Source organism: Spermophilus citellus (genome assembly GCF_964194105.1).
Source record: "Spermophilus citellus genome assembly, chromosome: 1".
In the NCBI taxonomy this organism is placed as follows: domain Eukaryota; kingdom Metazoa; phylum Chordata; class Mammalia; order Rodentia; family Sciuridae; genus Spermophilus; species Spermophilus citellus.
The window spans coordinates 216,782,265-216,854,353 of record NC_138182.1 but is presented as its reverse complement, the minus strand read 5'-3'; positions in this window follow the sequence as shown (position 1 = coordinate 216,854,353).

Below are 72,089 nucleotides of genomic sequence, written 5' to 3'. Positions count from 1 at the left end.
TTTCCCTTGTATGCTTAAGAAAGAAATTTTGTCCTTGAGTTCTAGCAAGGTTCTTTTTTTATGGGACCTGAATGAAGAGTGAGAATTTTGACTTTCCTCTAAATATGAGAACATGTTCCCACTTATTTGCATGGTTAATAATAAAAACAATAACTGCTATTCATCTAGGGGTTCAACTGTTTATCATGCACTGTTCAAAAGATGTTGCATGTGTTATCTCATTTATTCAACATAAAAATGAGTGAGTTTGATTATTTTATTATAGAAAATGATACTTGTAGACCATGCCCAAGGCACATAGTGCTGCAGTACTAGTCAGGACCCACACTTGAGCAGTCCGATTCCAGAGCCTACCCAGAGTTCCTCCTCCCTTCATCGTTTGAAAGCACTTTTGTGAGAAAGTCATGGGTATTTTCATTTTACAAATGTTAAAACTGAAACTCAGATATATTGTTACTTATCAAATTCTAGAAATGATTTTTCAAGGTAGCACTCACTATATAGCTATATCACTGAATTAAATCAAATTAAAATTAATTCCTCTGCTTCATTAGCCAAATTTCACCTAGTGGCCACTGTACTGGAGAATATAGATACAGAACATGTCCATCCCTGCAGACAGTTCTATTGGATATCAGGCTTCCAAAATATGTCTTTGCCTATGTGGACAGAAGTAAGCAGAACTTATTCTTAAGATCTGGCAGATACCTTGCAACAAGCCAAAATATTGCTTATGTAGGGGAGTTATTTATACAATTAATTTAATTTATGCATATTAATATGATAATTGCTAGCCTAATCTTTAAGCTTAGATTACACAAAAAGACCAATAGATAAGGGATCAGAATGCAAAGGAAAAATAATCAAAATTTTAAAAATAAAAATGATGCCAAGTTAAGTTTTGAATGTACCTTGAATCATACTTCATTCACTAGTAAAATATCAAGATTAACTACTCTGCAGAAAAAAACTAAACATTGATAATCACATAAAGTTTACAATGCAAAATTTTGAGTTATAAAATACTGAATACTTTGTATTGTCACTGGTATATGTGCAGATCACAGTAATTTTTTTATCTGAACATAGTATACCTCCAATGAAATTTCTAATGAAATTTATGGCTTCAAATAAATTCCCTTACATAGATATTTTGTGGCCTCTGTTCAGTACTCATCACTCTTAGAAACAAAACCTCTTTACTGAAAATAAGGTGTTATATACACTAATGACCTTGTCTCTAAGACCATATTTCCTTAAATAGCTTAATCCTACACAAAGTACCTTGCCATTAATTTACTGAGGTGAACTGAAATTACTAAATGTTCTGTTCCATATTTTAATAATGACATATTGCTCCTTCAAAAAATGCAAATATGTTTTGTTATATGGTGAAGAGTCCACAGACATGAGTAAGAGTAAAACTAAGGATAAGAAAATGATTCTGCAACTGAGACTGGCAAAGCTAATAGAAGACACAGAGTATCAAATCTAAATCTTAGCAGTATGAAGGGAGATAACCCAGTGGGATAAATAGAGAATGCAGACACTCAGGAAAGTAGAAATAAGTGGATTCCCTGGAACTAAAACAAATAGTGCTATAGAAAAGCATTCTGTATCAAACCATCAAGCCCCAGTCCTCCTGAAGTTATTCAAATCTAATGTAAAGCATAGTAGCTATAGTCAATAATAATGTTATATACTTAATTTTCCAATAGTAGATTTGAAAAATTCTTACCTATAAAGAAACAAAATCAGAGCATTTCTATGTATGTATCAAATTTCTACTTTGTTAACTTTAAATATACATCCTTTTGTGAATTATGCCAAAATAATTCTGGAGGGGGAAGAAAGGGAGAGAATGAGAAATATGGAGTCAGAAGAGAGAAGGAAAACGTGTGAGAAAAAGATCACTTCCTGTTGGAAAGAATAGTGATGCCATATTACCGAGGCAAAGCCAGGCCAGTTCTACACAGTTGGTATTAGCAGGAGTGTGATGTGAGCTTCAAGATATGCCACCATATGGATGAATGTGGAGGAGGGAGCAACATACGGTGCTTCCTTCCCCATCTCATGGATTGATTTTCCCTCTATAAGCAGAAATGGGCTCATGTGTAAGATTTAATTCCTGAATATTAGCAATGAGGACAGGTAAAATAGTTAATTTACTGTCAGGGAACCACTGGGCTGTACATGCAGATTAGTGTTTCCTAGAAAAAGAAACGTTGATTAAAGAAATGAAAAAGTACTACATGTGTCACTTAAAATAGGAATCATAGGCTTAAATCTTATCTGTAAGAGGAAACTTGAAATCTTGCGTAACTCTTCTCAAATTCTAAGACGCTGTTGTGACCTTTGAGAAAAGGAATAGTTTTTCTACTTTTAAGTTGCCCCAAAGAAAGATGCTTCCAGAACTACAGCAGAATAGTTCTTCTAAATATTTCAGAATTCATACCATGTACGTATATATCAAAGAAAATCTTTCCTCTCTGTAAACATGTCTCTCAAGTAGCTCACTCCGTTTGCTTTTTTCTTCTGTGGAGATAAGCTTTTCCTAGAACACTATCAAATCACCCCTGAGCTTTCAATACTGCATACTGAGACTTTTCTGTATATATTAACATTTGGATTAAATGCCTAAGTATTTTCCAGTCACTTTAATGATTAAAAAGAAACTCTGTAGGAAAAAATTGTAATCATAATTTATTAGTTATCTATATTAAACTGACTCAAATTTGATTTCTTTATTTTAAATATAACTAGGCAATTTGTTTCCATAATTACTAGATAAAAGCAAGTAAACATTTCCATATTGGAAAGTCAATAAATATATTTTCCTCGATTATGATTTAAAAATGCATCCAAGGATTCAATTGCAAACAAGATGCTTAGCTACTCATTTTATTAATTTTGCCAGTTTTGAGTTTGGCAAGCCAGTTTTTCAAAGCACTGATCTGTGTAAAAAAGGGGCTTACTTTTATTTTTTAATATAATAAATTGCAACTGAAGATTTATTTCATGCAAATAATTAAATACCAAATTACAATATGTGGTGAGTAGAAAACCGATAATAGAATGTGCCTATCAAACCTGGGGCAGTTGGAGTGTGCATATGGGTTCAGTTCAGTTAACAGAAAAATTGGATTCTAATCATTTACTCTTGATAGCAATTTTGCCCTCTGTTCTTAGGTTCACCTGACATAACAGTATACGACAAGTTATATTTGCAAACTACCACCTGGGAACATACTCACACAAAATCCGTTATTTGCTTAACAGTTTTATGCATGTTCTGTACATTATTTGAAAAGTCTTCAGGTGCACAGCTGACATGTTACCAAGGGATCCCTCTTCTGTAACCTTTCAATAAAAAATGGCACGATAAAAATCAGAATTTAAGAAAGCTTCTGTGAAGTAGTAGATCAAAGTGGCTGGATTAAAAATGGATTGACTTTTCCCCTTTCACAAATTCCTGCCTAATATCTACAAGAGTTACAATATTAAATAGCAGCATAATTGTTTAAAGATAGTTTAAATTTTTTTCTCATTAATTCTTCTATTAAAAATAGAATCTGGGCTGAGGTTAAACCCAGTGATAGAACCCTGGACAAATATATATACGCCTTTGGGCTCAATCCCAGCCCCCCAAAAATGATAGAAAAGTTTTTCATATTTTTTCAGACTATTACTTTAAGTTCCTTGTAATCAGAAAGAGAGTTGGTAACATTGTAACTGAAGATATCACAATGCTACACAAATTTTGAGAAGTGATTTTAAGTGCTGTATTGTACTTCTTAATAATGATGCTACATATCATTCATATTTTGAGGCCAGTTCCATTTTTTCTATGCTTACTTTGTTTTTATCCTAAATTATAGAAACAAACTATACAATTATTTTATTCTAAAGATGCATATTATTTGCTCGAAAAGGAAAATAGAAATGAAAGAAGAGAGTAACTCAATCACAATTACCATAGAAGAAAGCAGCAATGTCTGTCACATTTGTAGACATAAAAATTAAGTGACATAATTATATAGGTTAGTGCTCATGTAGGAACTGTTCCCATGTTATTTCTGTTACTATCAACAAGAACCTTATGATGTGAGCATTTACTTCTAATTCACAGATAAAGAAACTGAAGCTCAGGGCTACTGAATGAGAAAGCCTGCATTTGATTACATACAGGCTGGCTTCAGAGTGTGTGTTTTCTGCCACTTTCATTGAATACTCGAGGCTGAGTAGTTTGTGAAAGAAATGTCCTTAGTACATAGTTTGCAAGGTTGGAAGGGGAAGATCTGGCTGCTTTGGCAACACTATAATGCTGCAGCATTATGTGGAGGGTGGGGGGAGCAGAAGCCAAAACATGCAGTAGACATTTGTATCTTGCCTTGGCATGAGGATGACCTTGCATTACAACAATTCACACAGTAACCAGTCTAGTCCCATGAGGGTGAAAACTTACTCCTGAGAGAGTGAAGGCCATCCCACAAAGCATGAATCCCTGCATGGACTCCAATGACTCAAATTCCTTTCCAAGGTGTCACCCCCTATTAACATGGTTATATTAGAATTTAAATATCAACTTGAGGTTTTGGGGGGGTAGGGGGACAAAATTTAGCCATAGTTATAAAGTTCAAAGTTAAGGATCTTGCCAAATAGCAAATGAGAGTATAAAATGTCAAAAGTCTAAACAGGACCATGTGCATATTTTCTTCCCTAAACTCTCATTGCTTCTTCCCCTAGAGTTTATAAATGCCCCAGCTTTGGCTGTGAACCACCTCTAAAACAAATGAAGAATTCCTATGCTTCTTATTAAGAATTGTCATGGGAAGTCAAATTTTGTAGACTAACATTAGGTCATGGCACCATTATTATTCATAAAAATTTCTCCAGTTAGAAGTCATGGTGCTATTCAGTCAAACAATGCTTTCATATTTTTTGTTTAGATTCACCAAGTATTATAACCACACTTCCCAAAAACTGGCAAGAGACCAAAGCAAACAGTGTTTAATATTGCTGCTCAAAAAATAAAGAAAGAAAAAGAAAATTTACCATAATTTAGAGCCTTAAAACAATACTCCTTAATCATCTCAGGTTCACAGATATGAGATGAGGTAGTGAGGTATCCAATCAGGGTCATACTGGAATGAGTCAAGGTGTGACCGAAATGCTTGTATAGTTTTCAGTTCAGGTTTTCATCCAAATATATCTAGGTTCTTGGTGGAATTCAGGACCTTGTATTTATACAAATGAAGTCCATGACTTCATTCTGGCTATAACCTGGAAGCTACTCTGGACTCCAAACAGGCTGACCTCAGGTCCTAGCCACAGCACCATCTCAAAACATGGAAATTTGGGGCTGGGTTTGTGGCTCAGTGGTACAGCACTCAACTGGCATGTGTGAGACACTGGGTTTAACTCTCAGCACCACATAAATTTAACTAAATGAAATAAAGGTATTGTGTCCATATACAATCTTTAAAAAGAAATAAAACATGGCAATTAAATTCTTCAAACACAAGACGAGCGTTCCTCTTCAGGAAGGCCCTAGTTCCTCTTTGAAGGACCTACCTCTATAGGTTAGATTCATGAAGAAAAATAACCAATTTGATTTACTTGAGTTCAATTGATTAAGAAACTTAATTACACCTCTAAAATAATTTCAATTTACCATATTTCACCAGTAAATACACTCAATAGGAGGGGAGTATAAATGAGTTGTTGACAAAACACAAAAGCTGTTACTACTAGGCATGATGGAAATGATTTCAAATTACATAAACTACTTAATTTGACATAATACTGAATGATTGTTTTGACCCTTTATATATGAATTCTTCAACTCTCAAGAATCTTTCTCTTCTTCCTTAAGACATCACCTCCAGAGAATACCAAATTTCACTTTATTTAAATTTACGGTCACAAGTTTGTATCTACCCAAATACTCAAGTAAAAAAATCACTTGTAGATGCTTAGTGAATGAATTTTATCTGTGTGTGTGTGTGTGTGTGTGTGTGTGTGTGTAAGAGAAAAAGAGACCTTATCATTTTATAATTTTCTTTTCTTCCAAACTTTTTAAATTAATTTATTTTCTAATGTATTTCAATGTGGATTTTGGAATGCAGGAGCAAGTAAAAATCATGATTTGAAAATTTATCAAATATATGATACAGAAACAATTATTAAATAAATTTGCAGGACAGTATACCTTTATAACTACCATCAAGATGTAAAGCAGTATAAGAGTAAAGACAGGATTATATCTAATTTTTTATTCATTTATTTTTGAAATTTTATAATTATACATAATAGTAGGGTTCATCGGCTAGTTTGTACATTCACATAACATAATTTTATCAGTTTTATTCCTCACTATGTCTCCTTTTCCTCGTTTCATTCTTCTACTGATCCTTTTGCTCTAAATTTACTGTCCTCCTTTCCATTTCATGGGATTATTTTCCTTTTTTCTTCTTCAGCTTACACATGCAACACTTAACTATCTGAGTCTGGTTTACTTCACCTGGCATGATGTCCTTCAGTTCCATTCATTTTCCAGCAGATGTTATAATTTCACTCTTCTTTATGGCTCAGTAAAACTCCATTGTGTGTGTGTGTGTGTGTGTGTGTGTGTGTGTGTTACATTTCTCTATCTATACATCTGATAATAGAGACCTAGACTGATTCAATAACTTGTCTTTTGTGAATCATGTTACTATAAACATGGGTACTCATGTATCACTCTAATAAGCTCACTTATTTTTCTTAATAAATTTTGAGAATGTAGTTGGAACATAGTGTGATTCCATTCCTAGTATTTTAAGGAATCTCCATAATGATTTCCATAGTGGTTGTACTAATTTACAATCCTACCAACAGTGTACAAGTATTCTTTTCCACATAATTGTTCCTCATCAACAATTTTTATTATCTGTATTTTTATGATTGCCATTCTAACTGGAATGAAATAAAATACCAGTGTAATTTTGATTTGTCCTTTCCTGATATTTAAAGATATTAAACATTTTTTTCTTATATTTGTTAGCCTTTTGTATTTTTTCTTGTGAGATGTCTGTTTAATTTATTCACCCATTTATTTAATGGGTTGGTCTTTTAATGGTAAGTCTTCTTTAGGTATTGTGAACAATAATTCTTTGTCAGAAGAGTAGCTGCCAAAAATTCTCTCCAAGTCTATACGTTTTTTTTTTCTTTATGCTCTTGTTTCCTTTGTTGTGCAGAAGTTCTATAATTCCATGCCATTCCAATTATTAATTCTTGGTTTTATTTTCTGAAGTTTTTCAGTCCTACTGAGGAAGATATATTCTGCACCTATGTGTTGGAATGTTGACCCTATGTTTCTAGAAGCCATTGCAAATTTTCTGCTTCAATTCCTAGGTCTTTGTTCTACTTTGTCTTGGCTTTTGTGCATGGTGAGAGAGAAGAATATAGTTTCATTCCATATATATGGATAACCAGTTTCCCTAGCATCATTTGATAAAAGGCTATCATTTCTTCAAAGTATATTTTGGTACTTTTTTCAAAGATCAGATGACTGATGTATCAGATATATCTGGGTAAATTTTTTCTGCATCTTCTACTCTATTCATTAGTCAACATCTTTTTTTTTTATGCCAGTACCATGCAGTTTTTGTTACTACACTTCTGTAGTACAATTTGAAATCAAATTATAGATATTGCAATTCCTCCAGCATTGCTCTTTTATTCACAATTTCTTTGGCTCTTCTGGGTCTATCATCCCTCCAAATTAATTTACGTAGTATTTGTTTTACTTCTGTGAGAATATCATTGGTGTTTTGATAGGGTCATATTGAATCTGTATATAACTTTTGATAATATGGCCATTTTAACAAGTTCTTCAGATTCAAGAATATACGCAGTCTTTCCATCTTCTGTGTCTTCTCAATTTCTTTCTTCAATTTTCTAAAATTTTCATTGTAGTGATCTTTTACTTCCTTGCTTTGATTTAGTCCCCAGTATATACAAGCATTTTTTTGAGACTATTGTGAATAGAATTGTTTTCCTGTTTGTTTTTCAGATTTATTATTGATGTATAAAAAAGCTATTGATTTATGTTGTTGATTTTGTATACTGCTACTTTGCTGAATTTGTTTATCAGCTCTAGAAGTCTTCTGGTGGGTTGTTTTGTTTTGTTTTGTTGCGGGGGGGGGAGGGGGGTCTTCTAAATATATAATCATATCATCTACTAGTAGTGATAATTTGACTTCTTCCTTTCCTATTCATAATCCTTTTATTTCCTTCCCTTTTCTAATTGATGTAGTTAAAATTCCAAGTACTATATTGAATAGGAATGTTGAGAATGGACATCCTTGTCTTATTTCTGATTTAAAAAGGAATACTTTCATGTTTTCTCCATTTGGCTTTAGTTTTCTCATATATCCTTTATGATGCATAAGAACATTCTTTCTAGCCCCCATTTTATCAACACTTTTCTAATAAATAAATACTAAATTTTATTGAAGGCTTTTTCTGCATCTTTTGAGACAATCATGTGATTTTTGTCTTTATTCTGTTTGTATGATGAATCATATATATATATATATATGATATATATATATATATATATATATATATATATATATATATATATATATATATATATATACATCGTTGCATTCATCCTGGAATGAAGCCAAATTTATCATAATGCTCAATCTTCTTAATGTGTTTTTTGAAAACAATTTGCTAATATTTTATTTTACTTTTGGTACTGGGGATTTAACCCAGGGGTGTTCTGACTCTGAGCTACATCCCAAAACCTTTTCATTTTTTTTATTTTGATACAGTTGCCCATGCTGCTCTCAAGCTTGCAATCTTCCTGCCTTGGCCACCCAAGTATTAGGAATTACAGGCATGAACCACCACACCCAGCTACTAATGTTTTATTAAGAATTTTTGCACCGGGCTGGGATTGTGGCTCAGCAGTAGAGTGTTCACCTAGAACATGTGAAGGCCTGGGTTTGATCCTCAGTACCACATAAGAATAAATTAATAAAATAAAGGTATTGTGTCCAACTATAATGTACTTACCTGGTTTGGGTATTGCAATGATACTGGCTTTATAGGATGGACTTTGAAGAATTCAGTCCCTTTCTATTTTTGGAATAATTTGAGGAGCATTGGGATTAGTTCTGATTTAAAAGTCTGTTAGAATTCAGCTAGAATTCAGCCGAGAATTTACCTAGACCCAGTCTTCTTATTGCTATTCTAATAAAAATGACCACTGGTTGTAATTGGTCTATTTAGGTTTTCTTTATCCTCTTGGTTCAATATTCATAGTTTGTATGTGTATAGAAATTTGTTCATTTTTTTCTTGATTTTCAAATCAATTCATAGGTAAGTTTTTTTAAGTAGCCCCTAGTGATCTTATGTATTTCAAAGTTATCTGTAAATGTCATTTTTTGTCTCTAATTTTATTAATTCTCTCTCTCTCTCCTCTCTCTCTCTCTCTCTCTCTCTCTCTCTCTCTCTCTTCTCTCTCTCTCTCTCCTCTCTCTCTCTCTCTCTCTCTCTCTCTCTCTCTCTCTCCTTCTCTCTTTCTTTGGTTGGTTGTCTCTCTCTGGCTACGGGTCATCATTTTTATTTATGTTCTCGAAGAACCATTTCATTAATTTCACCTCTGATCTTAATTATTTCCATCCTTCTACTGGTTTTAACCATAGAGAAAAGTATATGAGAAATGATATAAGAGTAGGTTGAATAGATTAAGCATACTAAATTAACATGGGAAGGATTAAAACTAATGAAAATAGAAAAGAAAATAGAAAGAAGGGGAGGAATTCAGAAGATAAAATTATGAGAGAAAAACGAATGAGAGGGAAAGGGAACAAAGGTAAAAGAGGATCCAATTAATTCAAAAAATATGTGAAATCAGGACTCTGAAAAAACACAAAATGTAAGACAATGGGTATCAGTCTATGTCAAGCAAGTAATAAAAAAAATAGTCAAAAGAGGTTCTGTTTCCTTCCTGCTGAGGTTTTTAAATGGAGACATCTCTCTCTGCGGTTTCAATTTTAGAATCTCCCAGCTATGAGAGAATTTGTCACACAAGTATCGTGCTGCTCTGTGTTCTCAGCCCTGATCCAAACTGGCTGAACTTGTTAGTGAAGTCTGCTTGCTGAGTCTGCCCACTGCTTGCCTGGCATCCTCTGCCAGGGAACCATCAGATCAGACTTCACCCTCAAAATGGTTTTGTTTGTCGGGCAAGGTGACTCAAGCCTGTAATCCCAGCTACTTTGGAGGCTGAGACAGGATAATTCCAAGTTCAAGGCCACCCTTATATCTTAGTGAGACCCTGTATCTAAATAAATAAATAAATGTCTGGGGATGTGGTAGAGCAGTCCCACTTGGTCCAATCTCCAGTACTGCAAAAATGCAAAAAATAAATGGTTTTGTTATTTTGAAAGGGTGGGACTACAACAGGCAAGACTATTTACCAGCCCTCTCACCCACACAGTTTATAGACTGATGTGGGTTGCACTGCAAACCTCTCCAAGAGCCTCAGTTCTTGTGCTGGGAGAGATGTGTGGGATGCATTGGTCTATCCCCTAGACTTTTCTGGGCATGAGGATGATGGTGTGGGGTCTCCACATTCCACTCAATCCCAGTGCCAGCCCATTGGACACACTCCTCATTCCAGAAATCAGAAACCATCAATTTCAAATAAAAGTGCCCTTTACTTTTTCTCTGCTCTGCAGACTGATGGCAGATTGAAGCAGTGGCTTCAGGTGCCTCCGGAATCTTCTCCTAACTCTATTACTGTCTTACTCCTATGTCAACACTGACTTAAGGCCTGGGGACCCACTAATTCAGTCCAGTGAAAAGTAAAGCCCAAGTGGCTGTTTGGTCTTAGGTATTCGAAAATCAAGTAAAGCAAGAACAAGGCAGGGGGGAAAGGAAAAAAGAAAAAAGGAAAAAACCAGAGAACTAAATATGGAAAACAAAGATGAACTGCAGGGATTTCTAATCTCCCACTCAGGAAGTCTAAACAAAGAATTCTCTTAAGCTCTTGCTGCCTCTCTTCTTTCTCTTTCTCTGCTGGCCATTGTTGACACTCAGCTCTCTATAACCTAGTTTATTTTCTGCTGACTGTGATTTTGTTGACAGTGGCACTTGTTTATCTTAAAGTCAGTGGGAGAATTTCTTTCAAACTTGTCAGAGGGGAGCTTACCCTACCCTACTGAGCCACCACATGCCTAATGCTGCCACTGTCTATGCCTTTTATTAATTCCCTTTCTATTTTGAAACTGATATATATATATTTTTTTTTGGTTTTCACTCTCTGAATTGCCTACCTGTGTTTCCTAGTTTTCCTACTTCAGTGTATTGTCCCAGAACCCTTGTTTTAATTCAGTCTTGGGGAGCTGCTTGATAATGTGGGTTAATCTTATTTACCATTATTCTACCTTACTTTATTTTCATATTCATATATCTTAAAGGTTCCAAAAATTATGTCGGTGCATTTTCTGAAGAACAATTCATGATATTTTGATGAACTTATTGTAAAGCAAATGTTTTCTACAATTTGCATTTAGCATTTAGCTAACTATCTTTTAATTAGGAAAAAAAATATGTATTCATTCCTTAATTCATAAACTAGGTATATAGTTAATAAATCATTCTTTTTAGCAGCCATAATTCTATTAGCAATCACTTTCTATCTAATACAATTAACAAAAAAAAATATAAATTCAACACAAGATTATAAGTAGAAAATTGGACATTGGGAGCAATTCTTTTTTTTCAGCATCAATGACAAAGCTTAATTTAGGGAAGCAGAGACACATTTAAGGGAAAATGTGGGCTATCTCAAGAGTAAGTAAGTTTGGGGGTAAAGCAAGGAACACACCTTCAAAAGAGAATGCAGGCTATCTCCAAATAAGAGACACAAAACCCTCCATGCGGGATGTAAATTTGTATAGAGGGACAGTTGTGAGGATCTGACCTCAAGGTAGAAACAGGGCAGAGATACATATTTTGGTGCCAGTTTTTTAAGTGCTTGCAAATTTCCTTCATGCTACTTTTTGTAGACAAGAGCATTAGTCACACATGAGGTCAAGGGCCAAATGTGCAAGCTAAGGACATGGGCTGGGTGGCTCACAAATGTTTGTTTTGCATTTCAAAGATTCATGTGTGTTTTCTGCATTCAGAAGCAAATGATTTTTAATGTTAAAACTAATTACCCTGATTTGATTACTACATATTGTATACATGTTTCAAAACAACATATTGTACCTCATTCATGTATGTGCAATTATGATTGAGTAGGAAGATAAGAGTAGATAAGCTCTTGGGCTTTAATTCAAAATTTGTTACTCATTAAAACATTTCACTTTCAAGCCTACTACTATCACTACTAGACATCTTTTCCTATTCTTCCACTCACAGTGTGTAAAATGTGCCTTTTCTCACCCTCCTATTCTGAATCAAATCCACCACAGAGACCAGGTGTAGGAAGGCACCAAGATGCTTCCAAAGATCTTCTCCCATCTCAGCTGGCCTTGTTTATAGGCCAGCCTAAATTTTTCTGTCCTTCAGTTGTCCTCCCCAATCCCTTGTAGTAAACCTCTTCAATTTACACTTTGTCTGTGTGTTCATACTCTTTGGCCTGATTTCATTTCCTTTGTCTTTATGTCTAAAGTTCCCATCTCCTGTATCATTACATGACTCTTTCTTTGAAAGTTTGCTCATTTAATTTTTGTCAAACCTCATTCTCAAGATGTTGAGTTTGAAGAAAAAGAAGGCTGAATACCTTGTCTGAACCCATGTATCTAATAAGGAAGAACACCCATAAATTGAGCCCAGCTAGAGCAGCTACAAAGTTTGTTTGTATAACTGGAATTAATTGGAGGAAGTTCCAGAGAGGGGGATCTCAACTCAAGATAAAGGAGTCTTGACAAACTTAGAAAAGAGATTCAAGACGTAGCATATAAGAACACAATGAGAGATTTACTTAGGAATGCAAGGAGTTCACATTGAAGGGAGAATATGAGCTATCTCAAGAGTGAGAAGCAGCAAGCCTTGGCCTGAAATTTAAATATTTATAGAGGGAAAGCAGCTAGGGGCTGAACTAGAGCCAGAGCAGAGTCACACAATTTCATGCCGGTTTCCCTTGCACTGTACATTGTGCTTGCATCATGCTATTTTCTTCAGGTAAGGATACACAGAAAGGTCACAGGTGGAAGGAAGGATGCACACTGAGTTGCTCAGGAGCTGGCATTTTGCACTTCATGAGTTCCTGGGCATTTCCTGCACTTCTCTTTGAGATTCATTATTTCCTTTTCTCTGTATCCACAAATTCCTACCTCATAAATATTATACCATGCTGGTTTTCCAAATGTAACAGTCCATAAGTACTCTTAAATGTATCTGGAGCTTCTAATAGTGTTACATATTATCCTTAGTAGATATGATACCAGAGATGGGACCTTTTGTTTATTTATTTATTTTTACGTGGTGCTGGGTATGGAACCCAGTGCCTCCCACATGCTAGACAAGTGCTCTACCACTGAGCCACAATCCTAGCTCCCTGAAAGATGGGAATTTTTGACTTGGTGCCAGTAAAAATGGAATCTGAGTCATGTTGGCATAAATATAAAGGCAAAGCTTTATTCAGGAATTTAAGGGGCTGGGGGCTTCACCTCCAGATGAAGGGGACAGACCTGACAGATAAAGAAGTCAAAACTTCCCATGAACAAAACAAACATCCAGCCTTTTATAGAGTAGGACCAGGGCAAAAATGACATTGAATTTTTATGATACTTTCTGTAAGGAGGGCTGGGGTTATAGCTTAGTGATAGAACATTTGCCTCGCGCATGTGAGGCACTGGGTTCGATGCTCAGCATCACATAAAAATAAATAAACAAAATAAATATTAAAAATAATTTTCTATAAGGAATTTCTTTCTTGTGGAAGAGACTTTTGTAATATCTCATGGCACTAACTTATACCTAGCATTTATGATTAATTTGGTTAATAATAAGGAGATAAGAAAAGGCAAATTTCATACATTTGTAAGAGTGAGGGAGTAGGAAATGACTTTTAGTAATAGATTATGATCTAAGGCTAAAGAATAAATAATCTTAGTGGATAACAAATTATCAATTAAATCCCAAGAGCTAATGATAACACCTGGTGTCACCCTACACCTGGCATTTATGGTTAATTTGAGTAAAAGGAGGGTAGCGGGAAAACACACATTACATACATTGTGATAGTGGGATACTAGGAAAAGACTTTTAGTAACAGATTGTGAATTAAGGCCCAAGAGTTTATTTGCCATTTTGTCTCATTTTGGTCCCTGTTTGTCCCATATACTCAATAACTAACATTACTGAGCTTTTCTGTAATGTGTCACTAAACACTTTTTTAGAAGAATTCTAAGAATGTTACATAAAAATGATGGCAATGTCCAATATGTTTGAAAACCTCTTGTCAAAATTAAAAATGTTTTTTTTCTGTACAGAACTTTCTTAGAATCCAAAATTTAACAACACATTAATAAAAGCATATGATTTGCTCTATTTTTCAAAATTATTGAGTTACAGAATCTTTTTCAGGCCTTCTTTCTTGGAGAACTAGAATTTGGCAAAGCACATTTTCAAAATGTTGCTTTGAAATTTTGTACACTCTGAAATTATCACTTATATGTTCTTTGAACATATTGGACCTTGGAAAACAATATGTCATTTCAAATTGCATTTTTTGTGCCTGCTTCTTTGTCCTATGAAGGAATAAAATTTATCACAAACCTGGAGATTTACATAATACGTGGAAAATGTTCAATGTCCATGTCTAATATTTGGAGTACTTCAAGCAGGGATTTTGGTTGCAAGCCATGCAAGCAAATTCAGGTTTTCTTAAGAATAGGAAGATGAAAAAAGACACATTTCACACATTGTTAAAGCAGCATAGTAGAAAAAGACTTTTAGTTACAGATTATGAATTAAGGTTCAAGAGTGAAAGATTTTAGAGGGTAACAACCCTGAGGTAATGTCATGTTACAGAGACTGGCTTGCAGAGATGAAGTGGCTATGGGGGGTCCTATCCACAGGTTCTTGCTATCCTCCAGGAAGAATTTCAAGAGAGTCACACAGTAAAAAGCAGAAGTTTATTAGAAAAAGTGAGAAATGTGAATAATGTACAGTATTATACTGCATAGACCCCCTCCAGAGATACTGCACCTTTCTCACAGACTCTGAATTTTTGGTTACTACCCTTTGTTGTACTCTCCCACCCACTTGTTCATGACTGACAACCTAACAGTCAGTAGAAAAACAATGTACTAAAAAGATAATTGTAGTTCAACCACAGGAAGCACTGGAGAAAGAGGCTCAGAGGCAGTTAAAGTTGGTGCTTAAAACCAAGCTACAAGACAGGCATGGTGGTGCATGCCTTTAATTCCAGTGACTCAGGAACCTGAGGCAGGATGATCACAAGTTCAAGGCCAGCCCCAGCAACTTAGGCCTGTATCCATGGTGGAGTACCCCTGGTTTCAATCCCCAGTACTAGGAAAACAGACACACCACAGGAGTACTTCCCAGCCAGTTGCAACACTGGCCTTGCTACAACCAGCGTTTGCAGATGCCTGACACTAGTGCTGTTGCAACTCTTGACTCAGCACCCCACTCTTGTGTTGATTTATTCTACCATCAGTAGGAACTTTCTTGCTTCTGAACAAACTTGAGGGCAGGGGCGGGGGGAGCTTGTATAGTGAATCCAAGGACTCTGCCTATAATATAACTAAAGGAAAATAAACTTTTTTTTCCCAGAAATTTCAGATATGGGTCTCCTATCAAGACTTACACTGTGATGAACTCCTCAAACTCTAGGAAGAGATTCTTATGCTAAATAGTTAAAATGAGATAGGAAACATTCACCATACAGAACTACTAAATCTTCGCTATACATCAAGTTCTATTGCCTTTATAGCTAAAGAGGTCTTTCTTTGACAGACTAGAACCACCAGGAAGTTAATATTTGTGAAGAATTTATAATACCTGGCACATAGTCAGTGCAATAAAATGTTTTGTAAACTAAAACAGCATAAAATTTCCAACCAGTGTTAATATCCAAAGGACATAAAGAGAGCCCTGGAAAGCTGGGGAAAAAAAAAATCAACAATGGAGAATCACAAGTGTTCACAAGATGCATGTTGTAGCTATGTTTGCACAACTGGCAAAGGCATACATGGATTCATCTTGATAATCAATAGATGCAAGAACTTAGAAAATCAGGTTTCTTCTCTCTGATGGCTATGGTATATACTTATCTTCAGCCTTCTACCTTCTATTGGAAGGAATTTATAAAATTCTGTAAAGATCTCTTCTCTTTTATTCTAGAAATGTATAATATTTGTACATTTATCAAGAACGCAGTAGGCCTTTGATATGACCTTGAAGCTACTAACATCGTATTTTGAGTTAGATTAAGCTATTTTTGTCTAAACATATTATGGTAAACTATGACTTTAATCTAGTGATGATCCCCTGAAAATTTATCCTCTTGCTTATCTGCTTTAGAAAAGCATAGTCCATTTTACAGCCTTACCTCCTAACCCAAAATAGAGATCATGATTAATGGAAGCTTATTTCCAAGCTTCTAAAACTAGAGAATGAAACCAATGGAGAAATGCTTAGCCTCATGAACTAGGAATTCCACATACAGGAACAGCTCTCTCTTTACTCTGGACTCTATAATTATATCTTCATTATGCTTTAATGATACTTTCTGAGTGAGAAACCCAATTACAGGCTGAGGTTATGGCTCAATGGTAGAGAGCGTGTACCTCACACATGTGAATCAATGGGTTTGATCCGAAACACTGCATAAAAATAAATAAATGAAACAAAGGTATTGTGTCCATCTATAACTAAACACACACACACACACACACACACACACACACACACACACATATATACATACACACCAATTACAGTAGTAGTCACATAAAACAGAACATTATAATCCCCTGTCAAAACCTATTTTGTGATAACAGTAGATTTTTGACAGAAAATACAAATATTTTAAAGAGTGTTTTGCTCAAAGAATGAGTGACTATGGAGAACTAGTAGCTGGGGATCCCTGCTAAGGAGAGAAAACAAAAAAGTTAGTTAATGAAATAATGGCCAAGAGCCCAGTCAATATCATTCTGGGCATCACCTAAACAAATGGAGTCAATGCATAAATATATTGTTGCTTAATATATTTAGTACATATTGGGGCTCGGGATGTGGCTCAAGCGATAGTGCGCTTGTCTGGCGTGCGTGCGGCCGGGGTTCGATCCTCAGCACCACATACAAACAACGATGTTGTGTCCGCCAATAACTAAAAAATAAATATTAAAAAAAAAAAAATATATATATATATATATATATATATATATATATTTAGTACAACATTTGGGTTTAATATATTCCATTTTCTTCAGCAAGGAAAAAAAGTTCATGTTAATGTCATGATTTTTCTTTTTCATCAAATGTCTCAAGTACCAGGCATTGTCTTTAGGAAAATATAGTAGGACTTTTGGGGCAATTATATAATCAGTTCATGAGACATGCAAGTATCTAATACTGTATTCCATTAATCTCTACTGTTTTGTGCCATAGTTATCAACAGGAAAATTTTCTAGAAGATAGCACAGTCTAAATTCCCTATTTCTAGATCCTATGCATCCCATAAAAGAGGAGTTATATTTCAGCACCTTGCACACACACACACACACACACACACACACACACACATATTAATGCATATTTTATATATATGTACAAATATATACACATATGTGTATGTATGTGTGTGTGTGTGTGTGTGTGTGTGTGTGTGTGTATATATATATATATATATATATTCCTTTTTGTTTGTTTGGTTTTTGTACTGGGAATTGAACCCAGGGGCACTTAACCACTAACATCCCCAGCACTACGTTGCTAATGCTGGCTTTGAACTTATGATCCTCCTGCCTCAGCCTCTGGAGCCCCTGGGATTACAGTTGTACACCACCATGCCTAGCTCTCTACATGTGCACCACCATGCATAGCTCTCTACATGGATTTTATGACTACCTTCTTTGTTGATTGGGAGCTTCCTTCTTCAAGGAACTCTTCCACACTAGGAAAGTGGTTCTCAACCTCACATCTACTTCACTAAAAGTCACAGCTGTTAGAAACTACACTTCCTATAGTCTGTAAGCAGATCATTACCTCATGCCTGGAAATACAAGAAATAACCAACCTAGTTCTATGCCACCCGGATAGGAATATTAACATAGGGATAGGGTTTAAACCATATGCCTGTATTATCCATGAAAGCTGTGCCCCCAAGATGTTCAATCATGTAGCAATTACTTTACAGAAAACACACACACACACACACACACACACACACACACACCAAAAAACAAAAAAACAAAACAAACAAACAAACAAAAAAATCTCAAGGTATAATAGGGGAAAAATCAAAGCTTTTAAGAAAAAAAAAAAAAAAAACCTTTTCCTCAATCCAGACAGTCACTCACTCAGCAAATCACACCCATCACGTATTTTCCTGGTTAGACCTCCTTATTCCCACTACCACTTGGGCTTCCTCCCCAGAATCTGCAGCACTCTGAAGAGCAAGATATTTTTTAAACTCCCTCTGTAAAATTCTCCATTCTTTATTTAGAAGTAGCTGCCACAGAAAAAGATTTTTCTTTCTGCATCCTTCCCCATCCTTCCTTAGTTCATTTCTTCAACCTGAGCTACTTAAGTTCTAGTGAACCCACTCCATGCTTCAGCACAAAAGCAAGGTATCTGTTGGTAAGGGACCAGATATGGGTCCTTCACACAAAGTTTTCTGCCTCAGTCTCCTCTCCAATTTTAGTTAATACATAACTTTCTAGGGATCATTACCACTGTTGGATTCAGTATCTCCACATCTAATAAGGACAATATAAATTACTAGGATAGATCAATTAGTCCAAAACAAAAAAAAAATAGTTTTTAATACTTATCTATTCTGAAAAGTTATTTTGCTCTTCCATGATATAGTTTACAATATTGTGCAGAATCAGATTTAAATTATTTATTCTTTTCTTATAAGTTTGTAAGCCTGACAGAAAGAAGGAAATTTTATAAATCATTTATTCACTCTTAACTTTTAAATTAGTCAAAATTTGAGGTTATCCTCTCTCTGTTATGTTTCTTGAAAACATTGTCAGTTTTGTTTTTAATACAATAAGTTGAAAATTACTCTGGCTGCACTAAGACTAGTGTACAGATAATAAATGTTCAATGAATAACACACTGGTGATTTTTTTAACAATGGAGAAAAATAACTCTGTCTCTGTTTAATGATTTAATGAGTTTATCAAAATTTTCTATTAACTAGGTCTCAGGAAGAATTATTGTGCACATATTATCTCTATTTGTATTCAAAATCATTAAAACTTCTCAAAAGATTATTTTTCAAGTAGCCTTTTTGTTTGACCATAACTATTGACTAAGTAATTAGCTAAAGCACACAATTTCAAATCTACTTTCTCATGTCCCATTTAGAGAAGATTTATTATTCCATTTCTTTTCTATTGTAACTAGAGAATATGGTTAAAGCCTGGGACCAATTTTCAAGCTGTTTGCAAATTTAATAAAAGGTGAAAATAGAAAACTTTAAAACCAAATAAAAGCAAACAAATAAACACAAAATGTTGCAAATCAATAAACCAATATATATAAAATACAAAGGTGAGAAAGTACTGTGTAACCACAAGAAGAAATTTTTTTTCTTATTTTAAATCGAGAGAATTTATAATGTCATTTCAAACACATAGGACTGTATGATAAGTAAAACTGTGCTGCCAAGCCAAAGCACCTTGAAGCTTTCATGGTTAAGCACACAAGCTTTAGAGAGATTGTTTGACTTCACATCCCAGCTCTGCCATTTACTGCCTGCCTGGCCTTGGCAAGTTAGCAAGCTAACCCCTGTGGAGTTTTCTCATATGGAAAGTAAGTTGTTGAAATGATTAAAGAAGTATACACACACATACACACAGACACACACAAGCATGTGTGCATATATACATGTGTGTGTACATACACACATGCACCATAGAAAGGTAGCTGGCTAATAGGAAATATTATGAGTGTTTTGTTGTTATTGTGTGGTATTGTTGCCATTCTGTGCATCTGCAATACTGTAAAAGAATGGAACAGAGTATCAAACAAACTTTTGGAGAGGAATATTCATGGCTTATCTTTCTTTAAATTCCCAAAAATATACAACATGAAAAAAATACAGTCATAACAACAGACTTTTGGTCAAGTTGGCTCTTGAGGAAATACAAGTATTATTCATGTGCAATTACAAGAATATAATATCTCAAGCTTTAAGATTCCAAGTAATCCCAGTGACACAAGAAGATATAATATCATAAATAGCAACAGTGAAAAACATACTACGTTCCTTGGAGAACTAAGACATATCTATTTGGATACATTGGAAGAGAATTATGCCACATGTGCAATAATTTAGCATAGTAATTACCAACATAGACAAAGAGAAAACTGGAAGTTTACACTCACAGCATTGCATTATTCCTCCAAAGAAGTAAAAAGATACTCCAACATTTGGTAAAAATGCATAAATGCCCCATGAGTCTGCACCACTAATTACAAAAAGCAATTCACTTTTATAAGCAAAATGGAGAGTACTCTTGTGCTCCCCACAGAAAGATTAAGCATGGCATTTCTGTGCTCACTGACCTAAACACTTTATCTTTTTCATCTTTTCATTCCTTCTCACTTATTGAATACTATCTGCTCCTGAATGTCAGCCTCAAAGCTTATATTCTCAAAAGCCTTGAATGATTGCTACTCCTCTTGCTTCCCTTCCCAGAGGAAGTGATATTTCTCATTTGAATTCACACTATACCTATCTTCTCTACTACTCATTCATCCTTTATCCTGGGCTGCCTTTTGCTTTTAGTAATTCTTCGTATGTCTATTTACACTGTAACTAGATAAAATCTAAGTTCCTCAAAGTCAGATATAAGCGTGAACAAGTTTTATTCCTCTAATTTATCTAGCAAATCACTTGAACCTCACCAATATCTGTTAGTTAATGAAAGGAAAAAAAATACCATTGTTTTTATATTAAAAAGCCTATATTTGCTCATTTTAATGTAAATTTCCATATAATTTCCAGTATATTAATATTTTCTATCTGATCAATAACGTACTTAAGGCAAAAAAAAACAAAAGAAAACAAAACTTGCCTTTTAATTTGTAGAGAGCAAACAAAATGAGAAAAAAAGAGCAGTTGTTATTATAGTACTTATTTTTTTAAAGAAACAATGCATTTCTTTTATTTTCAAATTACTACAAAGAAATTCTATTTGGGCTTCCTTGAGATATTTCTATTGGCTTCTGCAACTGATGGATAGATGGCGGCTTACAAAATTACACCTACCTTGTAAGTAGTATTGTGCCTCTCTGTCATTCAGCCATTAAATGTCCCACAGCAGGGTGACAGCCTCAGCAAAACACATGTAGTATTATATCAAAGCCTGTCATTCTCTTTGCCAAGGGCCTGACCATAAAAGGTGTATGAATCCCTGCAAGCTACTGAAATTCAATCAAAATATAAAGTGTGTATTTGGAGACTAGGGACAGGGGGATCAGAGTGACAAAGAGGACAGAATTTTTATAACTGCTGCAAAGATTAGGAACAAGTTTCTCATAGAAGTAGAAAGATAGTTTCTTTTTTAATTATAAATAAGAAGAATAATTTTAATAGATCGATTCTACAAGATATAATATTTACGTTTAGTCATTATTCAAAAATCTTAGACTTACTTTGAGCAGTATGCAACTAATACATGAAAAGTTACACAGTCTCCTGGAACAATTTCAAAAGTCCAATTGTAGGTGCAGAGTGGAACTTCAATATGATAAAGGCAGTATTCTAATAAATACATTTCAGATAGTACTTTTCTTCCTTAAAGCAAATGTTTGAAACTGAGGAGAAATCATTTGGAGAGAAACAAACTTCCATGTATAAATTGAACAGAACCTAAAACATATGATAAAAATTAAATATTAAAAAATGAAACCAGGGGTTGGGGTTGTAGCTCAGTGACAGAGTGTTTGCCTCACATATGTGAGGCACTGTGTTTGATCCTCAGCACAACATAAAAAGTAAACAAATAAAATAAAGGCATGCTGTCCATCTACAACTACAAAAAATTTTTTTAAGTGAACCATAAAAGATTAAAGGGAATGTGATTAAATTCATTTATAAATTTAGAATGCAGACCCATTTCCAAAATCTACAAAAGAAAAAATTGATAATTTTAATTGCATTTTTTAAAACCTGCATGACAAAATAAAGAGTAAAGTTAAAAGGCAGATAACAAGGAAAAAATGTATAGTACCTGTTCTAGACAAATAGAAATACTCTTTATAATGTATAAAAATCTTAGAAATCAAGAAATAAAATACTGCAACCAGGTAAGAAAATGATCATATGTAATGAACAGAAAAATGACAGAAAATAGCTAAAGCTGGCCCTTAAATAAAAAGTTGTATTAAGGGTAATAATTATGTATGTGTACACATAAAAATATGGCAGAAAGAATATTATTATGTAGAATTATAATGCACCAATAAAAATAAATAAAAAATATAAATTTACCCAAAAAGTTGTTGAAAATATCCTCATTTAAAATATGAATAATATTGTCTTTCACAATCATTTTATTTGCTATCTTTCTCATCCCTCCATAACATAAGGTGAATGTTCATAAGATTTACAACTTCCTCATCCGTGTCCCACAGTTGTGATAAAATTTTTGTTGAAGATGAATAAATATTTAGAAGCAATAAAAAGCTAAACTAGGGTGGAAGAGAAAACAATGAGATAAAAATATTAGCAACATGAGAAAATGGATACAATTGAAGTTTATTCATTATAGAAGATAAGAGGAATTAAAAGAGGGCTGGTGAATATTTTTGTGATACTAATTGACTTATTTGAAAATAAAAGCTCGCATCAGAGGAATTCGTCAAGTTATCCAGTTTGAAATGTTTTATAAGTAGCTAGAAATACAGGTCACAATCTCAGGACATCAGTTTGTTCTAGATATAGTTAGATCCCATCTAAATAGAGATAATTGTTAAAGGAAGTGGAATGGATGAGATACAGAAGAGAATCTATAGATTTCCCAACATGGTTGGGAGGTTAAAATAGCCTATGAAAAGACAGGGAATGTCCTCAAGTAGAGAAGAAGAAAAGCAGTGTACCACAGTGCTACAAGCTCCAGAAAATGAAGGTTTCCTCGAGGAGATGGAGGAGGAAGAAAATTAGGTCAAATCCCACAGTTCAACTGTAGTTCCATCAGGGCATAAGTGTGTGTGTGTGTGTGTGTGTGTGTGTGTGTGTGTGTATGCATAGTATAATATATACAAATGCATATATTTATAACATACACACTAATTAAGGGAAACATGAATCTATCATTCTTATTATTTATTTACTCTAATAAAACATTTAGTTTTACAAGGTAAAAACATTGGAAAAATTTCTGTGTCCCTCATTTTTTTCAACCATAACTTTCACTGTGGAATGGTAAGACGCAGTTGCCATTGACTCTGGCATCACCATTTTAGGGATAATAAGACTGGATGTTCTTGAGAACACTAATAAAATACCAAGTTTTTCACTAATAGATTTCATAAGGAAACTAGCTTCCCAGATTTTTTGTATATTCACTTTCCGACCTCACAAGGCCATTATACTTTATTAGTGGTACTTTAAAGACAAAAGAGGAAACATTCTACTTGCAGAGAAAGGAGTCTGCTTATTCAGTGTATTATCATTTTTCATTGCCCCATTAGCATTTACAAATTAGTGCTCACATTCAGGATTTTTTTGTTTAAGTTTTCTGCCTCATCTGGGTTTATTTTCAAATTGTATTGTTCCTGTAAATCATATCACCCTTCTGTCTCACAAAAACAGAAACTCTGAGATTAGCAAAGACGATCCCCTACTTGGGCTCACGTTCAATTACGCATCTTGCTCCCTTGATTTATCATTTGAAATGTCCCTAGGATTGCATCCATCTTCTCTTTCTTTAGTCACCACTCGATTCACTCTGGTTACACTCCTGCTTCATTTCTTCTTGCACAGGTGCCAAATCCATCTTCTGTAAATGTAATTTTCATTATATCTTTTCCAAGTTCTGAAATTATGCTTTTCATGTGTGAAAAAAAATAATAGCTACTTCCATCCATATAATGCACCACATTTTTCAAAATATTACGAAATATATTATTCTACTTTATCTTTACTAGAGAAAGTATACATTCTTGATATTCTTTTACAAATGAAAATATACTCATATGAGTTTTAAGTCATATGAGAAAAAATATAGTCATTGTAAGTTCGAGTAATTTGAGCAAGAGTAGGAAAAACAAAAAGTGTCAATAAGTCTGTAGTATGGGTTGCTCAACTCCCCCCACTTGATTCTCTGGCATCTCACCACATGACGCTCAGCCTTGAAGCTATGCATTCATCTAGTCCCGTTTTACCTACTTAAAAGCATTTCTGATTATTCTTAAATGTCTTCTCATGAACAACTGTAGAGGCTCATGAGTAAGAGCATTAGAAGAGGGAATAGATAATAAGACCCAAGGGAATAAAGGAAGTTCCATTTGGTGTCCTCTTTATCACTGAGAATCTTACAATTCAAAACAACAATTGTAGCCAGATTTACTGACACTGTGACCTCTCTGCAATGTTGGTTCTCAGCACAGAGAGAGTCCTTCAAAAACTTGGCCTAGAAACCTTGACCCATAAGTCAGAACAAAGCACAGGAGTATATCACTAGAGATGGGTGAACTGAAGGAATAGATTTCCATTGATATGCTATGCTATTATTAATTGATGTCACAACTAGATAAAATTTGAGTTGAAGAAATACAAATATACCAACTTTTAGAAAATAGATCTTACTCAAGAAATGTCAGTAACTGATGTGGTCTCATCATATAATACATGCCCCCACACACACATGTGCCTGATGGATTGAAATAATATGTTTACAAAGTCCCTTTTTGACCTTTTCAAATGACAATTTCATTGAATTAGAGAAAAAGTGTTGATATCAATAAAAGAAAAAGAAAGCAGGTGACTTAAAGAGGATGTATTGGGTTTCTGATAGAAGATCTCAGATCTGAATTCAAACTACCTTTACCTGACAGAAAAGGAAAACATTACACCAGGGCATATGGATAGGTACTGTTTAAGCCAATTAGAAAAGTGGAGGACACAGTTCCCAAGTCTGGAAGTTTGCATGGCTCTTTGTGCCATCTGAGGCTGCAGTAATTCTCTAGAACTCACTGAAAGTTATTATCCTCAGAGCCATGGTCTATCACACAGAAAGCAAACTACTTAACATGAGCTGAGATGGAAGAGGCACATGGGATAGAGTTTGGAGAAATACCAAACACAGGGTTTCTATTGTTTTCTTTCCAAGTTAGGACACATTAGACTCCTAGAAGTGATGTGTGAAGATACTCATAGAGCATGACTTCTCAGGGAGACTCAGAGTCCAGAGTTTTTACTGGGGCTTCCTTACATAGGAATGATTGATTGCTTGGTTGCCTATGACTTTGATGTCAGTTACAAGGTCAGCTGATAACACATGAAACAAAGCTCACACACTACATCATAATGTCTTTCCAACATGATCAGCCCCTTACCTACTAATATCTCTGTGTGTGGCCAGGCTGCCTCTGCATGGTTACACTATGCAGCAAGACCCAATGTTTCAAACAAAGGAGGATACTCTTCTAAGGCATGACATTCCCAGGAACTAGAAACAAACTTCCAGAAGCTGAGGCAAAAACTAGAACTTCTTTTTTGGCAAAGCCAAATTCTTAACCACACAGATACTATAGTACAGTATTAAAAGAAAATGTGTAAAAATAAATTGTTCTTTCAAAAACAATGAAAATAAAAGTCAAATGACTTTGTTTCCATAAAATGAGATGAAATAGAACAACACTCAGAGAAAAATGAGGCAATCTGAGAGACAGCACAAAAATATAAAACTAAAATAGATTTTAAAGGATAGTTTTTAAAACAAAAAGGCTATAATAAGTATTTATATAATACAATTAACATTAAAATGGATGTTGCTAAAAATTATATAAATGAGAGATTTAGGAGAATTTCAAAATTCAGAAGAAAATAAGTAAAAATTATTAGAAAAAGACATTCTCAGGTATTGAAAATGAAAATTCAGAATACAGATAATTACTGTTTTTGAATAGATGAAAAGAGAAAGATGAAACAAACAATTTTCAAAGCAACTAAAAATAATAATAGGAAAAAATATTGGTTTATCATAAAAAGAACACATAGATAAAAAGTATTTCTGGAATTTTTTTTAGACTAAAAATAATCTATTACTTTTACAGAGTTCTAAAAAAAATCAAGCCTGGAAACATTCCTTTACAAGTTATCACCCATTAAAGAATATCAGAGGAAGCCATTCTTAATAAATGAGACCTAAAAATACCATCAATAGAGTCATTAAGAAAACTAAAATTCAAGATAACAGAAGATGTGGCATTGAGGCAGTGATCGATAAAACCAGGATTAAAATTGAATAATTTTTAAATATATGTGTCTCATACTAGACAAAGGAGCCAGAAATATATACTTAGAGAAAAGACAGCCTCTTCAATAAATGGTGCTAGGGAAATTGGAAATCTATATACAGCATAATGAAAATTAACCCCTATCTCTCACACTGCACAAAATTCAACTCAAAGTAGATCAAACACCTAAGCATTGGACTAGAGACCCTTCACCAACCAGAAGAAAGTTTAGGCCCAATTCTTCCCATGTTGACTTAGGAACCAACTTCTTCAACAAGACTCCTAAAGCATAAGAAGTAAAATAAAGAATTAATAAATGGGACGATATCAGACTAAAAAAGATTTTTCACAGCAAAGGTAACATGGAGAGAGCCTACAGAGTAGGAGAAAATCTTTGCCACCTACAATTCACAGCATTAATTGCCAAGATATATAAAGAACTCAAAAAACTTAACACCAAAAGAAAAAAATAATAACCCAATCAATAAATGGGCAAAGGAACTGAACAGGCACTTCACGGAAGAAATGCAATAGTCAATGAACATATGAAAAAATGTTCAACATTTCTAGCAGTTAGAGAAATGCAAATCAAAACTATATTGAGATTCCATCTCACTCAGTCAGAATGGCAATTATCCAAAAATATGAGTAACATTAAATTTTGGTGAAGATGTGAGGAAAAAGATACTCTCATACATTACTGGCAGGACTACAAATTGGTGCAACTACTCTGGAAAGCAGTATGGATTCCTCCGAAAACTTGAAATGGAACCAGCATTTGACCCAGTTATCTCACTCCCCCACATATACCCAAAGGATTTAAATCAGCATACTACAATAATGCAACCACATCATTGTTTATAATGGCCCAATTCACAATAGCACCAATCTAGGTGCCTTTCAACAGATGAATGGATAAAGAAAATATGGTATATATATGCAGTGGAATATTACTCGGCCATTAAAAAGGAATGGCTTTATGACTTTTGCCAGTAAGTGGATGAATCTGGAGACTATCATGCTAGATGAAATAAGCCAATTCCCCAAAACCAAAGGTCAAATGTTTTCTAGTATGCAGATGCTAAAACACAAGAAGAGACAGAAGGAAGAATAGAAATTCATTGAATCAGATAAAGGGAAAAGATGGGGTATGGAAATAGGAAAGACAGTAGAATGAATTGGACATAAATTTCCTATGTTCATATATGAATATATCACCAATGAAACTCCAGATCATGTACAACCACAAGAATGGGATCCTAATTAGAATAAGTTATACTCCATGTATGTCAAAATGCAGTTTATTGACATGTATATCTAAAAAGAACAAATTAAATTTAAAAAATAATTAGTTTTACTAAATGTAGTTGTAAATATAATCACAATTTTGTTAGTAATATTTAAAAGACAATAAAAGTTTAAGAGAATTTCCAAATTGAAAATGACCTATAATTAAACCATTTTTATTAAAGCCAGGAACAAGGGAATAAAAGAAAATATGTATTTATAATTTGGCTTTAAAAGCATTATTTTAATTATTAAAATGATGGTTCATCTTAGGCCAAGAATGCATGTATTTTCTCTTAATAGCCTTAACAAATCTTTAATAAATCATAGAATTATTATCCCCATCTGTCTTAGCTCTCTAGGGATATTGTAACAAAATTATCACAGACTGTATGGCTTAAAATAATGAAAATTAGTTTCCTCACACTTCTGGATGACATAAGTCCAAAATTGTGATGTTGGCATAGTTATATTCCCAGAAGATTCTATAGGAGGATCCAGTGCTTCTTACAGTTTGTGGTAGCTGCCAAAATCTCTGACTTCCCTGGCTTCTAGCCGCCTCACTTCAAGCTCTGCCTCTGTCTTCATACCGCCTTCTGTGTGCATCTGTGTTTTCTCATTTTCTGTCTCTGAGGACACTTCTCATTGCACTTAGGGCCTACTTGGGTACTCCAGGATGATCTCATCCAAGATCCTTAACTTAATTAAATCTGAAATGGCACTTCTTTCCAAATAATGCAATATCCACAGGTTCTAGGAATTAGGGACTTCTCTCTTGGGGTAGGGGTGGGGGGTTCAATTCAAAGCACTCCACAATTTTCCAGACAAGAAATTGCTTCATGAGTTTAAGTAACTATGCTAAAGTCAGAGCCATAAATAGCACAGAACTTGAACACACTAACATGTTATTTTCTATATCAGAATTCTAGATTTTAAGCACTTTTAAAGAAGTTGATCTTGTTACCCCCACCATATTCACACACAAAAATGTAACCAAACTAAAGTGTTTTTAGTTTTGTCTTTAGATGATTTACATTCTATAACAAATTCCATGTTTTATTACATACTAGTAAATATACTGATTTAAATTGTACCAGTTGTACTAATCCTATCTGTATAAATCGTACTCATCCAACTTGTAGCTCTCCAAGTAGCACTGTTATAGAACAATAGTAACCAAATTTTTTAAAAAATTACATAAAATTGACTCTCAAAGAATAAACTGAACCAAAAAACCTTGCAAGATATATGGAATTATTAATTCAAAAAAATCACTGAAACTTGAAAGATAAATAAATAGAGGAATAAAGCATACTCCTTAAAGGAGGACTCCTCAGAATAAATTAACTGAATTTTATTCAGTTAAATTTTCACAAGGACTTTTAATAAAATAGATAAAATAAGCTCATTGGTTAGTGTTGCAAAATATAGCCTAAACACAGTAAAAACAGAAGTAATAATTATGGAGATCATTTACTGTTCAAAAACAAAATAGCACAAAAATACAATAAAGTGACAGATAATGACACATGAACATTCAGGTTAGATTAATGGAATATAACAAAGGATTCCTAACACACACACACACACACACACACACACACACACACACGTATAGCATGTGTTATGATTTAGATATTAGATGTCCCCCAAAAGCTCATGTGTGAAATGATTGAGGTATGAGAGCCTTAACCCAATCTGAATGAATCCCCTAACAGTGATAATTGAAGGCACCTAGGGTATGGTTGGAGGACCTGGGTCATACTTCTGGATGACGTAATTCCAAAATTATGCCTTCTGGATATATATTTGCTAGCCTGAGCTTGGTCTCTTTCTGCTTTCTTATCAACATGTGAGCTGCTTCCCTTGGCCACACTCTTCCTCCAGGAGGTTCTGCCTCACCTACAGCCCTGAGGAATGGAGCCTGCTGTCTCTGGTCTGAGACCTCTGAAACTAAGAGCCCCCAAGTAAACTTTTCCTCCTCTAAAATTGTTCTTGTCAGGTAAACATCATGTAAAGAGAAAATAGTTCAATCAGTAGAGTCATAGGTACCCATATAAATAAAAGATAATGAAATAGCTGATTACTATTTCAGTGTGACACTTGTTAAAAATAGACTTTACATATCAAAAAGTAAAACCAAACAATTGAGAAAAACAGGTTTTAAAAACAAACACCAATAACAAAAATATGTCGTTATTACAAGCAATTCTCAAATTTGCAGATTTCTTTGCAGGTAGAAGAGGGGCCATGTGGCACTTCCAAAGCCACTGATCCTTAGTCTAAAATCTGCTGGTACTAATTCTATCATGCTTTGCCTAAATTCTCCCTGCATTGAAGGCAGACATGATGTCGGAAGCATCATTCATTACTTACCTAAATTTATGGAGTAAAAGCAAGAGGAAAAGATCAAGAAAACTATCATAAGAGCCCAGACATCTCAGTTGTAGAACCAATTTCTAATACCTATTTTAAGACTTATAATGTGAGGAAAAAATAAAATTGCATTTAACTAAAGCAGAATGAATTCCTAAATAATGTGTATATGTGTATGAATGCATGTGTGTGCATGAGTGTGAGGAAGGTGTTTTGAAAAATATGGTTGATAAAACACTGTTTCTAAATCTCTACATGAACAATAAACTATATTCTCTGCCTTTACAGAGTTAAGGATTAAAGACTGATTTTAGTCTAGTATTCTTAAAAATAACAATGAAGACATTTCTTTTCTTGCTTTTGACCAGTAATATATTCCCATTAATGTGTCATTGATATATTTAAAAATATTATTTTCTAAAGAAGCTTTTGGCAAAGTTTTTATACTAGGATAGAAGGTAAGTAATTTACGTTGAACAGATCATACAGTTCTAGGAAAGAAAAAAGTCATAAGTAATACTGAATGAGTGCTTGTCTAGCAGGTGCAAGGTACTGGATTCACTCCTTCCACTGTTTAAAACAACCACCAAAGAGCAAACAATAATAGCTCCCAGAAAACGTTATTTACCAAAGTGAGTGGCAGTCCAGTTTGGCCCCGAGCCCACAGTCTTCAGTCTCTGACCTGGAGAAAAAAAAAAAAACTGTTACTCTCTAACTTTTCCTGTTACACTTCTACCTCATTAACATCCACAGCACATTCTGCATCACTCTCACCTCTTCCCTGTGCCCTATATTAATGCCTACCCTTTAGTCAATCAGTCAAAAGTTTTAAATACAGCACTAGACCACCATTTAACTATGAGATTCTGGGTTGCATTTAATTTATAAAAGTACAATTTATGTTGTTGGGCATGCTCAAAGAGTTTTCTACAAGTTCTTTTTTTTTTTTTTTGAGTGTCAAACATTTAGCCTTTCAAATAACAATGTAGAGTATTATGAGCAGAAACCTTGTCTTATTTGTTTACATTGTGGTGTACTTAATTTTTAAAATATTTTTAGTTGTAGATGAACATAATATATTTATTTTGTTTATTTAGGGTTTGGGGGGAATTTTTCTTTTTTTATGTGGTGCTCAGGATCTGAATAAAACACTAAACATCTTACTATATGTTTGGATCTATCAGAAAAAAAAACAAAGCCTTAAGGCAAAGGTCAGATATAAATATTAATTTCCTTTGCTGAATTACATTTTCTCTGTTATACATGAGAATTGGGTCTTCTGAAAGGTATGCTTAGTCATGGGGTACATAACTCTCCTCAGAAACCAAATAAATCTTATCTATACCACTTACATCCTTCAGTGCTCTGGGAACCAATATCTTTAAGTTCTGACCCTCAGGTCCTCATGTATTCTACACTCTCTCTGGAATTTTCCCTTCCCATCTCATTTTCTCAATAACATGCTGAAGAGACTTTTGATTTCATTTGGCATTACCTCAATGAAACTGTGCACAGAACTTTTTCAAAAGAGATTTTACAAACACACACACACACACACACACACACACACACACTCACAAACACAGAAAAAAAAGTAGATGAAAAGTAATTTTAATCACCAGAAATGTTGTGTTCAAAAGATGTTTATAAAATATTAACAGAAAATACAGCTTCTTTAAAATGCAAACACAGTCAGATGTTGAATATAAATTACATTCCCTAAACAGTTAAAATCACAAAAGCATGAAGTCTACTATATCCTAACATAATGGTAAGAATAAAGTGTAAACACATGTGAGGCTGCATCCAAACTTTCTTATGAAATGCAACAGACAAACAAAAGGTAAGGCAGGGTTAGCACATGAACACCCACCCCTGATGGGAAGCCCATCAGGACATGGATTACAGTCATCTTGTTTCTTTAAGGTTTCCTTTTAAAAACTGAAAAATAAACATAAAAGACACAAAGTGTAATAAATCGACTTGTTTCTTCCACAGGCAAATGAATATAAAATAATAAAGGATGAAGAAAAATGATTAATTTCAGTAAGGGTGGAAGTCAAAAAGGCATATTCTAGAGCAAATCAGGAAAGCAGATGAGTATTGATATAGGAAAGGTGCTCAAAAAACTTCTGATGATATTAAAATTAAATTCTTCATTGACTCAAGCTAAAAGAACTTTATATTTGACAATAAATATCACTGATACAAAGTGCATTAGGTAAAATGTTTTGGCATGGGTTTTGATATGCACAAATTTCACTCTTTAGACTGTTTCCATTAGTTCTCAGGCTGGTCACTAATACCTCATAGTTCCCATCTGGAAAGAGGATAATGCTCATTATTGTTTTAATAAATTACCAATGTCATGCTCTCAAGTGCTACATATAAAGCCTAGGATATTATGCATAATATATATATTATATATATAGTTATAGGTGAAAACAACATCTTTATTTCATTTATTTTTTTATTTACTTATTCATTTTTTATGTGGTGCTGAGGATTGAACCCAGTGCCTCATACATGATAGGCAAGTGCTTTACCATTGAGCTACAACGCCAGCCCCAAGCCTAGGATATTTAAATATCCCAAGAAATTTTGTATAATGTTAAAGAGAGCTTAGCCAAGTTGAAGAGACCAAAAAAGTAAATATAAACATCACTTTCCTGCAAGTTAAAATTTGAAAGAGCCAATGAAAATAATGTCTATGAACAGTGATGAGACTAGATATGAGAAAGGAAATAAAGACAAACACAATCACACCTGGGATTTTTTTTTTTCATTATAGCAAAATTACTTTAACTATTGCCCAGGGGCACAAATCTGGATCTCAGAAAGATATCGAACTCTTTTTCTTTAAGTTTATATATTTTTTTATAGTAGATCTAAAAATCAGAGCTACTTCTGGTAGAACCAACCTAAATGATACCAGCATTTTCCAAAAACTATACAGGCTAGATAAAGACACATTCTCCATTGGAGAATAGTAGTAACTCTGATGATAATATGTTATTGATAATTACATATTCTATCATATTTACCTTGCCCTCCTAAATATTAGTTTTCTATGGCTACTCTGGAGAAATTAGAGCTTAATGATCTTACTCAAAAAAAGATTTTCAACTTCAAAGGAACAGTTTAAAGAAAGGCAAAGAAGGCAGAACGCATCATCCCTGAGAAGTAAAAAGTCAGTCAGAAAAGTTTTGACAGAAGCAAGTCAAACCCAACTATACTTCAATAAATACTATAGAAAATTCTGTGATCTGGCCAACTCTCCTGGGATCCCTTTTATCCTATTTGTTAGCCCATATTGCAACTTCTGTGTACCCTGTGCATCCTGAACCTGTGTCTCTCTTCAAAGGACTGCCCTGGAGCTTCTGGGCCACTTAGCCTCTCATTCACAGAGAACTAGAGGTGCCTGGGAGTGAGTTTATGTTGCACTCCCAGGGTGGCCTCTGTGAATGGTCAACTAGTACAGTGAATTGAAAGCCTAAGACTTTAGCTGAAAATCAAGACAAAGGCAGAAGTGTCACTCCAAGGTTTCCCCAGGAATCAGATTGATGCTGGGAGTTTATGTGACATTACACCCTTTTTTGACTTCTTCAGTTCACTTTCTTGTTCCTTTTCCTTTTTTGTTTTGTTTGTTTTCTGTGGTGGGGATCAAACCTAGGGTTTTGTGCATGCCAGGCAAATGCTCTCCCTTTTAGCTATAGTGCCTTTCAACTTCCTTTTCTTGCTCTCTCTTCCCATTTAAAGACTTCACCAACAACATTTCCTTAATAAGTCACTTACATCAAGCCGTTGTCTCAGTTTCTTCTTTGTAGAATCAGACTCCAAGGGGGAGATTTTGAAAATTTGAGTTGATTTTCAGTAAATTCAACATATTTCCTCATATTTATGTTTCACAGTTACCTGCCTTTCTATCTTGATCTGTTTCTCAACGGTACATATTTATTTTTTTAAAACCAGACAGGAATTGGAGATGTTGGAAATGATTGTGCTATATTCTATACTCAATTGGACCTGAAAATAGAGCAAGGGAATGTAGGAAACCCGGATATCAGAGAAGATGATGTAGGGACTTAATCAGAGAAAAAAGTAAAAACCCCATTCAACTAAAGGTGTATGGTCTGGAGAAAGAAAAACTTAAATTAGTGCATGTGAACTTATCACAGGGCTGCACAGGGTGTGGCCAAAGACAGCACTGTTTGGAGTTCTACCATGATCCTCGTGAAAGATGAATCAAGAACAGGAGGTCTACAATGCGGTAGAAATCAGTCATTAGGCAACTTGATGATAGCTCATTGGAATAAAAATATGCAGAGCTAGAAAGGATCTAAAATTGTAATAGGTACATGTACTTCATTGAAATGTCCCAATATGCTAGAATTAGAAGAATTCATCCTTCCTGATTTCCACCATAACACTTTATACCACATTTGAAACCCCTTAATAGAACATTCATGCATTTTTGTAATTTGATTTTATTAACATTTTGGAGGCCAGTGAGCATTAAAGTTTGTGTAGGGTAGGGTACAAAGGTCAGTACATGAAAAATGACTGGTTTTTTTTAGAACTTGAATCTTCTCATTTTTCTAAGAAAATCCCTAATGAGATTTATTCACTATAGGGATCTTATTTTTTACAGACTCATAAAAATTAGCTTGAGGCAAATAAAGATGAAAAACTATCCATAAGAGAGCAAGATCAACTGTTTTCAAAATTTTGTTTGTTCTTTTTAGATACAATATTGCATATCTTGACATCTTTATACAAATATGGTATATATCTTATTCTAATTAGGATCCCAGTCTTATGATTGTACACAATGTGGACATTCATTGTGGTGTATTCATATATGTGCATAGGAAATTTGTATCAGATTAATTCCAGAGTAACTTCCTATTCACATTCACCTCTCCCTTCCCTTCATTCCCCTGATTTAATCCACTGAACTTATATTTTACCCTCCCCACTCTTATTGACTGTTGGTATCTGCATATTAGAGAGAACATTCAGCCTTTGGTTTGGGAGGATTGGCTTATTTCACTTAGCATGATAGTCTCCAGATCTATACAATTATTGGCAAATGTCTTAAAGTCATTCCCTTTTTTATGGCTGAGTAACATTCCATTGTGGCGATATAATATATATATTATCACATTTTCTTTATCCATTCATCTATTGAACAGGACTTAGATAAGTTACATAGCTTAGCTATTTTAAAGTGCATTACTATAAACATTGATATGGCTTCATCAATGTAGGATGCTGATTTAAACTGTTTGGATACATACTGAGGAATGGTTTAACTAGGTCAAATGGTTCCAAGGTTTCTGAGGAATCTCCATGCTACTTTCCAGAGTGGTTGCACCAATTTTCAGATTCATCAGCAATGTATGAGTGTACCTTTCCCCCACATCCTCACCAACATTTATAGTTACTTGTATTCTTGGTTACTTCTATTCTATGGTTACTTCTATTCTCACTGGAATGAGATGAAATCTCAGTGTAGTTTTAATTTGCATCTTCTTTTCATGACACTTTTTAGAAGAATCCCAATTCTGAATACTATAGTGAATATAATAGTGTAGGTATAGCTCCATTTAAACAGATACTATATCAGAGGCTAGAATCTTTCAATTGCCCCTGCAGTTCTTCTAAATCATCATTTCTGTTCTATAAACTCTTGACAATCAACAAATTGCCATTGGCCAGTTGAACTTCACACAGTGTGTATTCTATATTACTATGCCAAAGAATTCATTTAGGTTCTCAAATATATTTTAATTGGTTACAATAGTTAACTGGATGCATGCTACATACACATTAAATTATATTTTGTAAGAAAAAATACACATTCCAAATATATTTCACTATTTTAAATGAGTCTCAGAGATTTTCGTATCTGATCATAACCAAACAGTTCATGTAAAAATAATCTGGTTCTTTGTGTAGGTTACAAAATAGAAAACAGATATCTCTAGAATGTGAGAAATTATATTCCTATTAATTCATGAATACTAATAAAGAGAAATGCATCCTCTCACAGAACACCTCATCAATGAATAAAATAATTTTCCTCCTCAATTAAAAAATACTTTATTGGGACTGGGGTTGTGGCTCAGTGGTAGAGCACTCGCCTAGCACATGCAAGGCCCTGGGTTTGATCCTCAGGACCACATAAAAATAAATCAATAAAATAAAGGTATTGTGTCCAACTATAACTAAAAAAAATTTAAAAAATACTTTATATATTTAAAAATTAAAGAATAGTACAAGCCTAATGAAAAAATATATAAAATATATAAAGACATACAGATTAATAGATGAAAGACCTTCCCACCTGTTTAAAAAAAAAAAAAAAAGCACTGTAACATTTGAATAAGTGTGCTTTGGAGTATTTTTAAAAGTCTATAAGTGTATTGTCTCAATTTTCATGTAATTTGTATTATAAAACATTAACAATATATTATTATAATCATCAGTCCACAATTATTATACATATGGGTTGAATGCTTTAAAATCGTATAATATTTTGTCACAGAACAATAATTGTATACTACTCTATCTATGACCTTCAAAATTATTTCCAATATTTTTATATAAATATATGTGCAATAATCATATTTAAGTGTGAAATGCTATGTGTAATATGAAAAACATATTCACAAAGTTGCCATACCTTGTTTAATATACATTTTATATATGTATGCATATTTTATATAACATAAATAATAATAAATACTTGTTCATTACCCTATGTCTGGGAAATTACGTCTTGCCTTTATTAAAATGTCTTCTAGGTGCATTCTGGGAAAAAAAGCTTAATTTGATGTGATCAATAAAAATTCATGTGATTACAGAGCCATATTATCCTTTATAGCTATGGAAAGAAAAATATTGCTTTTCACAAATATATATCACTACAATTAAACAACGCACAGGCATTAATTATTTCTAAAGAGGCTTGTTCAAGGAGAGTAACAGCAGATTTTCTGCAAGATTATAAACCAAGGACAGGGTAGGGACGAAGAGCTTGAGAAGAAGATTAACATTAAACAGGGATGAGAGGTGGGAGGGAAAGGGAGTGAGAAGGGAAATCGCATGGAAATGGAAGGTGTTCCTCAGGGTTATACAAAATTACATATAAGAGGAAAGGAGGGGTAAGAGAAGAATAATACAAGTGGAAGAAATGATTTACAGTAGAGGGGGTAGAGAGAGAAAAGGGGAGGGAAGAGGAGGGGAGGGGAAGGGGGATAGTAGAGAATAGGATAGACAGCAGAATACATCAGACACTAGAATGGCAATATGTAAATCAATGGAAGTGTAACTGATGTGATACAGTAATCTGTATACGGGGTAAAAATGGGAGTTCATAACCCACTTGAATCAAACTGTGAAATATGATATATTAAGAACTATGTAATGTTTTGAACGACCAACAATAAAAAAACCAAAAAAAAGATTATAATCTTCTAAATATGTTTATTTCACTAAGTACCATGATTCACATATCTCTTGGGTAGTGCACTTACTTATAATGAAGAATAAATCAGGTTAAAATTACTGTAAATCAAGTTTCTGCAGATGGATTTCTTTAGCTTTAGAAATGCTAATATGAGCACCTGCTTCTTTTTATCAAGATGGTTTGAGTTAATCTACAGATGTTATTTTTACACAGCAAACAATTTGAGAATTGATTGTGACCCGGTGACTGTCATGACATCTGTTTGTAGAGAAATACACCAAGGAATATTTTGTTTTGAAGGAACAGCCATAGATAGCTTGCATTAAAAAGTATTAATGTGAGAATAATAAATCCTACTTAATGCTGAATTGAAATACATAAGAGGAGACTATGAAAAACATTTTTAAAAGTCTCACAGAATTAGGAAAAGGGACTAATGTTAAAAATAATTTAAAATAATAGGAAGATAAACATTGGAGATAAATATTTTTAATTATATTTTGAGTTTCTTTCAGAACATTCAACATAGGAATAAAATCTATCTAAATTTTCTTTAACTCGGTGATTTTTCTTAAAGAAAATCAAAATTTATAACAGGGATAGCATGTTAAAAAGTTTTACTTCATGGATATTTTCACATGTAACAGAAGATATAAACTAGAAATTTAGAGATTTTGTGCCTAATACCATAGATTGACATTAATAAATAAACCATTATTTCTTAATCTTTGCATGTTATTTTAAACAGACTTACTAAAAAAGGTCATCATTTGCCTTATGCATGAGCAATAGTCCATGACAAAATATAAGAATTACCAATATTCCAAAAAAATATATTCTAGAAATTTGACCAGGACTGCATTAAACTATAAGCCAATTTGGGAATAACCAACCTCTTTATAATTTGAGTCTACCAATACATAGCCAGGATATACCTCTTGAATCAACTGTTCTTAATTTATTCCAATCATGTTATTTTATATTAAAAGTCTTATCTCTTTAAGAATACTTGAAGGTGTTAGATATTTTAAATGATAATAAAAATAATAATTTCCTTAAATTTCATTCAATTTTTTTACATATAAAATATATTAAAAAATATTTTAAGAAATCAAATGTGCTAATGTAACTTATGAATCCTAGTATTTTGGCTCTGTTTAGATATTTCTATGCAAATAAGTCATCTAAAAATAACTATTTTTATTCCATCCTTATATCTAATATTTCATCTCTCCTTCTTATATTTGAAAGAACTTATTGTATAACATTAAACTTAAATGGTAACAAATATTCTTACCTCGATACAGACCTCATGAAATACCAATCAATATTTGACTCCTGAGTATAGTAGCTACAAGACTTTTGTGGATAGTCTCTATTAAGAAATTTTCCTATTACATCTAATTTAATTAGAATTTATTCACCACTGAGTATTAAATTATATTTACAGCTTTTTCTGTATCTAGTCAAATAAATGTATGGTTTTTCTCCTTCATTCTGTTCATATGGTAAGTTTAAAAAACTGATATTTAAATGCTAAGTTAAACATGAAAAGCTGAAATGAAATTTATAAAGTATGAGATACTAGCCTTTTTTGTATTTCACAGGATTTGAATTGTGTAAAAATTGATTTTATTAATTTTTTGCCCCCATATTAATGAGAAAGATTTCATGTAAATGACCTTTTTTTTGTAACATGCTTCTCCAGTTCCATCATCTTTGTAAATATTAGATGTTACAAAGACATTTCAAATCCTCATTGCCATGAATATCATACATTCATTCACTTATTCACTGATTCCTTCATTCTAAAAATCTTGTAGACAGCCAACTGTATTTCAGACACTATAATAAGAGCTTCACAATAAATAATACACTTCATAATAAGACCATGTGGAAAGTATGTTCACTATCTCCAGCTTTTGAAAAAAGAAAAAAAGTTAAGTATAATTCTTTCAAGACTGCAAAGTAAACAGGTGATAGAGGCATTTCTTTTAATAGTAATTTTTATTTAAATTAAATAAACATAAATATTACATATATTGATGAAGTACCATGTGATGTTTCAATACATGTATACATAGTTTAATGCTTAAATCAGGTTAAAGTTTCCTCTATTCTCAAACATTTATAATTTTCTCGTGGTAAAAGCATTCAAAATTCTTTCTCGTAGCTTCTTGAAATGTACAATACATTGTCATCATTTTTAACCATCCTCCTGTGCAATAACACACCAAAACTTCTAACTGTAATATGGTACCCATTGATCAACCCTCCCCACCCCTGCCTCTTACCTTCCTCAGACTCTGGTTTCCCACAATTCTACTCTTCACTTCTATGAGATCAACTTTTTAATTTTTACCTTTGAGATCCTGTGGTACTCGTCCTTCTGTCCCTTGCTCACCTTGCTTAAAAATGATCACCAGTTCCATCCATGTTGTTATCAATGACAGGATTCCATTCCTTTTATGGCTGAATAGTATGCCATTGTGTGTATTTTCAACTTCTTTATTCATTCATCTGTTGAAGGATGTTTCCATTCTAAATCTATGTTGTTTCCATGTGTTGGCTGTTATGAATAGTGCTGCAATAAATGCAGGAGTGCAGATGACTTACCAACAAAATGGCTACATTTCCTGTGAGTATATACCAAGGAGTAGGATTGTTGGATCATACAGTTACTAAATTTTAAAATTTTTATGGAACCTTCACATTGTTTTTCATAAAAGCCCTAATAATTTACATTCCCACCAACAATGTATAAGGCTTTCTTTTCCTTCACATCCTCACCAGCACTATTCTCTTTTCTCTTTGTGATAATAGTCATTCTTACCTAGATGCTATTTTCATTTCTCTGAAGTTTAGAAATTATAAACATTTTTCATATTCCTGTTGTCCGTTTGTATGTCTTGAGAAAGACCTATTTACATCTATTGCCCACGTTTTATTTAGTTTTCTTTCTTCTATTGAGTTTTGGGACTTACCTATGTATACTGGATATCAATTCCTTGTCAGATTTATAGTTCATAAATATATTTTCCCATCATATAGATTGTCTCTTCACTCTGTTGATTGTTCCCTTTGCTATGCAGAAGCTTTTTAGTTTAATGTGAACTCATTTTATAATTTTTGCTTTTATTTTCTGTGGTGTGGGGGATGTTGTCCAAAACATCATTGTCCACAGAATCATTTCCCATGTATTTTCTTTTAATAGTTCCATGGTTTCAGGCCTATAATCCATTCAGAGATGATTTGGTAAGAGATAGGGAGTCTAGTTTCATCCTTCTTGTATATATCCAACTTTCACAGCACCATTTATAAAAGGGACTGTCCATTCTCCAATATGTGATCTGATCACCTTCAATGAAAATCAGTTGGCTGCAGGTGGATGGTGTTACTTTTAGGCTATCTATTCTATTTCATTGGCCCATGTCTATTTTTAAGCTAATACTGTATTGTTTCTATTACTAGGTTTGCAATATTTTGATCAAGATAGCTTTGGCTGCCTGAGATTATTTTGTGATTCCACACAAATTTTAGGATAGCTTTTTTCCTAATTCTATAAAAAATATCATTGGTATTTTGATAGGGATTGCATTAAATCTATAGATTGCTTTGAGTAATGTAGACATTTTAACAATATTGATACTTCAAATCCAAGAACAAGGGATGTTTTTAAGTTTCTTGTGTTCTCTTCAATTTTATTCATCAAAATTTATATTTTCCATTGTAGAGAATTTTAACCACTTTGGTTAAATTTATTTTTATTTGTATTTTAAGTGAAATTGCTTTCTTGATTTCAGTTTACAATACTCAGCTATTGGCCTTAAGCAATTCAACTGATTTTTATATTTTGATTTTTTTTATCCCATGTATGCTGAAATATTGAGGGAAAATGGGCATCCTTGTCTTGTTCCAGGTCTTAGAAATTTTTCAGCTTTTCCCTATTCTGTACATCATCTGTTGACTTAGTGTGTGCTGTTGGATTTTTTTTTGCTAGTGTTTTCTTGAGAAATTTTTGCATTTATGTTCACCAAGGATATTGGCCTGTAGTTTTCTTTCTTTTTGTTGTGTCTTAGTCTTTTTTTTTTTTTTTTTTTTGGTGTGAAAATGATGATGGTCTCTAAGAATGTATTTGGAGAATTCCCCCACTTCATTCATTAAGATTCATTTAAGAAGAAATGTGTTATTTGCACCTTTTCTCTTGCTGCCTTAAGGAACTTGCTTTTATCTTTTGACACTCAGAATTTTATTATAAGATATATTGAGTAGGTTAGATTAAATGGAATCTAACTTATGATCTTTACCCTTCCTGTATTTGAATATTTATATCTTTATCTAGGTTTGGGAAGTTATATATTATTACCCCTTTGAACAAGTGTTCTACTCCTTTGTATTCTTAAGTTACTCTTGAACCCAAATAACCCAAATATTGTCCACTTAATGTCGTTCAAAAGTTTCTGTAAATGTTCTTCATTCCTCTTGATATTTTTCTCTCTTTTTTTTTTCTGCCTATATGTTTTCAAACAGCCTGTCTTTAAGCTCACTAATTCTTTCTTCTCTGATCTACTCTACTAGAGATGTCTTCTACTCTGGTTTTAATTTTCCTTAGTGCATTTTCTAGTTCAAGGATTTCTATTCATTTGATTTGTTGTTATTTGTTTCCATCCCTCTGGTGTTTCTCTATTTGAGTATCAAATCATTTATCTATACTCTTGAAGCTTTTTAAATTTTCTTAAAACATCTATTTTAAATTCTTCATGAATTCACCCATCTGGTCAGTTTGTGGCACCTCCTTTTGACCATTAGGTGAGGTTAAGGTTTCCTGAAAGTTATTAATGTTTACTGGCATGTGAGAGCATAGGTATTTGTTCCATTCTTCATAATCTTTTTTTTACTCCTGTCTTCCCAGAAATCTTAAGCAAGCTATTCACTTTTTCTGACCCTGTAGTTACTTCTTCTAATTTAGTTACATGGCACCATAAATACAGATTTGCTACAAATCTATTGTTCATGTGTTATTGTTTCAGCCCTAGAAGATGAATTTAACCCAAGTTTATAACAAATATACTTTTAATATATTGTTTAGCATGAACTGGGGGAGTATATATAAAGGCCAACTGATGCCTGTGAGATACTTCCTAGGGCCAGGCTAGACAGATGCTTAATCCATAGTCAGTGAGCTATCCACAGATCCTAGAGGATTGTTGAGGGCCACAGCCGAGTCGGGATGACGCATGGCATTTTTGCCCAAAGTAGTGGTTGAGAGGTGATGCCAGTGAGCCATTAAGATGATGACTTTTGAGATCTTGCGGAGTTCCCGTTGAGTTCCTGCTGAGCTCTTGCGGGGATTCCTGAAGAGTTCGCATTGGTTGGGGAAGTGCCGGAGGAGGGATTTTCGGGTTGGTGGTTCCTGGAGGAGCTGCGTGGTGTTTGGTAGAGTTCCAGGGGATCACGTGTGGAGTGTGCTGGTGGAGTTCAGAAATAATGTTTGTTCCTGCTTCAGTGGCTCGTGATTTGTGCCCAGCCAGACTGTGGCAGAGGATTCTGTCTGGCTTTTGGCAAAATCGCAGTGAAAGGACAATATCTAGGCTACTGTTCTATGCCAACCTGTATCACACTCTTGATCCCATACCCAGTGAGTCCTGTGAAGCACTGGGAAGTGTCAAGGACCACACTGCTATGGGCTGCCTACTGCTGAGCTGCTGAGGAAACTCATGGCTCAAGACCACAGCAACCAGTGACAGATGATGTTGACTGAAATGGAAGAGAGATGGGCTGTAGGTACATATTTCTGACTGACACTGGAGCAGTTCCAGAGTCTTCACTTGAAGGCAGACCTGGAGTAGGAGACCATTAGGATATGCCTAGGGTCAGGTTTCATCAGCCTGGCATTGACTACAAATATGAAGTCCTGTGCACTACCCTGGCCTACCCCTAGTTAATGAAGTCTTAGTATATACTATGATACTCAAAGTGGGGTAGTGTTAGAGAAAACAGTTTCTTGGCCACCAAAAGTAACCCTAAACTAGATTAGACCAGTCTCACAACCACAGGACATGCACAGTCTCAGGGTGTTACAAGTCCCATGTTGCAGCTGGTAGTGATGCCAACAGAAACACAAGTCTGTCCCACCAGAGTGTGTGTCACTGCCTCATTCATGCTATGCAGGAATAGAACACTGGACTGGGAGTAGGGGCATTTGTTTTCTTCCTGATGCTGGGTCCCACTGTAGCAGGCCTGGTACTGAGCTCCAAGGCAAAATTCTGGTGCTAGTTTTCATGTCCTGCTCCCTAAAGGGTGGAGTCTTGCTCCTCTCTCTGCTGCCTGAGGTGAGGGGAGGGGTAGCAGAAGCTGTTCCACTGTTGCTTGAGTAAGGGCAGTTCCGGTTGCTCAGGTGATAGGTTCTCTGCTAGGACAGGGATTGTGGGCTCTGACTAGCACTAAGTTTTATACTGGTGGGCATGATAGTGGGTTCCCAGTCTAAAGCCTGAACTTAATTCCCTTTTTCTTTCCTCAAAGTAAAAGTCATCTCTCTTCACACCATTTGGATTTCCAGCAAGACTCGTATGGAAAAATCTCCTTCCTGCTTCTTTAAAACATCTTTTTTTTATTATTATTATACAAAAGCAAGCAGTGCACCTCTCACCTGGCTTCCTTAGCTTTTATGAAGGTAGTTTGCAGGTTAATAGCTATTCAAATGTGTGTCTGTGGTGACAGAGTCACCAGAGGATCTTACTCAGCTGCCCTTTTGCTCCATCTCCATGGAGCCAACTTTTGAAAGAACACTGTAATTAGCTTACCGCCTGAGACACACTAGATAGAATATAACATAATCGTACTTGACAGGAAGTGAAAGAAGGAGGGAGAAAGGAAGAATAAGACGTGGAAAATAAATGATTAATGATCAGTTGCTATTTTCCAGGTAAAAAGAGGCAAAATGCTATCAATTAAATTATAATTCAACACTTCAGAAATGACCCAAAATATATGCACATAAACAATGACTCATTTTCCCTTATTGCCACTTTTGTTTACTTGTTTTTATAGTTCTTTAAAATTTATGATCTATCAGCTGCTGTGGGTGTTAATGCTTTTGTTGTTCATATTTATTCAAATTGAAGAATATGCCATTTGAAACTAAATATTGTAGTGTAGAAAGTTCATCATTCAGATGCCTCCTGTTGCTTCCAATTTTATGTCTCTGTTGCTTTCATGTCCTTGCCTCATTTCACTGAACAGAGAACATTTTTATTTTATGGGTAAAGATTTGGCCTTGTGTAATAGTCTCCAGGATTTGCTTCATTTGAAGTGCTTTCCTTTCAAACATACACTACCCACCCACCCCCGCCCCACCACCAAAAATAAAAGAGCAGCGAAAAAGATTTATTGAATTCTAATGACAATTATAGGGAGCGCTATTGTACTGAATAGTATTTTTCAAAATCATATGTATGTTAAGACTGTATTTTTTTTTGTTTCTGGTAATTGTCAAAACCACAAGATTTTAGAATTAAGTGTTTTGCAGATGGGAAATTGTGTAAAGGTTTTTGTGTAAATTTTGACAAAATTTCAACAAGTTTAGTTGAGTGATCTAACTTGCTTTTTTTGTGATTTATGAATCAGGAAGCATTTTATCTAAAAAAGAGAGGTGTTTCTTTGGGCATAGTAAAATAGTTTGTATGAGATACCTTGATCAGGAACAAGGAATTCACAAGAAGCAGATTCATTATTATTAAGTTATTTCAGATTCCTTTCCTTTTAAAAGTTAGAAAGGAGACTTCCTTAACATGCCAACTAAAACTGGTCTGTTGGGAATTTAACTATCATCTCTCCTGATTTCTTAGAGGATCAGAAAACGAACTTAGTTTGGGTTTGGCGATATGAAACTCTGGCCTAAGTGACTCCACTGTGGTTTGATCTGTTGGGGCCTAATGCAGGAGCTCAGTGTAAAATAAGGGGCTCCCATAACTTTCATTTAACATTGATTTTTGCTCCATTATGTATATAGTTTAAAATTCAATACAATTCTAACATCTTAACAAAAAACAACAGGATAAAGTTCTGCCCAACATCCAACATCTTTTACAAAGAAACAGTGAATTTACCACCTGATTAATAGATGTTGCAAAGATGCTAAATGAAATTTCCAGGAATTTCCTTGTGAATTCATGGATGAAATACAATTTGGGGGACAAAATTTAAACCTGATATTTATTTTTATCCTTAAAAATTAGAGTCCAAAAAAAACCCATACTTGTAATTTAGTACACTTTCTTACCAAATCACATATAGTCAATCCCAGATTAACCAGGATTAGAATACTGGTCCTTGTTTATACTATCTGAAACCCTGAGCATTTTCATAATTATTAATTCATTTTGTTATTCAACACATGAAAAATGTAATTGATAAATAATTTTCATATAAATAATATCTGGGAAATATATTTTTCAAATATTGCATTACCTCATATTATACACATTAGATAATATATATAATACTGACAAATGCATGTAGAGAGAAATTATCAAGCAAATAATCCCTTTTTTACCCAAGTAGAAAAAAAATGTTAGATGATTAAGGAAAATTTAGAGGAATTCTCTATAAACTTTTGCAATGGTGTACTGAACTGTCAAACAAAAGCAAACTGTCTTTCAAAATTGTTTAAAATATTCAGAACAACAACTTATTTTAGGTTCTTTGTATATTTACCTGCTGTAAAACAAAAATTCATAATAATATATATTCCCTAAGCACAATTCAGGAAAACCTGAATCATTTTAATACATACCAGAAAGAATAAGATAATCTTAAAGCATACTCATTAATATTACAATCTACTATGATATCTATAATTATGTCTCTGCCACATGGCATGTGCTAAGTGAACATTTGCAGGTTCACTGAATGATATAGAATACTTTACAAATAATTGGTATCATATTTGTACTTTTAACACTGGAATTCAGTATGATCTATAATATTTTGGTATCATTTTCCTCTGGACAAAATATCTATGATATTAAACATTTCCTCCAATATGTACTGGCACTTTCTGCTGTAAAATAACACTTTACCCTCAAACAAGGAATTTCTTATTTAGAACTGAGATCCAATAGCTAAACTGTGGAACCAACCTAGATGTCCTTCAATAGATGAATGGATAAAAATAAATGTGGCATATATACACAATGGAATATTACTCGGCAATACAAGAGAATAAAATCATGGCATTTGCAGGTAAATGAATGGAGTTAGAGAAGATAATGCTAAGTGAAGTTAGCCAATCCCAGAAAACCAAATGCCAAGTGTTTTCTTTGATGTAAAGAGGCTGATTCATCGGGGATAGGGAGTGGGAGCATGGGAGGAATAGACAGACTCTAGATAGGGCAGAGGGTTGGAGGGGAAGAGACGAGGCATGGGGTAATTAATGATGGTGGAATATGATGATCATTGTTATCCAAAGTACATATATGAAGACATGAATTGGTATAAATATACTATGTATACAACCAGAGATATGAAAAATTGTGTAATAAGAATTGTAATGCATTCTGCTGTCATATACAAATAAAATAAATAAAACTGAGATCCATTAATATTTTTGTCTCATGAATATATGATAGTTTTATTTTCCATCTTAACTTCCAGAGTCTCTTTGATTTGTTAATTCAAATGCTTTCTTTAAAAAATTTTTTCCAGCAAAACACAAAACATTGTGTTTTGTATGTTTTCAAGACATACAACATGTTGAAAAGACATTTCCCAGGTTTATAAATTATTAAAATAAACTTCTCCTTTATTTTCACAATTGTACAATACAAAATACGTATTCCTGAATCTATTGATTTTTAATTAATTTAAATTTGGACAATAAATATCCAGTAGCTCTGACCTTAAAATAAAATGTACCTCCACCTCAGCATCATAGACAAAATTGTCTTCCTTATTTTTGCAAACTGTCAACTTCAAAGACCATTTGGTGGAATAGAGGAAGTATGCCAGATGAAGTATATCACTTGTCTGGGTTATTGGACAAAAACTGAAATCCTACTAACTAAGTCTAAGAAATAAAACGCAAACTCACTACAGTGACTCATCTTTTATCAACTTATCAATGTAGGAGTTAAGAGTCAAGGAATGCTTCATAATAAAAATCTGGCTTCATACACTGCTCTTCCTAAAATTTGACAAGTTCCCTTTTCTCTGTTTGCTCCATTTTCCTTTTTCATGAAATAATGAAGATAATAGTTATTAGATATGAGTATCTACTTATGATCTTCTAAGCACCAACAATTGTGATATAGCAATCAATGAGCAAGAGATGGTAAGTTGTATTCTGTTTACTACAATATATTCTCCTTCCAGCACTGTTGAAGTCAGGCATGGCCAATTGACATTCATTGTTCAATGAAATGTGAGTGGAAGTGACATGTGTCACTTCTCCATAGAAGGCTTAAGTTCAAGAGAGCAATTCATCACATTTGCCTCCCTCAAGCATCTGTGACCATGGAGGCCTGTCTTGAGATGAAATCTCTAATCCTGGAATCCTGTGTGATATAGAAATGCCACAAGATTCGTGATGTACATATTATACTACAAAAAAAATAAACTTTATTGTTTCAAGCCTTTGAGAGTTGAAGTTGTTTGTTACTGTAGCAAAATGTAGTCTGTTTTATTAAAACAAAGATACATGTCCTTGAGGAGTACATATTCTGGTAGAAAAGGCAGAAAACCGGAAAATAAAACATAATACCTAAAGAGAATATCTGGTATGATACCCGATAATGAACACTGTGGAAAAAGAACAAGTACTAAAAGATGAAAAGAAGCAGGGAGGAAGCAGCTTGCAGAACTGAATAGAGAAACCAAGTAGTTAATAAACTTTGAACACTAGAAAAGGGTCAAGTACGTGTTAATCACTCAATAAAAGTCATAGATTTTTATTTTATGTTATCTAAATTCAATCTGATGCATCTGCTGACTACATAGTTCTGATGTTTACCTTTCTTTCTTCCCATTGCTGCTTCTAAAACTAAGGCAAAACCTCCCATGCTATTTGAGAAGTTAGAATTATATTCTCACCGTTCAGAAACTTCCCTATTTAGCTTCAGGGCATACAAATCTTATTAATATTGGGTCTTACGGCACCAGTGCTATAACACCTGAGCTATAAGAAGAATTATTTTTAATATCACTGAGAAAACCCAGGTGCAGCATGCTTGTTAATTCACACCACACATTTATCTGTTTGGCAGATACAGCTTGCAAGGAAACTTGGCATGTTTTAACACTGCCATAGTGCACCCTTGCTCACCCAGCTGTCATGGGAAATTCTGCATGCAAAGGCAAAAACAGTGAAAGAGAAAGGATATTGCCTAAGTGAAGCTCTTTTTCTCATTTTACCTAAGCTTGAATTGGAGAGGTTCTGCAATAAATGTGATTATCTTCAAAATGATATTTTAAAGGGAAAATTCAATTTTATGAATGTATTAAAGGAATCATTTCCATTAAGAAAATGATACAAAAAAAGAAATCACTTTTCAGTATTGAAAATAGACTTTTTTTTAATTTAAAGACTTCAAACTGGAGCTCCCTGCCCTAAGTTTTATCGATGTTTAGCATAATGTTTAGCACAATATTTAGCACTTCTTAGAAAATCTGTTAAACTATTCTACTTCCTAACAACATAAGATATGAAAATGTGTTTCCTATGAGTCCTTGATTCAGAGAACAAAAATAACTCTAAAGGTAAAACAAAAGCTTTGAACTTGTATTTCTGAAGGCTTCTAACACTGGTGTTATTTTTAATAGATCATAGTAACAATAGGGTAGTTACAACACATTATAGAGTAACAATAGGAAATACCTATATGCTTATCCATTAAAAATAAAATTTTCCCAGGGCTGGGGATGTGGCTCAAAAAATATTTAAAAAAAAATAAAATCTTCCCCAAAGTAATGCATAAGATATGAAATAAAAATTCAGAGTCTCACTGTCTAGAAATATAACATATCTTTTCAGTTTTCTTCTATTATGTAGCAGGAAATACCATTTTGTTTCATATTTTTACTTTCTAAAGGTAAAATATAACAGTGCCAGGAAAAATAAAATGAGAATGGCCACTTTAATTTTCCTTACTTCCCAGCAATCTCTTTTTACTTAAATTTCACCAAGCAAATAAAGAATAAATGTATCAAGTAGGGGGTCATGTTAGTCATTCAAGTGATCTTTCCAACTTGTTCATAAGCATGACTCAGAATGATCACAGCCATACATTTAGGAGTTTTTCCACGTAAATTTATTTACATACTTATTGCTCCATTTCATTGTAAAATATTTACTTGATAGGTTATTAAATAGGTTATTAAAAAGTCTTCAAGAGGAATTTGAGCAAGTTGTTCATTTCATTCCTGCCCTGATCCAATTATTTATTGCCAATTAATCATGCATTATTTCAGAAGCAAATAAACAAAATAACAGGTTTCTGTCATAGTGGAAATTCCATTCTAGAAAGTGGGAGATAGAAAATAAACAAATAACCAAAATCACTCCAAATAGAAATGGGCATGAGAGTAAAATATAATAGAATAATGCACTAGAGTAGGCTCATTGGTAGAAGCAGACTGAGACAGCAGACAGGAGAAGCCTTCTCAGAAGACAGTGGGTGGAAGACTGAGCTGAAACCCAAATGACAAAAACAATGGAGATTACCAAAATCTGTGGACATACTCTCCTCTTTGGTGAATAGCTGATTAATAAACTGAGGAGCAACAGGCCAATGTGACCAGAGTGTGCTACAACAGAACAGTGATAGTTGAATGAGGGAGAGAGAAAGACCAGTATGGTGACTGAAAAGGTGACTGAAAAATAGAGATAGTAATATTTTATTTCTTAGTCTGTTGCTGGTTACACAGATGTGCTCAATCTGAATACTTTGTAAGCTGCAAATTCATGTACATTTCCTATAATAATAGTGTACTAAGATAAACACATTTGAAACAAGATAAAGTAAAATAAATTTAGTTTCAAAAAGTATTTAAAATAAACAGTTGCAAGACCAACCATCACACTCTACATTTCAGAGACGCAACACAGAAAGAAGAATCCACAAAATGGACTGAGAAGGTGCAGCTGCCACCCATGCAATTTGAAGAATACTAAGAGGATTTGGGACCAGGTGATCAATTGTGGTAGTTGCTGCTCAAAGATAACAAATATGAGGACAGAAAAGTGATCATCATTGAACACCCAACCTTCCTTCCTTTGCTAAATGTAATGTTTTGAATCACTGTGGTTTTTAATCTGATTCACTTGTACCTGTGTATCACTCTACAAAAGCTCTTTGGCAATGGAGTTTATGATAAACCCACAATAAGTTGAAAAATATAATTAAGTCAAAAATGTATTTAATATACTAATTAATAAAATGGTAAGTGCATTTAATAAACCAATTAAATATCATAGCTTAGCAAACCTGTACACTGGGTAGGTTATCATTTGTTTACCCTCCTGGTGATGTAACTGACCGGGAGTTGTGGTTCACTGCTACTGCTCAGTTTGCAAGAGGGTATCACAGCTTAGGTGAAGATCAAAATTCAAAATTTGAAATACAATTTTTCCTCAGTGTATATCATTGAGTTAAAAAAAATCATGTCAAAGGAGGGTGTGATGGCCCACTTCTGTAATTCTAACATCTTGGGAGGCTGAGGCAAGAGGATTGCAAGTTTGAGACTACCCTGGACAACATAGATAGATCCTGTCTAACAATTAAAAATAAAAGTGGCTGGGGATACACCTCCATAGTAGGGAGTCCCTGGGTTCAATCCTCAGTACCAAAAAAAAAAAAAAAAAAAAAAAAAGAAAGAAAGAAAAGAAAAATTACAAGTCCAGCCATTCTAAGTCAAGGATTATCTATATTATAAGTTATTTGTGATACAATAGGGCAACAAAAAGTAAATCATAATTTCAAGTTTGAAATTAATTTTTTCAATCTCAAAATTTAAACAACAGAAAACCCCTAAATGTTCATTCCCCTGATTCCAAATGAAGACTGCCACAAAATTAAATTATGATATTAAATGATGCCATGAAATACAATTATTTATTGCTAATAATTCCTTCAGTAAAATAGACAATTTCATATTTTGAGTGTGAAAAAATCTGAAGTAGAAGATGAATTATGTGGTGCCCTAATTTCGAATGCAAAGAACTTGTGGAGATAATAAATATTTTTTAATTTTAAACTGCTAAGTTTTGGGTGTAATTTATCACATGGTATTTGAGAAATATTTTTCAAAGCTAAAATATTAGAAGAGAGTTTTTCTTTTTACATTTATGAACTATTTTAGACAGAAATTAAAAATAGAAAAAAATATATTTTATAATATTTAAAAAGTATAGCCCCATGGAATAATTTTGGCAATGTCTCCATAAATGTTTAATTTTCTATTTATGTATAGAAAAGAAAATTTACTAATAAAGTATCCTTACACATTATTTTTAATTTTCATTGTTAAATTTTTATTGGTACATTATAATTTTATATAATAGTGGAAATCATTCCACATATTTATACATACATACAATATAACAGCATAATTTGTTCAGTTTCATTCAATTATTCTTTCTATATTTTAATTTTTTTCCTTCTTTTTAGTGATGGTAGTGTGCATTTATTTAAGTAATGTCATCTCTCTAGAAAACACACATATGTAACTCCTAAATGATTGTTCAAATGTGCTAAAGATATGTGTGTTTTGAAAAGCATGAGAGCAGGTAATAATACATACTATAAAAACTGAGAGGGGGCAAATAACACACACACAAACACAAACACACATACACACGTGCGTGCACACACACGCACACACACACATACTCTTCAGCTCAAGTCATGTTTCCTAACTTAAATATCCCACATTTAGATGACTCCTTCCTGATGGAGATCTGGAAATGGATTGTTATTAACTGACCGAATAGATGAAATGAATTTACTTGGATTAATAGGATGGAAAGTGAGCACCCCAGTGTTTGTAGTGTGGCATATCCTGATCTTTTGAAGGAAAGTGCTTTAGCCCTTTAGGTCCAAATTCAATTTCCTATCTTGAAAAGGAGAAACCACTTCTGAGGACACAAATCCATTCCTATCTTGAAATTTAGACACTTTGCAGTTTTCAAAATCCCTGGAACAAAAATGTCATATCTCTGATAGAAATTCTAAGTTCTTAAAAAGTGATATTTAAGGAAGTCACTCAAAATGCCATTCTGATGTTTACTTTACTCTGCATGTGTATGCACAGCAACTGTATATAAAATTTTCACATAAAATCGTCTGCAATATACATTTATTTGTAAATTCTGTAAACATCTCAAATATAGAGTGAATATGAGTTCTAATTAAATTGATTTTTAAACTCAGAAACAAATGAATTGCATACACAGAATCTTTCTCTGCACAGCCAAGGAAAGATCATTTCTCCCCTTCATTTTTAAGTTAATGAAATCAACATACCTACTGATAGCAATATTAGCAGATGAAGCACAGCCTGTGTAAAAAAAAAAGAAAAAGAAAAAGAAAAAGAAAAGATGTGAGTCAATTAGAAGCCAAGATTAGAGGGGCTAGCTTTTGTCAGTTCCTTCTTTCTTCATATAGGTAGACACTGTTTTATTGGTAAGAGCAGAATGACTGGATATATTTTTCTTAGGTAGGTTTATCTGTCCTAAAAATGATTTATTCTGTGGATTTGGAGAGGGTTCTTGATTTAAAGTAATGACTTTGAATCTGGAACTCCATGGTAAAAACAAGGAAAAGAAGACAAATGAGAGAGACAGATTTAGATGAGTTTTAAGTGTTCAGGAAATTACCTTAAACATGGAGGGTCAAGATTGGAGAGCAGAGAGGCTTCAAGACAATTCCAAATGGGAAAAAAAATCAAGAGACCAGATCACTGCATTTGGCAGGAGAACCCTTGCTCAGGATGTTGCCACAGATCATTATTTATAGTTGCAACTTCAACAACTGAATACTGACTATGTCCTGATACTGGTTTGATCAGCTCCACACAGCAAACCCTGATTGGTAATATCAAATTCATGGAACATAAGTTACACACCAACATCTTAACTGCAAGGGCCAGGAGAATAAATGGAGAATGTCTGCCTCTTCTGCTTTCAAATTTAGGAAATATCATGAGACTACACATACTGAGACTCCCCCAATGTGGATAATAGAAAATATTATGTGGACGGTCAAACAAAGCAAAACAAACCAACTATCAAATGAGAAGTAGCATATGTCTTCTCACACATTTAATAAGAATGTGATTTTGTGAAGGACTATTCTAATATCTGTTTCTGTTAATAGAAGAATCTTACCACAGGATTGATATGCAGTGATCAATCTTATTAGGTAAGTGGATAAACAACTATTTAACAATGTTTCTCATTTTAAATAATGAAATGCTACACATACCTGCTCTTAAGGGGAGAACTTAGAGTTAAGTTCTAGGTGTTAGGTGGCATCTTCCACACATGTGGTCTAATTATTTTTTACCTTCTGTGCTTGTTAAGTTGATTTTAATTGCTTAACACCTAAATATGTTGCTACTAAAAGATTTTTTTCTCTATCTTTTCCACTTTTTATTCATATATACCACTCATTTCCACATGCTCTTCTGGGCTTCTATTTGTCCACTGTATTCATCTCTCTTCCTTTCTCCTCTAAGACACTGGCAGTAAAATTTTAAATAGTTCAAGAACAAGAGAACTTCTTCTGCTCTTTTCTACCAAAGCAAATTTTGTATCTATACCCATAAAATGAAAATAATGGTATCTTCTATATAAAGGCAGAGGCTAATTTTTTTGTAAGAGCAGGGTGACTGGTTATAACAGATTTTTTTGACAGGTAAGCTCACCCTTCCTAAAAAGGAATCATGCCTTTGCCCCCACAGAAACAAATCCCTTAAAGGGCCAAGAGATGATTCTTACTAGGAATGGGGAAGTACGGGGTGGATAAAACATGAAGAACAAGCCCCACAGCAGCTTCTTGTTCCTGTTTTTCACATTGAGCTGATTATGTGTTTAGTTTTGCCTCAGGACAACCATATTTCACAGGAAATTACAGTCTGCCTTAAAATTCCTCAGAGTAATAGCAAGAAATCGCAATCATTCATTGATCAATGGACAGCAAATATTTAACTTCAGAAAAAAGTCAAAGCTAAATTAAGATCTAACTAACTCCATTCAGAACTTTCGTCTGAAAAAATTTAGCAGCCTACACATTCATGACTGGATTCATGGAGCACATTCAAATAATGGAGACCTTTTTCTCAGAGATATTATTCTCCAAGGACTCTGATAAACTTCCAGCAGATTTGTGTTTCTTTGGAGATGCCTGCTGAAGAGTTTCATTCTCTGCGGTAGAGGAGGAAATCCTGCCAAATTTTGATAAAGTTCACAATAAAGATTTTAGATTTCAATCTTGTTTTAGCATTCATGGGTCAAAACTTAAAAAAAAATCAATATCAACTCTACTTTCAAAATAAACAAATTATTCCATTTTGAGATTAGCTACTACGTAAAAAATTTTATTTTTCATTTTCAGCAGTGGTAGAAGTTGACATCTTCTTGCCCAGCAGCTAAGATACAGCACAGATGAATATAGAGAAAAATTCTATCTTCTGAGAAGGAAAAAAAAGGTTAAAATAAGGGGTGAAAGTGATTAAAAAATAGTGTAAGTAAGAAAGGAGAAAACCTATGAAAGAGAAAAATAGTTATAATCCATTATCTGAAAATACAATTAAAATGGAGCTAATAATGTGTAATTATCAAAAGGTCAAAATGATATTTTTCTTCATACAAAAGGTGTAAAGCTATTAAAGTCTAACATATGACCAGGGTGAACAATCTAAGATCATCAAGAAAGATCTACCTATAAAACCCGTTTGAATACAACTCTGGTGAGTTATCATCTGCTCTAAATGCTAAGCCCCTGAAAAATAAACAATAACTAGCATTTTTTTGTTTACACATAAACATAGGAACAGACAATAAAAACCCAGAAAGGCCAAATAACTTTTCTATAAAACACACCTTATATGAAGGTTTTCATTTCAGCCTTGACAAGGATTTTGCATTTATAACCCAAAAGGATAGAATATGCTTACTTCCAAGCAGGTGGCTCAGAAAAGCTATTTGAATGACAGCAAAGACAAATTTTCTAGTCATCTCTGGAGAGGTAATACCTGATTAATAACAAAGCAAATACATGCCATAAAGGGACTGTGACTGAGAAGAAAAAAAAATAGATGTTCCCATTCACTCTCTTTTCATAGCAAGACTAAAGAAAAACATCTCCTTTACTCAAAATCCAAAGAGAGAAATTTATCTCAGTGATACAGATGCTTATCTATTACATTTCAGGGTCCACCACATGAACCCTTGAGAATTTAAACAGCCTTCAAGATGTGGATTTAGAAGTCTTATGAGAGCAATGGAATTCTTCAGCATGTGTTCCTGTGTATACAAGTTAACTTCCAAAGTCGATTTTGTAAGTAGTTTCCATCCTTCCACTACTTCCTCACAGACTAGGGAGTCATATAAAAAGGTATACTTCAAAGAATCAAGTCAAATCTAATTTCAGGAATATGTGATTTCTTAAAATTCAGTGATGCTTACTTTAACAAGTCTATGTAAGCCACAGGAGAAAATTCTCACATTGCTTTCTGCAAATGTATCAACTGTTTACTTTTAATTACAGGAATGTTTTTGCAATTTTCTCTAAGAACAAAACAAAGGACACTTCTTTCCTGAAATTAATTTTATTGTTTAAGTTACTTTACATAAAAATTGCCTTTTCTGTAATACAGTTCTATGAATTTTAATACATTCATAGATTGGTGTATCCACAATCATAATTAGAGTACCAAAATACTTGACCATCTTCTTTTTTTTTTAATTTTCTTTTTTTTTATTGGTTGTTCAAAACATTACAAAGCTCTTGACATATCATGTTTCATACATTAGATTCAAGTTGGTTATGAACTCCCAATTTTACCCCATATACAGATTGCAGAATCACATCGGTTACACATCCACATTTTTACATAATGCCCTATTAGTAATTGTTGTATTTTGCTACCTTTCCTATCCCCTACTATCCCCCCTCCCCTCCCCTCCCATCTTCTCTCTCTACCCCATCTACTGTAATTCATTTCTCTCCTTGTTTATTTTCCCGTTCCCCTCACAACCTCTTATGTGAAATTTTGTATAACAATGAGGGTCTCCCTCCATTACCATGCAATTTCCCTTTTCTCTCCCTTTCCCTCCCACTTAATGTATCTGTTTAATGTTGATCTTTTCTTCCTGCTCTTCCTCCCTGCTCTGTTCTTAGTTGTTCTCATTATATCAAAGAAGACATTTGGTATTTGTTTTTTAGGGATTGGCTAGCTTCACTAAGCATAATCTGCTCTAGTGCCATCCATTTCCCTGCAAATTCCATGATTTTGTCATTTTTTAGTGCTGCGTAATATTCCATGGTGTATAAATGCCACATTTTTTTTTTATCCATTCATCTATTGAAGGGCATCTGGGTTGGTTCCACAGTCTAGCAATTGTGAATTGTGCTGCTATGAACATTGATGTGGCAGTATCCCTGTAGTACGCACTTTTAAGGTCTTCAGGGAATAGTCCGAGAAGGGCAATAGCTGGGTCGAATGGTGGTTCCATTCCCAGCTTTCCCAGGAATCTCCATACTGCTTTCCAAATTGGCCGCACCAGTTTGCAGCCCCACCAGCAATGTGCAAGAGTACCCTTTTCCCCACATCCTCGCCAGCACTTGTTGTTGTTGGACTTCATAATGGCTGCCAATCTTACTGGAGTGAGATGGTATCTTAGGGTGGTTTTGATTTGCATTTCTCTGACTGCTAGAGATGGTGAGCATTTTTTCATGTACTTATTGATTGATTGTATGTCCTCCAAAACCCTAAAAAGAGAAGTAGAAAAAGATCTTAGAGATGGAAAAATATAAACTGTTCATGGATAGGCAGAACTAACATCATCAAAATGGCGATATTACCAAAAGTTCTCTATAGGTTTAATGCAATCCCAATCAAAATCCCAACGGCATTTCTTGTAGAAATAGATAAAGAAACCATGAAATTCATATGGAAAAATAAAAGACCCAGAATAGCAAAAGCAATTCTAAGCAGGAAGCGTGAATCAGGTGGTATAGCGATACCAGACTTCAAACTATACTACAGAGCAATAGTAACAAAAACAGCATGGTACTGGTACCAAAACAGGTGGGTGGACCAATGGTACAGAATAGAGGACACAGAAACCAATCCACAAAACTACAACTATCTTATATTTGATAAAGGAGCTAAAAGCATGCAATGGAGGAAGGATAGCATCTTCAACAAATGGTGCTGGGAAAACTGGAAATCTATATGCAACAAAATGAAAGTGAATCCCCTCCTCTCGCCATGCACAAAAGTTAACTCAAAGTGGATCAAGGAGCTAGATATCAAATCAGAGACTCTACGTTTGATAGAAGAAAAAGTTGGCTCTGATCTACATATTGTGGGGTCGGGCTCCAAATTCCTTAATAGGACACCCATAGCACAAGAGTTAACAACAAGAATCAACAAATGGGACTTACTCAAACTAAAAAGTTTTTTCTCAGCAAGAGAAACAATAAGAGAGGTTAATAGGGAGCCTACATCATGGGAACAAATTTTTACTCCTCACACTTCAGATAGAGCCCAAATATCCAGAGTATACAAAGAACTCAAAAAATTAAACAATAAGAAAACAAATAACCCAATCAACAAATGGGCCAAGGACCTGAACAGACACTTCTCAGAGGAGGACTTGACCATCTTCAAAACGCTCACATTAATCCTATGTAGTCATTTCTTCCTTTCATCTTTACCCCTGTCAATCTTCCTTCCATTTTTACTCCTTTGTCTGTTCTCCTTCATTAGCTGTACATTTCCAAGAATGTTTAATAAATACAATCTTACAATATCTGAGACTGGCTTTTTGGGTACTTATGATGCTTTGAAATTCATTCAGGTTAGTGCATTTGTCAATGATTTATCCTTTTAATTGATTTGTAGCAAGTTCCAGTTTGTTTACTTATTTACCAATTGAAAGGTGTTTAAGTTTTTTTTTTTTTCACTTTGGAGTGACTAGGAGTACAACTACAATAAAGATTTATATTCAGTTTTATGAAATAATAACTTCATTTCTCTATGGTAAGTACTCATGGGTAAAATTGCTAGGAAATTTGTAAGTTTAACTTTATAAAAAGCTGCAAAACTATTTTCCAGAGTGGGTACATTAGTTTTAAATTTTCACCAGCAATGCTTATAAGTTCCAACTTCATTGACCCTTGGTGTTTGTTTCAGTTTTTATTTTTGTTTTTGTTTTTTTTCTTTGACTACAGAACCTGACAAGAACAACTTAGAAGAGAAAAGGTTGATTTTTGGCTCACAGTTTCAGAGGTTCAGTTCATCTTCAGTAGACACCATAGCTGTGGGCCCAGGTAGAAGAGCATGGTGAAGGAAAGCCTCACAGGACATGTTAACCAGTCAGCAAAGAGAAAGCTACACTCAACAGGGAGAGAATATAAAACCCAAAGGCCCTCCTCAGTCACTTATGTCCAGTCATACCCTCTCTGCCCACCATTACCACCCAGTTAACTCATATCCCCTAAGGTTACAATTCTCATAACTAGTACTTTACCTCTTCTTGCATTGTCTCATACATGACTTTTTGGAAAGTATATCCTATCTAAACCATCTCATTCCACCCCTAGCCCCTGAAAACTCATTCTCCACTCAGAAAGCGAAATACATTTTTTCCATTTTTAAGATTCCCCATAGTTGTAATAGTTCCAGTGTTACCCAAAAATACAAATCCAAAATCTCACCTGAAACTCAAGGCCAACCCATTAATATTTTCTCCTGTGAAGACCATATATCCAATATATAATGGTACAGAATAAATATTTACTTTCCATAAGGGATAAATAGGACCATAGAAAGAAAGGAAGGATGGGCCAAAGCAAAACTGAAATCCAGCAGGGCAAACAAGTTCTATAGTTCCATGGCCAACATTTGGGCCAGATGACATCATGGTGTTCCCTCCAAAGGGCTTGTATAGCTCTGCCCCTGTGGCCTAGCTGGTTGCAGCCCACATGACCTCTTTCTTGGCTTGGTACTCAATTCCTGCATTTTTCCTTAGCAGACATTCCACTTTATTGACATCTCTTAATCTCAGAGGTCTTTACTAAAGCTTTGGCCTCCTCACATCTTCATACATAACTCTCTTTGGAGCTGCCTGCAGGGATTCCAACCCTGCTACAATTTTTCTAGCCTCAAAGGTCTTCTTTTGAAATATCGGTGGAAACCTCTATGACAACCTGCTATGGTTTGCATGTGAGATGTCCCCTAAATGCTCATATGTGAGAAAATGCAAAAAGGTTCAAAGGAGAAATTATTGGGCTGTGAGAGTCTTAACCCAATCAGTGAATTAATTCTCTGATAGGGATTAATTGAGTGGTAATTAAAGAGGTAGGGTATAGCTGGAGGAGGTGAAAATTGGGGGTATGGCTTTGGGGTATATATATATATATATCTGTATATGGCAGGTGTAGTCTTCTCTCTCTCTCTCTTCCTCCCTCCATTCCTCCCTCCCTCCCTCCCTCTCTCCTTTCTGATCAACATGTGAGATATTTTCCTCTGCCAGGATGTTCTGCCTCACTTGGAGCTCTGAGGAATGGAGCCAGCCTTCTATGGACTAAGACCTCTGAAACCGTGACACCCCCCCCCCCCCCGCAAATAAACTTTTCCTCCTCTACAGTTGTTCTGGTAGGGTCTTTCAGTCACAGCAGTGAAAAAGTTGACTAAAACACACCCTAACTCCAGCATCCTGTAGTCCTGCACAACCAGACCAAGGTGGTTCATGCCAAGGTCTGCACCATATTGAGCAGTAGCCAAGCCCCAAGGTACCATGACTATAATAGCCTTTGAATGTATAAGTGACTGGAGAACAATGAAACCACTTCCTAGGCCTCCTGTGCAAGCAAAGTGCCCCACTGGTCTCTTCTGAAAGGAATTTTTACTTTTACACCTTTGAACCTACTATGGGCATGACTTGCCAATTCTTGATTGCCATCTCTCCTGTTGGCATTATGTAAAGTACTTAACTTCCCTTTAGTCATTATAATCTCTTTAACAACCACAACTTCCTTCACACCAGTTTTACTTGCACTTTTCCAGCCAAGCTACAAGATTTTCAAATCTTTTGCTCTGCTTTCTACTTATGATTATAATAGTAAGTTTGTTTAAAAGCCACCAGCAATTTCCATTCCACTGCCTGAAAGCTATGCTCCTTGAAATTTCCTCTGCTACATTCAGACTCACAGAAAATCTTAGGACACAGGCAAAATGTAGAAAACATTTTTACCAGAATGAAACGTGAGTGGCCTCTAGTAAAATTTCCAATAGAGTCCTTCCTCTGAAAACTCACTAACCCAGTCTTTACTGTCCACAGTCTTACTGGAATTCTGGTCTTCTAGGCTTTCACCAGAATCACCCACTAAGCTCACTTATGACATTATAAAGATTTTTTTCAATTTTCATCTCTAAACTTCAAAATCCCTCCTACAAACTAGTAACAAAGACTTCTGAACTACATAGTCACAGCAACTTCCTTACTTCTTAGTACCAATTTCTGGTTGAATCAGCTTTTCATTTCTGTGAACACAAGACCTAACAAGAAAAACTCAAAGGAGGAAATGTTTATTTTGGCTCATGGTTTCATAGATTTAGTCCATCATCAGCTCACAGCATAGCAAAACACAATGGCAGAAGCACGTGGCAGAGGAAAGTAGTTTGAACATGGCAACCAAGAAGCAGAGAAAGAATTCTGCTCACCTGGGGCAAAATATAAACTCCAAAGTGATTCCCCCCAGTGACCTACTTCTTCCAGCCACACCCTACATGCCAGTTAATTAACTACCAATTATCAGTATCAGTGAATAAATCTACTAATTAAATTACAGCTTTCACAATCCAAACATTTCACCTCTGAACTTTCTGTGTTGTCTCATACTTAAGCTTTTGGGTTACATTATATATATATATATATATATATATATATATATATATATATATATATATATATGATAGCATTATTAGAAATTTTCATTTTTGGCCATTCAAGTACATATGTACTGGTATTAGTCTTAATTTGCAACTCCTTAACAAATAAATTATATTTAAATTTCTTAATGTTATTATATGTCAAGCTTATATCATCTTTGGCAAAGAATCTGTTCAAGTGTTTGCCCATTCTTATATTATATTGTTATATTTTTATTGTTGAATTTTTACATTTTTTAATATATTCTCTATATAATACATTACCAGATACGTGATTGACAATATTTTACTTAGTCTAGGGTTGATATTTCATTATATTAATTGTTAATTGTTAAAAACTTTGTTTTAACATTTTTATTGTCTATTGGTTATTCATCTATTATATATGTGTATATACATATAAATATGTATATATGATTTTCTGACTTCTAGCTTAATCTGCTAATATTCCCTTATTACTAATGTTCTAAGTTTCCTTCTAATATCATTTGCCTTTTGTTTTCAGAACTTCATTTCAAAAATTTTTAAGAGCGGGTATTCTGATAATTAATTCTCTTAGTTTTCCTTGATCTGCAGATGTCTTTAAGTCACTTTCTTTCTGGGTGAATATTTTCACTGGACTTAGAATTCCAAGTTGAGGGTTGTTTTCTTTCAGTCCTTTCAAATTGCAACATTTCCTCTGTCCTCCACAGTATCTGATAAGAAATCCTCAGTCATTTACACTAAATTGTCATCTCCCAAAGGTAATGCACTGACTTTCTCTTGATGGTTTCAAGACATATGTTGTCTTTAGTTTTCACTGATACATGTTATGGTTTGGATATAAGGTATCCACCAAAAGCTTCTGTTAATGCAGGAATGTTCAGACATGAGATGATTGGTTTGTGAGAGATGAAACCTAATCAGTCTAGCCTAATTTGAGTGGACTAACTGGGTGGTGACTGTAGGCAGGTGTGACATGGATGGAGGAGGGGATCAGTGGAGATGTCATTTCCTCATAGTCCCTTCCCATGCTTTCTCTCTCTGCTTCCTTATTGCCATTAGGAGACAGCTTCCTTCCACCATGCCCTTTCCCCATAATGTGCTGCTTCACATTGGGCCCAGAGTAGTGGAGTTGACTGACTATGGACTGAGACCATTGAAACTGTGATGCCCAAATTAACTTTTTCTCCTCTAAGACGTTCTTGTAAAATACTTTGGTCATAGAAATGGAAAAGCTGACAAAAACAATAAGCTTAAGCTTAAATTGTGGAGGGTTCCTTCTATTTGATGTTTACCAATCTTCTTAAATGTGCATGTCTATGTCATTGACCAAGCTTAAAATATTTTCAGCAATTATTTCTTTAAATATTGCCTCACATGGCATGGCTTCCCTTCTCATATCTCCTTTAATGACATGAGTGTTAAAACTTTTGTTTATCCATGTATTCCTAAGTTTTGGTACTCTTTCAATACATTTTCATTCAGATTTGATAATGCTTTTGTTGTGGATTAAATATATGTTTCCCCAACATTGATTTGTTGAAATACTCATTCCCAATGTGATGTGATGACATTAGGAAGTAAAGGTTTTGAGAGGGAATCAGTTTTAGACAAAGTCTTGAGGTGAAGCTTCAATTATGGGCTTATTGCCCTTGTAATCAAGGGAAGTTTCAATTCTTCTGTTGCTTAATAAGTTCAGTGACTCAAGAAATAGAGGGACAGGAGAAGAAAGAGCTTTATTCAGTGGTCAAAGAATAGAGATGTGGGAGCTTTGCTCACAGAACAGCTTATTAACTAAAGGGAAATTAGGAGTTACAGATACAGGATATGAATGACGAAGGATATAGAGATTAATAAAGGGAAGGAATACCCATGTATTTGGGGAATAGGTAGAGATTTTCTAGCCACTCAAGTACCACCTCTTTTTTCTCCTTTTAAAGTCTGTGTTTTCCAGTTATGCCATGACTTAGTCCAATGGCTAAGGCCACAGAGAAAATAGACATGATATGAAGACAGAAATGTCAAGCTTTTTCATCTTGTTCCCATCACCCTATCAGACACCTGCATGCCCCAAGTGAAGAGTCAGCCTTTTCAGCAAAAGCAGACTTCAAGTTCCTAAAACAGTAACCCAGGCAACTGTTCCCATCACAACCCACACAGCAGAGGTGCTTCTATAATAATAAAGCTAGTGGGAAACTAATAACATATTGCTCAGCTCTCTGACCTCCAAAATTAGTGATTTTAACACAACTGAGCACAAGCAATGCTAGAGGGTTTTATTGATTTTTTCTCAATAACACCTTTATAAAAAGAAAAAAGAGATGCCCCCTCCATACACACACAAAGTAAAGATGCAATAGAACGGTATCTATCTGCAAAACATAAAAAGAGCCCACACCAAGAACCAAATCTGAGGTACCTTGATTGTGGACTTGTCAGACTCCAAAACAGGGTGACATAAATGTCTGTTGTTGAAGCCACTTAGTCTATGATATTTTGTTACAGCAGCCAGACTTGACTAAGACAGTATTTAATCTACCTGAAAGTTAACACTTCTTGTCATCTCTGTTTTACTAAGGAGTGTAAATTTTGTTTAGTCATTATATTTCTATTTCTTAGATTTGATTTTCTTTATGCTTCCTATTTGCTGATACTTTGCATCTTTCTGTTCATTTAAACTTAAGTTCACAATTATATATTGAAGCATTTATTTAATAGATACTTGCAATCCTGGTCAGATAATATCAAGATCAAATTCTTCTAGAAAGAGACATCTGTTTGTTCATCCTATGTGAGTTGAATTTTTCTGAGTCTTTCTGAATAATTTTAGATTCTAGGCTATTTTAAAGATCATATTATTAAAATTTAATTTTATAATTTTAGAGAGCTTATTTAGCTATATAAAGAATTATGCCCAGATTTTATATTTGTGTTCATTGAGAAGGATGTGATACTATGCTCTAAATCAAACCCTCTGGAGTATCCTCTATATGTCTTATTTACTTCTTGTTAGTAATAGACTCATTCAAATAACTGATGAAAGTATTTTCTTCAACTGTGTTTTTTCTTTTTCATTATAGGCTTACAAAAACTTAGGTACACCCAAAACTAATTCATTTATGACAATAACATAATACACTAATGTAAAATTACAGAAAATAAAACAAATATTAGCATACACAAAAATTATAGATTTTTGATTATGTGAATTTTCTTTTCAGCATATCACATAAGCATTTTTATTCATACTTAAATAGTGTTTATGGAATTTATGAGCAAGATGACCTAGAAAACTCGGGATATTTTAGTATTAATAATATACAAACTAGACTACTGCATTGAAAATTCAGAAAATTTATTTTTTATTCTTTTCTTAATTGTCTTTCAATGCAGCATTCTATAAAGTCCTAGCAAGATAAAAGGAGTATATAATATCATCTCACACAAACTTCGAATTAAACAGACAAAATCCTTGAGATATAGAATACATCTCTACTTTATCCAAGTGGTTTGAATTGAATTTCTTATTCCACCATGAGGATATTCTGAAATGGGTTCAATTGTTAAAGTGATATGCTCTCAGTTAGCTTCTTGCTGCTACTACTGTCAGTATACTTTTTCCTTTGAAAATAGCAAGCTATATCTTAACTTTAATCAACTGAAAACCCTGCCCATGGGAAACATAGTAAAATCCCTTCACAATCAAAAATAGTATAAATAAATCCATGGCAGGGTTTTGGATTAATTATTTTTACCAATTCAGTAATTACTGTAAGAATGCATTTTGCTAGGGGTAGAATTTTGATTGAATGTTTTAATTATTGAAACATATTGCAATTCAAAACTTCATTTATAACCAGAGAACCCTTTAACCTTTTCCCACATACATGAACGCTTATTCCATTGCTAGACTAGATTCTCTTGGCTTAAGGAAGCAACAATTTTGAGTCTTTAAGTATTTTATTTAAAATAAGTTAGCTTGGTGGAACTCATATTTCATATTTAGGACGTCATGTGCCTGTTCCATTTTCAGACATGAGAATTGTCAGACCAGAGACTCAGCAAGCATCAAGCAAAAGTCAGAACTCAGTCTTAATTCTTGTTCTAGTATTCTTTATATCATAAGGAAATTATTTTGTGAGTCTTCTGTCCTTTGGGGGAAAATGCACAGAAATGCAAGAGTTAGCTAAAGAGTTACATCTGCATTAAATTCCTATGGATGCTATGAGACTCTCTGGATTAGGAATCCCTGCATAAGTAAAATTCAATAGACATCTAGACAGAGAAGAAAGGAAGGAAGGAAGGAAGGAAGGAAGGAAGGAAGGAAGGAAGGAAGGAAGGAAAGAAGGAGGGAGGGAGGGAATGTCCATTTTAAACTAAGGGAAGGAAAGGAGAACTACTGGGGATTGAAATGGAGCAAATCATGTTATATGCATTTATAAAAATGCCAAAGTGAACCCCATTATTATATATACCTATAATGCACTAATAAAAATATTTAAAGTTTGAATGTGAAAATGAAACAATGTTCTGAAATAAAACCTGAAAGAATAATTTGATTGTTTTAAAATGAAGAGATGAGTTCAAAAACCAAAAAATCCACAATTTTGAAAGTAAAGAATAATATGGTAGCAAAAGAGAGAGAGAGAGAGAGAGAGAGAGAGAGAGGAAATATTTAAAAATATACCCAACTCTATATACATGAAGGGCTAACCTAGACTGGTAAGATGTTCCTGGCCTTATTTTCAGAATCTATAGATATATACATTGCAAAAGGGACATTTCAGTTTTAATCGTGCTTCTAAGCTGCTAAGACTGTGGAAATTTTTTACAAAATTGATATAAAACTAGTAGTTAACTACATAGTATTTAAGAATGAAAATTTAGCCTACAAACATAATTTCCAAACATATAAAATATTTTTTCAGAATTTTGTTCATTCTATCATTATTTATTATTATTTCCAGTAGAAGGTTATTAAACACCTACATGTCCACAAATAAGAATTTGTTAAGTGAATTGTGTTATACCCATATTCTGAAATGCTCCTTTATCTATAGAAAGATGAAGAGCATTCATACTGTTATGAGAAAAGATTCAAGATATTCTGTACTGCTAAATGAAATTTTAAGGCATACTACTTTATATATAAAAAGAGAAAAAATAAATTTATATTTACTTGTATATGCAAATAATATTTTTGAAAAGATGTAGATGGAAGTAATGATTATTGTTGCCTACCATAGGGATGAAATTGGGCAGATGGAGCTAAAAGATGAGTAGGTGATTTCTCTGCATCTTTAACCATGCAAATGTATTTCCATTTAAATATGTATTTAAATGACAGATGGATGAATAGATAGATGATTGATAGATAGATAGATAGATAGACAGACAGACAGACTGATAAATGTTAGTAGACTTACCTGTGGGAGAAACCCCACCTAAATAAACTAGATATAGAGGAATTGTACCTGTACAAAACAAAAAGATTACATATTCATCCAAAGAAGAATGAAATAATGTCATTTATAGGAAAATGGATGGAACTGGAAGTCATCATGTTAAGAGAAATAAGTCATATGCAGAAAAGCAAATATTTCATGTTTTGTTTCATTTGTGAAAACAACAACAAAATTATCTGAAGTAGAGGAAAGACTATAAGGAAAGGGGAATAAAGGAGAAGGAGATCAGGCAGATAGAGGGAGAGAAGGGAGGGCAAAGAGGTAAATAGGGAGTATGGATATGAACAAAATAAAATATGTGCATATATGAAAATGTTATCAAGGCCACTAATTTGTACAATTAAAATGTGCTAATAATTATAATATTAAAAGATAACAATATCTTCTGGATATCTCATATGAATAGTATGACACAGATGTTCGTGATTTATAATATATTTGGGGATAGCAAGGATAGAAAAGAAGTAGTGACTAAAATACGTACTGTAAAGGGCACCAGAGCAAGCCCTTTTTCTAACAGCTTGTCCTTTTCTTCAATGATGTTTACCATCTCAAATTTTCCTCTGTTCTCAGACTTTTTCTTTCACTCTGAGCAGGAAGCTTCTATCTCCACACCTTGAGAAATGTATTCAATAGTAGGGGTCATGAATACAAGAGCAGATTTTCCCCAAAAAAATACAAAAATTAAAAAATAAAACATGCAACAAAGAGAGTGGTAGAAATCCAGTCCTTTTGGTTCTCTGCCAGATTTTTAGAGGATCCATTCTCAATAAAGGTGTAGCTGGCTGGTTATACCACAAAGATATACCTGTGGAAACAGCAGTGCTGGGTAGGTCTAGAATTCTTTCAAATTAACAGGAAACATTTAGAATAAGACTGAACAGGTAATACTGAGCATAATAATGCTAACTAAGCAATAAAGCCTCTTTAAACTTTGTTTGTAAAAGAATGCTGGGATCAAAGATATGCTCTGAGATTAATCTGTCAAAGTATGCAATATAAATGGGATGAGAAACATGAGAAGCCAGAAATTTTGCAAGTAAGTGCATAAGAGAAAGCACCACTTTTAGATTCAAAATATATTTTAGCCTTCTAAAAATTAGTGAGGCTGTTTCGCAGTTGCAATACTCACTGCTAAATCTGATTAAATCTCAAAGGCCTCTTTTAAAGGATAGATTAAAGGAAGTGAAGTAAAAAGTTAGGACCAAATGAAAGTACTACAATTTTTCAAAAAATCATTTCCAAAGGGCCATCCAGTTAATTTAAGAAACACTCTGATGCATCTATGGCTAAAACTCTTGATATTTCTTATAAGAAGTGTCATTTCTAAAGTGTAATTGCATAACACATTGCTAAAACAGTAATGAAAGAATTTCAGAACATCCATCAAAGACTTCGAATGTGAAATGAACAGAGTTAGTTTATGAATCCTGGGACTGCAGCATGGACATTAGACAGCACTGCCCTCTGCAGTTAAATGTATTCTACTCACAGAGACATGTAACACTCGTTATAAACCCATGCTTCAAGCCAAACAGATATTTTGTTATCTCATTTATTCTAGTCATCAAAATACCAGAAATACCAAAGTGTCCAGTCTGGATCCCAGCAGAAATAATTACTTATCACGGTCAAAGGTAGCATGAGAAGGAAGTACTGAGAGAACTAATCTGGTTTCATTTGCTGACTCCTGAGTACTGTACTGTATAGTTGACACTTTTATTGGTGAACAAAATTGGCAATATTACTGAATTCTTGTTATTTTTATTCTATGAAAAGATGGAATCAGACAATAAAAAGTTGATAAATAACTAAAGAGTTATGTCTTGATAAGTATCAAAAACCAGTAACAAAAGCAGTTAAGAAAATCACAGATGAATCTCATCAAAGAAGGTAACATAGAAATGGAAACCTGAAGGATATGAGAGACTTAAATTTGTGGTCGGTAGGGAAAAATTAATGGAATGAAATGTGCACATGTCCCGAGACAGGAAAAGAGAATAGCATGTTTCAGGAATGAAAGGAATACGTAATACCATTAAGTATCTAGTCAGTCATGAATGGGTGAGCAGGGAAAAGACAAAGAAGGATGACTGAAAACCACAGGGAATTACACCTGACAGGTAAGCACCTAGAAGATGGGGGCTTGGTATGTTAAAATTCCACCATCCATAATAACACCCTCTTAAAAATTATTAAGATCATACACTCTCCATCAGGTGGCTGGACCCTCCCTTATCACTGAAGCTTATCACAACCTCAATCACCCAAGCAACTAAAACATTAAGACCTTCACAAAGAAAGCTTACTGATGGCTACTCAAAGGGTAATACATTAAGAGGGAAGGAAACTGAGGCAAAAACAGGCAACACAATTTCCTAAAAATCTCCAACTCTGTGAGCACCACACCATCCTTTCTGAGGGGCAGTCCATGCAGTTCCCATGCTGTATGTCAAAAGTCAAAAGATGGACCTGGACATGACTCTGGAAACTTCCTTGACCCCCCAATAAAATTGGAGGGCAGGAAGAGTGGTCTGTCTGTCTCCTCCCTGAGACATCCCATTCTGTCCTTTGAGAAAATCTTCTTTTCCCCTTTCCTATCCCTTCTAATTAATTCAGGCTCGTTACTCTGAACAACATGTCCAGAATCTTTCTGGCATGATTGCAAGAATCAGCTTGCAAAGGGGCTTTCACCCTGCCTCAGCTTCAAGGTGGGCCTACACCCTGCAAAGATACCAGAGAATATTGAGGTAAAAACACAAAGACAACATAGATATGAAAAGCTAAGCAGAGACAGAGGCTAAATATTCTACTTACCTTTAGGTTCTAGTAAGAACATCAAATTTTATTTTAAATGCAATAATACCTTTCTCAAGGACTTTAAGTGAAAAACAACTTTACAGTATTCTTATTGTCTACAACTTAACAATTTAATTTTTAATTTTTATCTTATCTGATATAGAAATACTAGGGAAGATGAAAAGCATGTTTATTTATAACCAGTCAATCCACAGCCTTACACTGATAAATACTGTCCCTGAAATTATGTCACTGCCCTTGCAAAGGAAGATAATTCAATGACTATTTAATTATAAATATGAGACAAAAGTCATAAAAATCGTAGGGGAAACTGGAAATAAAAGGTCTTCACAATAATCTATCACTTCTTGCAAGATGGCAAGGCCATCATGTGCTAGTATATCCGATAGACCTACCCTTAAATTGAAATATCCATAGATGGTAAGCCAATCAATCCTCTGTTATTCTTATGCAATTAGGAGATGGTTTTAACATGAACCAAAAATGCTTCTCATATACTAACAAAAGAAAGGTTCAAAAATCCCACAAATACTTGCAATTCTCCAACAAAGTAGCCCTTTCTCATCCATTTTTGAGGGTAAACAGCAGTTCCATTTCTATAGACTAAGAGGAGGGAAATAGAACTTTCGATTTTTTTTCCCTAAGAAATCCAATTGTTACTCATTTTGAGCCTATTTCCAGCCTTTCTCCTTTAACTGGAAGGAAAGAGATGGAGAATTCTGTTCACTAACTTATTCAGGACCACTATTTGGCAGTTTAAAACAACTCAGCAGTACTATCCATGATACAGCTCCACAGAGAGAGAAATTTGTCCCCCTTAAAAAATGATACACTAAACATTTCTGTTTCTTGCTGCAGCATTAATGAAATTCTTAAGGATGTCTTGAATTGACTTAACTGCCCCAGTACTTTGAAATTATTCAGATTTCTTAGTCCAGGATTTCATAGTTTCCAAGTACCTGGAAGAAATGAAATCATAAAGAGAATATCCACAACTAAGAATTTCTAGCTGCTGACAAAATCCACTGATACAAAAAAACAAATGAGATTAATCTATTGACAATATGCCCTACACTTTATGCACACAATTGTCTATATCACTCCTTACACATCTGTTGTGCTTTTTATTTTTATGTTAATATAAATGGCAGAGCAGCACCATGTACTACTATCTTTCATACAGCAATAGCCTAAAAATGGCTCATGAATATTAAGTTCACTTACCAAACATCAGTATTGGTGTATGTATATTTTAGATTAACCATCCAAGACTCTACATAATGATCAGAATTTAAGTGATAGTTTAGACCTAACAAGCTATCAATACTTGCCCTGAATTACCGTCTTACCAGAAATGGAAATACAGCAATTAGTTAATTTTAGTTTAAAGACTGAATGATTATCTAATGCAATGTAAGAATACTTTTTTTTTTTTTTTTTTTTTTACCAAAATGAGATGGATAAGCCATGAAAATCCTGTTTGGCTTCCCAAATACAACCTGCATTAAGACAGGTTTACATCTTACTTCTGAGATTACTGTCCCAATTTTCAAGGTGATACTTTGTTATTAAAAAAAGGGGGGCTGGGATTGTGGCTCAGTGGTAGAGCTCTCACCTAGCATGGGTGAGACCCAGGTTCGATTCTCAGCACCACATAAAAATAAAGGCATTGTGTTGTGTCCATCTACATCTTAAAAAAAAAAAAAAGTTTTTCCTTCACAGCTTCTGTCACTTTTAAAATCTAAACACCAAGAAAATGGTTTTGTGAAACAAACTTTCTTCATTCTTGTTTTCTCTCCCAACTAAATTATTGTACTTTAATTCTA